The 60,948-nt window shown below is 45.9% G+C and overlaps 4 protein-coding genes across 4 annotated transcripts in view; 1 reads left to right on the forward strand and 3 right to left on the reverse strand.

Annotated features, from left to right (window-relative positions):
- LOC149274503 (rho GTPase-activating protein 23-like) overlaps nucleotides 1-10,150 on the reverse strand; it is a 24,377-nt gene extending 14,227 nt beyond the window's left edge. The window contains exons 1-7 of the mRNA XM_089505434.1: nucleotides 10,064-10,150; nucleotides 2,901-3,077; nucleotides 1,878-1,896; nucleotides 1,155-1,253; nucleotides 708-786; nucleotides 541-595; nucleotides 1-300 (exon numbers count right to left, since the gene is read on the reverse strand). The exon at nucleotides 1-300 is cut by the window's left edge and continues 961 nt beyond it. Of these exons, the coding sequence (XP_089361560.1) occupies nucleotides 1-300; nucleotides 541-595; nucleotides 708-786; nucleotides 1,155-1,253; nucleotides 1,878-1,896; nucleotides 2,901-3,077; nucleotides 10,064-10,150 (816 nt within the window). The remainder of the gene's footprint in view (nucleotides 301-540; nucleotides 596-707; nucleotides 787-1,154; nucleotides 1,254-1,877; nucleotides 1,897-2,900; nucleotides 3,078-10,063) is intronic.
- A 15,841-nt stretch (nucleotides 10,151-25,991) lies between these two features.
- On the reverse strand, nucleotides 25,992-37,018 carry LOC149274504 (suppressor of cytokine signaling 7-like). The gene is made up of 9 exons (XM_089505425.1): nucleotides 36,540-37,018; nucleotides 30,419-30,483; nucleotides 30,226-30,330; nucleotides 29,668-29,769; nucleotides 28,459-28,589; nucleotides 28,091-28,259; nucleotides 27,769-27,897; nucleotides 27,329-27,464; nucleotides 25,992-26,112 (listed from the first exon to the last, which is right to left on the reverse strand). The coding sequence occupies exons 1-9, from the start codon at nucleotides 37,016-37,018 to the stop codon at nucleotides 25,992-25,994; spliced, it is 1,437 nt and encodes a 478-aa protein (XP_089361551.1).
- A 6,875-nt stretch (nucleotides 37,019-43,893) lies between these two features.
- Nucleotides 43,894-54,343, forward strand: LOC149274505 (metabotropic glycine receptor-like). The gene is made up of 11 exons (XM_089505435.1): nucleotides 43,894-44,786; nucleotides 47,865-47,973; nucleotides 48,393-48,477; nucleotides 48,665-48,858; nucleotides 49,423-49,491; nucleotides 49,580-49,689; nucleotides 49,798-50,036; nucleotides 50,136-50,274; nucleotides 50,483-50,588; nucleotides 50,675-50,821; nucleotides 51,887-54,343. The coding sequence occupies exons 1-11, from the start codon at nucleotides 43,894-43,896 to the stop codon at nucleotides 54,341-54,343; spliced, it is 4,548 nt and encodes a 1,515-aa protein (XP_089361561.1).
- A 562-nt stretch (nucleotides 54,344-54,905) lies between these two features.
- On the reverse strand, nucleotides 54,906-57,840 carry LOC149274506 (large ribosomal subunit protein mL45-like). Its single transcript, XM_089505436.1, has 8 exons — nucleotides 57,799-57,840; nucleotides 57,022-57,223; nucleotides 56,785-56,902; nucleotides 56,604-56,702; nucleotides 55,938-55,986; nucleotides 55,709-55,858; nucleotides 55,100-55,270; nucleotides 54,906-55,004 (listed from the first exon to the last, which is right to left on the reverse strand). Exons 1-8 carry the CDS (start codon nucleotides 57,838-57,840, stop codon nucleotides 54,906-54,908), a joined length of 930 nt encoding a protein of 309 aa, XP_089361562.1.
- Nucleotides 57,841-60,948: the final 3,108 nt, after the last annotated feature.

A 60,948-nucleotide genomic window follows, 5' to 3' on the forward strand; every position in this document is an offset into this window, starting at 1 on the left:
GTCCGACGATGCTGGTGATCCTACATAAGGTCTTGGAGGTGGCAGGATGTGAGGAGTACACAGGGCATAGTTATCATGATGGGTAGGGCTGCTCCTTGGCATATCCCTATGCATTGGGCTCCTAACGGCTGTGGCATCATCACAGCTGGAACGGTGGAATCTAGAGCTTGTTGGATACGTGGGAACATGTTCTGGCGTCTGACCCCGCAGCGGGTAGAAAACAGGAGGGGGTTCGGGAATGCTTTGTGCTCCTCCTCTATATGGCTCATTCCCTTTCAGATATGCATCTTGAGAGTAGGCCTGGAGAGGAGAAGAGAAGCACTAAATATAGAGGGAGCTTACAGCGATGGGCAACAATAAAAAGTTAAATACACCAATGTTTTTAAGCACTGATCTATGTATCCATATATCTAGACTGTAATCTTCCCACAAACGGGTGGTGGGACCTTCTGGAGCTGGGAAACTCAACCTTGTCTCAAACTTAAAAAGCTTTTGGAGTCAGCAGCAATAAGATCTTCGATATCGGTGTCTGCTACTCACCAGCTGTAAGATATCTTCATCCCGTGGCATGATAGAGAGTTCCAAGGCATCGTTACTGAATTAGAGAAAAACCAAAGATCGGGTCAGGTACGTCACTGAATTCAGCACACCTGGGTATCTAATATAATGCTCTAGGCCAGCTCTTTTACCCAAGCCCCGCATCGCACCTGTTTTGTATCAGAGCGATAACCTGCGAGTATGTTTTGCCGATGATGCTTTCACCATTAACTTTCACCAGGCGATCACCTGCAAGATAAATAAACAAAACTGATCTTAAAAGGGTTCCTGTTCAAGGTTCTTACTAGAAACATTTCATGTGTTAGAAGATCTCTCTCTCGCCCGGTGGTCTGCCTCATAACGGCCCCCTGGCCCTGGGCACATTAATGGACTTTTACTCTGTCCTGTCGCCAACCTTAGAATCCTTTGAAGTTTGCGACACGTTCTAGGGGGCCAACACATAATAGACTGGAAGTCATACGTTATGGAGACGTTGGTGCTAAGGATATCACCGACTCGCATTTGTTAAACCTGGAGTTTCCGCCTGTTTGAACATTTCAACTCTTTGACGCACCGGATGAGCTGATGAGGCCGCATCTATCTTAATTTAAACGTACCTGTGCAGAGCCCGGCCTTTTGGGCTGGTCCCCCCTCTTTCACATGCTTCACAAAGATGGTGTCCATGGGTTCCAGACGGTTTGCTCCAGAGGAGAACTCTACAAAACACAAAGTCAGTGAGATACAAAGGGAGCTTGTTGGGTTGTAATTTAAGGGATGATTTAAAGAAGGTAAGGGTGCGGGCGAGAACATTTCTAAACGCACATCATCAGGAGAGAAAATGGGCAAGGTTTCTGAACGGTCAGCAGAAAGGAGGTGAGGCAGAAGGAACAAAGACGATAATAGAGCACTCCAGCCCTATATTGGTGTCCATTTTACATTTAATTTCATGCAGATCGGGGGCTGGAATTGTTTAGTTAGTGGAGTTAGAAAATAAAATGTCTGTCTCTGTAACTCCGCCCCCTGCTGCCGGTACTGAAGCAGGAAGCATTCGTCGGTACACATCTCGCACATGCTCAGTAGAACTAGTCAGTGAGAGAAGTGACAGACAATCATGCTTATAGGGCTATCCTGAATCTAAGACAAGTCCAATGAGTAACGTTTTTACAGCAAGGGAAACAAAATAGGCAGATTATATGGGCCAAATGGTTCCTATCTGCCATCAAATCGTATTTATTTCTGGCCCCAAGTCCACACAATCAATAAGTCACGTGAATACTTAACTCATGGCCCCGAAAACACAGCCCCCCAAAACCCCCAACCATGTATTTTGGGCCACATACCTGCAGCGCCGTTCTCCTCCTGCAGAGAAACACAGAGCGACGTTACTGCCTGGATCCGACAACGCAATTTATTATTCTATACATTCAATCCTGAAAATACTTACGCTCCTTAATTCCTTTATTATTAATTTCAAGAATAGTTTTTTAGATGGGAGCCGTAAATACTTAATGTATTTATTCTTATTATTTATTACTAAAGACATCTAAAAACTCCACGCGCTGATATAATTCCCGCAGATGTAGCGCCTGGAAGACAAAGACTGCGCTCAATGCTCATTAACCTGTGGTACGGAGATTATAACCCAGTATAAGCACTGTAAGGATGTGAGCGCCATGAATTAACGCTTTACTAATTCACCTAATTTTTTTATGGGTGTTTTTTCTGTTACTGCCCGTTTTCTACACCTCCTGCCTCCTATATAAAGCACTTTATATCGTCATAGAGAGCCTCTCTCTCTCTCTCTCTCTGGTGCGCAGACACTGAACTCTCTGCCCCAACACATAATGGTCTCTGTCTCCATTCACTACCCCCCCCTTCCTACTGACCCCTCCACACTCGGCTCTGCACTCACTCCATGTATGAGCAAAATGCCGCCCTCCCCATTTCCATTGTAATAAGGGTGACATCATTCATAACACAAAGCCCCCTCCTGCTTCCACCCAGGGGACGCGCAGGCTCTTTCCTTCAGCCCTGTCTGCTGCTTAAAGCGAGGGCAGACAATACCGGCTTGAGAGTAGATAAAGGGCTACGTTTCTCAAAATACAGGTTGATTTAATTGAGGAAGAACCATAAAATCTGACATTTTGGAAGCGTGGCGCTCACATACTCCAACCTACTAGGACTACTATAGTTCTGAAGGCGCCATCACTCAATTCAACGGATTTGGAGTGTAAGAAATAACTGAGACGTTCTAGGTTTGGAAAGCAGATCCCTCACTGGGGTGGGAGAAGAACGGACCCCTGGGGCGTGCAGGGTTAGGGCAGAAGGCATTCCAGTCTATAGAATGTTTATTATTTGAATACCTGGCTCGAGGAATGCACAGCAGACTCCGGCGGGTACACAATAAAATGGCGGAGTGTGAACCCAAAGCCTTGGCGGTTCTTTCGGATGACCAATGTCTTGGGTCCCACCCACGTGAAGGACTCGTCCTGGGGTGGGGAGTTACCGTGGCAGCCCCCATCTCGTTGGGCCAAGGGGGTCTGTAAAGAGGGAGAGAAAAGGTTAAATAAAGAGGTAACGCGGAGGTGTCTACGGCGGCACGTCAACCGGCATACAAAGCAAGCAGACGCAGCCACTGAATCAAATACTCATCAAACCACCCAACACGCGTACCGCTAACCACGCACACAGCTTTCTGGTAACCGTAACGATAGAAATAGGTACCGCGGGGGGGTATCGCGCTATCCTCAGGGGTATTTACCATCAGCTATACATCAGCCTGACGCAGGCATGTGATCAATCATGGAGTAGTATTTACACGGGCCAAACAGACATGCAAAGATCACATCATACCGTGTCCCCCTCCCCCGACCAGAGCACACTATCAGACGGATTAAATATTATAGGGAGTAAGACCCTTCAATAGCTAGCAGAGCACCACACTACCTGCAGAGCATCGCGCCTCAAGACTCTACTTAAACATACAGGATATAGAGTAATGGACGGCTTCTTTGAATAAACCGAATTAACGCATATCGTGGCATCTCGCGCTCTGCCCGTTAACTATCACACCGGGGACAGCGGTCGGGGAGGCAGCGCATGGGGAGCCGTGACAGACAGAGACATCCTGGAAATGAGTCAATTCCACAAACAGCTGATCCACATGGGAGGTGGCGGAGGATGAGGGAGGACCGGAGGAACAATGCCCGCCTGGCACAGACAGCTTCCAGACATGCAAGGAAGGCAGGACGAGTCTGAAAACCATGATGTCATATATGATTATACCCTGAGCACGATTACATCACACGACACGCAAGTTACTATTACACTCTGGGGACGGATGTTTACCGTACATTCTAGTTTTCACACAAAATAAAAGACAACGGGATCAGACTACAGTCCCATAGCTCACACAGCCGGCCCAGCCTATCCAGGTAACAGTCACAACGTCACACGGTGCACCTGTACGTAACGCGGGGACCGTCTCAGGTCCCCTACATCGTGTACCTTGTATCAGTCAGCCTGTTAATGGAGGAACAGACCCTTTCCCGGGTTTGGGGAGTAAAAATAATAGAAATTACACATAAAGGCATCGCTGTTACGTTACGCTTAATTTAGTAACACGACGAGACCGAGCTTTATAGAAGATCTGTCAGGAACTCCTTTGGATCCCTCGGCCACCGCTGTATAAAAGTGTATTATTTTTTTATTTGTGTGCCCTATTATTTTGCCACAAATTTTCTCTAACACAAAATCAGTTCCACTGAGAACGGGGAAACTGAGCTGCGGACACCGTTTCCCAGAATCCTCTGCTGTCTGGGTCACCACGGGAACGACAGGCTCAGAAATTCATAGAAAGATTAAATGATTAGGATCAGCACGGAATCAGCGCATGAGAGGATGCGTTGGAAGCGAAAGCAGACAGCGGCGAGAGATTAGAGGAGCTCAGACGTGACAGCGGCCACCGCACTCCCTACGCGGACCGCCGTGCTTTAGGAGACATTGGCCTATTTACCAAGGATGGCGCTGATCAGGGAGCCACGCGACGGCACCGGATTTAATGGAAGGCGATGAAAGTTCTCACTCATCACCAAAATAACTCAATACTTGTGTGTGATGAAAGCAGCTCTTTGCTTAAATGGCGTTATTATGCGACAGCTAGCGCGGTGTTTAAAACATTCCCCACCTACGCCGGACCCCCTCCCTTTAATGGCCCTCATTTTGTGTCTTTCTTCCACACGCAGCCCTTCTCTCCTGTCCATTCCATGCTCACTCGTCTCCCGCTCATCACCTTTACGTCACACACTATATGATCTGGGGCCTGGTCCTCGTTCTCCTGAGCACCGTCTCTCTTATCCTCATCCCCAATCACTAGGTCTTCACGCTCTGCGCACGGCTTGTCTAAACCCGATCACGCAATACATTGCAGAACGTCCCCTCTACACGTGATAAAGAAACGATATTAACATTTTATTTCACCATGGGTTAAATTCAGGTGAAACACCTTGGAGCCCTACTGACAACAGAACGTGTGCATGTATGCCAGACACGCTTAGTTCTGCAGTTGGGAGTGACGTGTTCCACACACACGTGTCTTCTCAAAGACTTTGGAGTTGTCGAGAAGCCAGCTTCTACTTTTATAGAGGCTTCCTACATAACACTGTCAGATCCTGGCAGGTCAGGCATGTTCTCCCCACTCTCCAACAGAACCATCTGGGGACTTTCCAAGAGCCAAACCAGCTGTACGACCGGAGATGACAACACAGAGCAACGAAGAGGACTTCCCGCCGCTGGAAAGGATCTGCTGCTGCTCCGTCTGCCATGTTCTCTTCGGGGAGTTTTAATGGAAACATTGGATTTAAGGGCAGAAAGGAACCATTCCGCCCCTGCTGCGAAGACTCTAACCTTCCTATGGCCTGTCTTAGATATCTTTACTACATGCATGTTCAAATCATCTTGCTATCATCCTCTACCACTTATGCAGGCAGACCGTTCCATTTATCTACTACTATCTCTGTAAAGTAATTGACATTACATCAATATTATTACCAAAGCAGGTCCAATTTCCAGAGAAGATGATGCTCATGGACACCGAGAGCGTGACAAAGTTCCTACTGTGCCTTGGATGAAGACCCTCACGACACCTTCACGCCTGGATGTGTTTTCACTTTTTGTTTTCAGTCTCGCTCTTACTTCAAACCTCAGAAGTTGGTGTCAAAAGTGCAACGAGATGGAATGAGGAAGCAACTTCGGTGACAGAAGACACCACGCAACATCTATGAACTTGCAGGCATCCCCACCCTTTCCACGGCGAAGGCTCAGGCTTAAACCATGCGTCAACCAGCTGAATAGAGATGTCGAGTGGCTACATAGTACCTATGTGTTCTGGATCAGATCTAGAACGATCTCACGTATGTACATTACTCAAGCACCTCAAGGTACACAATGTTAGTGAATGCTTGAAGTTGCAGATCTGACCTCAGATACATCTGTAACTGCTCTGACAATAAAGTACTGTTAATGGGTTACAGAGCCAGTCCTGTTCTTTCCTTTGGTTCTCGTGATTCCGTTACGGAACACTTTGTGTGCGTGAGGAGCGAGCGGCATTCCTTTGCAATGTGTGGACCATCCTTCTAGCGCCCGGTAGGAGATCATCTGCACACAAGCCGCGGGGTGCGGAATTTCACGGGTTACGCCATCCGACCACCTTGAGACAAACGTTTGGGTCTGATGGACGTCGTACTCAAACTACAGATGAGGGGAGGACAGAGAGCAGCCTGTGCCAGGCGACATTCTCCCCAAGCTGGCTCTGCTGACCGACCAAGTTCATTTGGTGAGGTCAGCAGGATGCTGGGATGGATGTGATCCAGCAGCCTCATCAGAAAATCTCTGCAGAGGACAGCAAACGGTTCCCTTAAAGGAAAAAAGCCACAAAAATAATAAAACAAATATGGCAAATGTATTCCTCGATATGATTCGCCTACTGAATAAACAAGCAAGATCAGCAGCCCCTCATCCTGACCGGCTCGTCACCTTCTACGACTCAACGGGTCGTAAGGTGAATATGGCACACTGTGGGCTAGAAACACACCGGGAACAGATATTTTGTTTCTAGTCGTCTTCTTCTAAGCCGAGGCTCCCGTTTTAGATCGTTATGTGGTATCTGACAGGTCCTACGCGTCGCGTGTCTGTTTCATTATGATGGAGGCGATTATATCCTTGTTAAGGCTTTTCCTCCCCGACAGTCTCGTCAACCGATACTCCTAGAGATCAACACGTCTCACCGCAAGGCAACCAAATCAGATTATTATTTATATAGCGCTTCCTACAGTCTGTACATTCAAAGAGTCTGACGAAACGAGAATAGACGAACCGAGGGGTCCTGCTCGCCACCGGACAATAAGATTTTCGGCTTTATAGACAAACTACGCAGCAGACAACACCTGGAACCTATGATAGATGGCAGGCCACGGACAGAAAGCGGCTGGTGGTGGTGGGAGTCGCAGTAGTAGTATTTGCATGTGCAAAAACATATAATAAAGAAGTCCAACAGGCAAGAATAATACGAAGCAGTCAAGAACAAAACACGGCTCAGGTATACATTTTTACGGCAAACGGAGATCACGCATAGTGGGGACAGAAACTTAACAAAATCCAAAGTGCTTCCTATATCCACATAGTTATCCCAAATAACACTCAAATAATCTGAAACAATATACCCGACGGAAGTCCTATCAGAACATCAATATCCAGCCAACGGAAGCCTATAATCTGCCTCCCTGCAAACATACATCCAAGAATAGGCAAAACGCCGCTATAATAACCAGAATAACGCGCACGGCACAACCAACATTCCCTCCAGCACTGGCTTCATACCCCTGTGATATATATCAGTCCGGGGAGCGCCCCGCGCAGGGTTTATGGCATATACATAGACGGCATGCTTGGCATTGCTCGGAGATGATCTATAAGTAGCTTGGCACTCGGCGGCATACTATAAATTTCTCTGCACGGATATATATATATAAAGACATATATTTAGCCAGACATTGTCTGCATAGTTCGAGTTAAGTATTTGAAAAGTGTAAACAGATTTGTGCAGCGGCACTGTACTCTGCTATGAAGGGGTTAATGCGGCACACATCTTACCCCTTGTGTTCTACCCCAGCGGGGACTCCGGCTCCGTCCCGGGAAGGCTGGTTCACCATTTTCGCTGTTCCTGGATCTTGCCAGCCAAATGCAACATGGCTCCGGAGAGCTGCAATCAACTCCCACCGGCTTTTCCCAGCACCAGCTGGGACCCCGAGGGCCACACACCCCGCTCTGCATGCCGGGCACGTCCATCCTCATAACACCTAACACCCCCCCCTTGGAATCACACCCCACAAACTTTCACAGTCTTCCCAAAGTGGGGCAGGGAGAGACGGGAGGCCTAGGGGACAGAGGGGAGAGGACACAGGGGGACGCGGTCAGACACAAAGCGATCGTCCCTGAGCTCAACCACAGAGCGCAGCTGTCCCCGTGACAGATCTGCCACATGCATGGCAAAAGAGTGAAGACTGCAAGCTAAACACAAAGAGACAGTCGCAAATAAACATGACAAACGGGCAACCTGAAACAAAACATTAAGAGACGCAGCGAGAGACGCGGGTCCGGGAGGACGGGACAGCAGCCGAAAACATAGAACCCCCAACATAGAAAGGAACACAAAGAGAGTCACAGCCAGGGGAAGACATCCATAGACACCGGGGACGTCTCCTGGCCGGCTGAGAGGCAGCTGCTCCGGGCTCTCACCCCACCCTGCTCGTGCCTCTCCCCCAAACACCCACCCGTCCCTCTCCACACCCCTTAGCCTGTCCCTCTCCACACCCCTCCATTACCAGCCCCAAAGCTGACAGCAGCACAGGGGAGGAAGAGGGGGGAGAGGGGGCAGGAGGCTTAACCTGCCCATCAGAGCTGCCCAGACTGCCGGCTCGGGCCAGTGACTGTCGGGGGGGTGTAGGAAAGGCAAACATTTCTATGGTTTTTTTGAGGGGGTCAGGGTAGGGTAGCAGGCTCTACGTATGTTAAAGAATTCACTTAATTATTAGGAGTTCCCAGCTGTAGGTGTAAACGGCGAGGGTGATTGGCAACGTCTGCCAGGGGTGCCAGGACCGGAGACTCACAAGCCGTAAGGAACGCCACACTAAGTAACGACCGCTGGGATGTTTACACGTCTTTTCCCAGCGTCCGTCCCTCGCTCCCTGCGCTCCCTCCGCTTAATTATCTGTCTTTCCGTCTTTCTCACATTTCCTTCCTTCCTAAGTGTGTTTGAACGTGGCTCCCGGGCGCTTCTGCCAGAGGCACGGAGGGCGACAGCGTGGCAACATTTGGATGATGGCAAGAAGGAGACAGGAAGGGTTCGAGAGCTCGGGGCAGATAGTATGGAGAGGGGGTTCAAGTGAGGTCAGAAGGCAGGTGAGATACAGAATGTAAAGAAGGACATGCAGAGAGGGGATAAGTAATAAGCTGCGAGCCGATGCCATCACAAAGCGGTTAATAAGAATATAAATGAGAACGCGAGCGTAAGCTCATCGGACGAGAAGAATGCTGCAGCATTTCTGAATCCCATACAAACATACAAATCCCTGACAGGAGTGGGAGTTTGGAATTAATTATTCATGCACATCCAAGACAAAGAGGGACAGGAGGGAGTGGGACAGGATTATTAACCCATTACGGACCGCCGGACAAAGAACCTCCAACAGAACCGGGGACGATGCACTATAGAGTGATGGGCGAGCCAAGTATGCCGTTAATGCACACTCGTGGCCCGTGCTGCACAAACGCCCGACGTGGGAGCGCGGCACGTATGCCACACCACATTCACACGTGAAACACTAATAATAATGAGTCAATATCCCAGCGTCATGCATGATTTGCGTGCATTATTTGGGGTGAGCAGACACAAACAATGGGGGAAGATCAGAGATATGCGGCTGGGTGGGAGATGGACGCAGGAATTTAGGGCAGAGGGTGAGATGGAGGACGAGACACCCGCAGCCTCTTCCTCCAACACACCCTTTAAATCCAGTCTCCAGGCCTGAAGAGGTGAGCCGCAGAGCCTGCGCGAGCCGAGAGAATCCCATCAGATAATCACAAAACATTCAATCATTTATCCCTGCGTTACCCGAGCGAACGTTCAACCCAAACACGCGTCTGTCAAAGAACCCCCAATAATCACAAACAAAATATAATCTATTCCATATTATCACAGAATATATTTAGTAAAGCAGGGGGGATAATGATTTCTGCCAAGCCCTGCCCTCCACCTTTCCAGGGAAATCTGGTTGGGTCGGTAAAAGCCCCATAAACACCACGACCCGGTCCATGGCTTCTCAGCGATGGTAACATTTTTATAAATACCAGCAACACACTGGGGCCGTAACGACATCCCCCCCCCCTCGCGCGCTGCACGTTTTGTGCACATGTAGCACGTTTTTTGTTTTTGGTCGGATGGGGAACTCGCTGGCAGAACCGTCCTCACTGAGAACGTCCCGGCGGAGCCGAGTTCCTGAAGGTTCTGCGTTTCGGTGGGGGATGTGGGACCACCTTTTAGTTCCCACATCCTCATGATGACTTCAGTGATTCCCTCTTTGAAGGGGGGCCACGAAAATCAGCCCCAGCCTTGGTTTTTACTAGGGAGGGAAGAAAGGAGGTACGTATCCCATCATGGAAGAAGACCCAGAAGAAGAAGAAGATCGGGGACCCGGCGTTCCTCTGCGGCACGGACACCCTCATCATCTTCACTGACTTGGTTAAAGCACAACAACTACGGCTTTTTAACCCCTCACTACAGAGCGTTAGATGCTGCCAGAGGAAAGCCGCGGCTTGTGATTACGGTGGATGTGATCCATGGCTGATTATGTCACCGATCCTGACTCCGAGGGCAGGAAGAGGCAGCGCAGGCTGCAGGTTCCTGTGGAGTCAGCACAGGATATTAGTGGCAGTTTTATCACCTTCCTCTCCGCTGTCCTGGTCTTTGCGGCCCCCTCCCTGTGTCGGAGACAACTCGCTACTCACTACTACAGCGCGCACACTTGTGTTGCTACATAACGGCGCGCTGCACACTTGTGTTGCTACATAACGGCGCGCTGCACACTTGTGTTGCTACATAACGGCGCGCTGCACACTTGTGTTGCTACATAACGGCGCGCTGCACACTTGTGTTGCTACATAACGGCGCGCTGCACACTTGCGGACAAGGGCTGGGTTGGCATTCTACGATTCGGGAGGCAAACTCAGCCGCACACAAAAAAGTCATACAGAGGCCCTGAAAACATGGAGAGCTCAGTTCTAAGTTACACTGGACACCCTGGTGGATGTGTGTGGAACTGCAGGTAAAATACCCAGGCATCCGGAACGGGGCCAAAAATCACCCCTCGGACCCTTTCCAGTCATTCCCTGCTTGTTGACGTGCAATACAGCGACTCCTACACTACACGAGAGTGCACACCAACACTCTCACACCGAGAGACAACGCAAAAAACCCACCTCCTGGGAGATTCCCTCACCGCTATACGGTTACCGAGCACCAGATGTAACGGAACTGTATGGACACGATCAGCATAGGGTTAAATACAGTTTCTCTTACTCTGGGGCAGGGTTTTTATAGGTCGATCAAACCCCCTATGAGTATATTTAAGGCTCATGTATATTGATCGTTACATTTATAAATTTCCGCTACAATTTACTTAACGCTGTCAAACGTCATTAGCTGTCACAGCTCATAAAACATGTATGATGGGCATCGATACATTGTACGTCCCTCGTCGATACATTGTACGTCCCTCGTCGATACATTGTACGTCCCTCGTCGATACATTGTACGTCCCTCGTCGATACATTGTACGTCCCTCGTCGATACATTGTACGTCCCTCGTCGATACATTGTACGTCCCTCGTCGATACATTGTACGTCCCTCGTCGATACATTGTACGTCCCTCGTCGATACATTGTACGTCCCTCGTTGGTACATTGAATGTCCCTCGTCGATACATTGAACGTCCCTCATCGATACATTGTACTTCCCTCGTTGGTACATTGTACTTCCCTCGTTGGTACATTGTACGTCCCTCGTCGGTACATTGTACGTCCCTCGTCGATACATTGTACTTCCCTCGTTGGTACATTGTACTTCCCTCGTTGGTACATTGTACGTCCCTCGTCGGTACATTGTACTTCCCTCGTTGGTACATTGTACTTCCCTCGTTGGTACATTGTACGTCCCTCGTCGGTACATTGTACGTCCCTCGTCGATACATTGTACATCCCTCATCGATACATTGTACTTCCCTCGTTGGTACATTGAATGTCCCTCGTCGATACATTGTACTTCCCTCATCAATACATTGTACATCCCGCGTTGGTACATTATACTAAACCTCTTCTCTTCGCTACAGAAAGGGCATTTTTTTGTTTTTGCATCAATAAGTTCGGGTTGTAAATATTTCTCCATCAAATAACCTACTTAAAAGGTGCCAAGAAATACAAAGACCGTGCCGTAAACATGTCAACAAAACGACATTGTGCTGCTCGACACAGCAGGGAGACAGCAGAGATCATAAGACCTGGAAATGCAGCACCCAACGGGTTAAAACGGAATATGGAGTGTGGTTGGGTTGTCAATGAGCAATAAATCAGCGCAGCGCAGAGTAGATGCGTGTCTCTGCTTCATTTGCATACCGGTACGTCATGTTCCAGCTGTCATGCAAAGCTGTACTGAATGAGTCCCTGCAGCTACCTGAAACACATTAACCCCATCGGTGCTGAACTAAAGTGCGCAGGGTGACCGCAGCTCGTTCCCCATCACCGACACACACAATGCATGCGGTTCAGGTATTTAACCCCTTGCGCACATGGTGTTTCAGGGCTGAATCATTGGCGGGCTGCTAAGCAATTGCTGCCTGGGCGGCTCCAGCTGTCCAGAGGATGAGGGACTTTAAGCAGTGTTTGCCTGATGACTGGATGCTTTCTGTGTTCCTTCCATGGTCACCATGAACTGAATGGCGGGGACCCTGGACTGACTCCAGCACAGAATGCCGTGCAGCTACATTACACACAGAATATTACCCACAATGCACTTGTCTTCATCATATGCACCGTATCATACACACAGAATGCTGCCTACATACAATCAGAATGCACCGTATTATACACACAGAATGCCAACTACATACAATCAGAATGTACCGTATTATACACACAGAATGCCAACTACATACAATCAGAATGCACCGTATTATACACACAGAATGCTGCCTACATACAATCAGAATGCACCGTATTATACACAGAATGTTACCCACATACAATCAGAATGCACCGTATTATACACACAGAATGTTGCCTACATACAATCAGAATGCACCGTATTATACACACAGAATGCCAACTACATACAATCAGAATGCACCGTATTATACACACAGAATGCCAACTACATACAATCAGAATGCACCGTATTATACACAGAATGCCAACTACATACAATCAGAATGCACCGTATTATACACACAGAATGTTACCCACAATCAGAATGTACCGTATCATACATACAGAATGCTGCCTACATACAATCAGAATGCACCGTATTATACACACAGAATGCCAACTACATACAATCAGAATGCACCGTATTATACACAGAATGCCAACTACATACAATCAGAATGTACCGTATTATACACACAGAATGCCAACTACATACAATCAGAATGCACCGTATTATACACACAGAATGCTGCCTACATACAATCAGAATGCACCGTATTATACACAGAATGTTACCCACATACAATCAGAATGCACCGTATTATACACACAGAATGTTGCCTACATACAATCAGAATGCACCGTATTATACACAGAATGCCAACTACATACAATCAGAATGTACCGTATTATACACACAGAATGCTGCCTACATACAATCAGAATGCACCGTATCATACACACAGAATGCCAACTACATACAATCAGAATGCACCGTATTATACACACAGAATGCTGCCTACATACAATCAGAATGCACCGTATTATACACACAGAATGTTACGCACATACAATCAGAATGCACCGTATTATACACACAGAATGTTACCCACATACAATCAGAATGCACCGTATTATACACACAGAATGCCAACTACATACAATCAGAATGCACCGTATTATACACACAGAATGTTGCCTACATACAATCAGAATGCACCGTATTATACACACAGAATGCCAACTACATACAATCAGAATGCACCGTATTATACACACAGAATGTTACCCACAATCAGAATGTACCGTATCATACATACAGAATGCTGCCTACATACAATCAGAATGCACCGTATTATACACACAGAATGCCAACTACATACAATCAGAATGTACCGCATTATACACACAGAATGCTGCCTACATACAATCAGAATGCACCGTATTATACACACAGAATGCCAACTACATACAATCAGAATGTACCGCATTATACACACAGAATGCTGCCTACATACAATCAGAATGCACCGTATTATACACACAGAATGCTGCCTACATACAATCAGAATGTATATACACAGCATATGTGACAAAAGCTTCACTATACACTTCTTCAGTTATTTCCCCTTAGGAATATTACGGGATGCTGTCCGGTGCTTACAGTCCAAAGGAAACAACGGGGTGTCGATCCGAAATGATTGTGAAATCCGAAATATTTACGCGCATTAAAGGAGGGAATCACTGGACCAATATTTATCCACGCAGAACGGGAGCAAATGGGGAAAATATCTAAAAGTGAAGCAATCACCAGAGACAACCCTCTGGTTTCCATGGTGATCGTTTAAAAGAACCCTCCAGCCATCGCATGCACTGTTGTCCTTTGGCATGGGGGGGGGGACTCTGAATCCCCCATACTATTTGTTATTGTTTTTCATAGCACCGTCATATTCTGTAGTGCTGTACAATGGGCCAACCAAACGTAACGTACAGAACATTCTCAGCAGTGCATTATATCACATTATGACATCATGTTATAAGTACACACGGTGCTGTACACGCCATTGCAGGACTGCACCTATAATACTACATAACTACACGCAGCTACATGTGGGCAGACCCGGGCGGCTGCCCCGCTCTCCCACCTCTGCTGGAAGTAGGGATCATGGGGCGCTATCATCAGAGCCACCCCGACTCCCCCGCAGAATATTTCTCCTGCAAATCAAATTCTTTAAAAAGGGCCATTGCGACCAGGAATGGCCAACTGGCAGAGGTGGGAACAAGGCAGGGTCGCGACGAGCGCAGGCGATGTGCACGGCGCGTCCCGGAAGGCAGAACTCCTTCCTGTTTTGCGTTTGATGACAGGACGTGCCAGACATCCTGCGCGAGGGGAACCCGGCATGCGCGACGCGGCTGAATCCCCAGCTCGACTCCGACTTCCTCCTCGCTGCCAGAACACGAGAAGAAGCCAAACGGCTGCCAAAAACACACCGAGGAAAATAAACGGACCCCCAGCTGCTGCGGACCCCCGCGGGGGACCGAGCGCCGCTCTCCACAACTTCCATACACCAACGTACGTGTGCGCCGTGGAGCGTCTCTACTACCCCCGCGCAGCTCAGGGCGTCCCGGTGCTTTATGTGTAACAATCAGCATAATTATTTTAGAGATGGGTGGCAGCCTGTGGCAAGACCTGCATTACCTGATATACTCCTGTATACCCAATATACTTCCCATCGCGGAGCCAAGACATGCAGCATAAACTGCTGGGGCATTCTGGGGCAAACTTTTGGGGGTCCCTGATCCCCACGCCTGCACCCCATTACTGCGCATGCATGAAGCCAGCACTCGTGTATATCCTGCGACCCCCCCTCATGGGCCGGCATTCATACAGGAAGATATAAAGTCACATTATTTATTTATATAGCACCATCATATTCCGCAGCGCTGTACAAAGGGTAGACAGGACAAGTAGTATATAACATGACAATCAGACTTAGAGAACACGTGAGCCCGGCTCATAGGAGCTTACAATCTTTCAAGACCTCCGAAGTCCCTTCGTTGGATGTTAGAACCGTATATGATCCCATATCTTACACACGAACGCCGCCCTCTATTATTACATACCTTAACGATTCTACCCGATTCGGAACCAACCGGACCAAAGACTTGGGGAGCTGCCTGTACCACATGTGCAGGAGGCGGTGCCCATGCCTGTCAATCATCAATATGGAATATATATATATACACACACACACACTATAGTCTAAATGGTGGTAGATAAACGGAACAGCCTCCAGTCGGAAGTGGTAGAGGCAGCGATGGAGTTTAAAGCTATCCTGACGACTGTTTAAGGTCCGAGTCTCTACATGAACGGCTCTCACTGGCCCCAACGTTCTATAAAAAAAATCCGTACCACCTCTGCTGGGCTCTGCTGCCATTCTGCCCTTTTTACATTAGAGGCCACGCGAGTCCCCCCTCAGTTGCCCTAGGGCTGCTAGTAGGCTAGTTAGTAGGATAGTTAGTCGGCTGCATCGCCGGAGAGCGACCTGTTGAGTATATAACCAAACCCGCTGTCAGTGTACGAAGGGTTAACCGGTCAGCCTGCAGGATGAAACCCAAGGGGTTAAATTGTAAAAATACGGGACGATCAGAAAGATGACGGCGAGATCTGTAGTCTGATTGTTGTCATGGTAACCACACATTCGAGCAACAACAGAACAGAAAACCACAAAAATGCACTAAAACGCAGCGAACACCCGAGACGAGCCGGCGAACACCCGAGACGAGCCGGCGCACGCCCTCCGCTGCCACCATCTCCACGGCAACCGCCGGCCCGAGGGCTCATTTCTTATTGCATCTGGCTTAAGACTAATGCTGAGCATACTGCCAGCAGGACACATATACAGCGCTGTGTGCACCACCGTATACAATGCAGCCAGCGCACCAACACCCTGCCGGCAGCCATAATAACACAACCAGCCAGGGGGGGGCCCGCGATGACATCATAGCCAAGCGTGACCCAAAAACATGCAGGTTCACGGCCCCGACACATATAACACACAGCACTGCCCACACTGACAGCCCCATCAATATACACATTACACGCCATCATCATATACAGCAGTGTACTCACAGCTGTACAAGCTACACCCGCTGCAGCACACAATGCCGATGATGTACCCCGGCATACCCTGGGGGGTAAACACAGCTCTAGGGGTACTTACCGGGGGCACAACAAGTGGCATACGACCCAGGCCTTCTACCAAGTGAAAGACACTAAATACATATAGAGATGTACACGAGTACAGCACACAGCACACCGCCAGCACCGCCTACTATACTGTACTCCACAATTCATATACAACTGGAAGCCTTATAGGAGGCAAGTCCTGCACCGTGACACACTTTGCCTCTCTGCCACCTCGTCAGGTCCAGCACTGCGCACACCGCAAGTATTCCTATTCCGGCGCTGAGGTAAATAGCGCTTCGCGTAACGCCGCGGGCCCTTCCCGGCCACCGTCCGCGAGGGGCTACAGGCGCCCGGGAGAGGTCCGGAGAAGTCACCCCACTAACTACCCCCCCCTCCCTCACACCGACCCCCAGCCAGCCGCACACCCTGCCCCCCAGCGGCAGCGCACAGCCACGGGGCCACCCGGCCCATCCCCGCCGTAATCCCCCGTAACGGACACTTACTTGCGAGCCGGCGGCGGCGGACGGGGATCCCACCAGGCAGAAAGCCACGCCATTCATTTGGTGGAGGGGCCGGGAGTCCCTGGCAATGGCCGGAGCCTCCGTGCTCTCTGGGGCTGAGCCGCTCTCTCTCTATACGGCTCGCCCGCCCTCCTCACAGGATGACAGAGGACCTCTCCTCCTCCGGCACTCCCCTCCCCCTCCTTGTGGAGAGACGGCTGGAGGCGAGGGGGAGATCCGAGGCAGGGAGCGGGGCCGAGCTGTCACACCGAGGGAGGGGGTGGAGAGGGACCGGGAGAGACGGGGCAGGAGAGGTCGCCGAGGAGGGATGGAGAGCGGAGGGAGAAGCGCGGACACCGAGAGCAGGGGACGGGGGGAGGATGGGGGGGAAAGGGAGAGAAGCGGGGGGAATGGGTGGAGAGAGCAGAGGAAGTTTGGGAGAGAATGGAAAGTATGAGAAGGGATGGAAAGGGTTAATGGGAATCCATGGAAGGAAAGGTAGTGGAGGGGCGTTCGGGGAGAGGTGGTATGAGGAAGATAGGGTGGAGGGATAGATGGGGGAAAAGGAGAAAGGATGATGAAAGGAGGGAAAGAAAGATGGAAAGAAGAAAGAATGAAATGGAGAGAGAAGGAGAAATACCCTGGGTGCGGGGAGATGTTTGGGGGAAAATAGACTGAAAAGGGGAGAGAAAAAAGGAGAAATACAGAGGGGGCAATAAGGGAAAGAAGCCATGAGGTCAGCGCACAGGGCAACCTCCACGTCAGGGGCAAGCCCCATATGACCCAGGAATTCAGTTGCCCAAAACTCATCGGGCCCGCAGACGGGTACCGGGCCGGCACGCACTCTACACTCGCTGCCCAACCAGCCCCCACGGCCAGATCCTCAGCGAGCCCTGCGGGGGGGGGATCTGGCTAACAAGCAACCCCGCCGGCTTATGCCCAAAAAGCAGCCACCTCTGCCACTTAACCTGAGCAGGGCGGCAAAATATTTCCGTATTTTGTAGGAATTTAAAAAAGTGATATTCAGACAAACTTTAGAAAATCGCTTACTGCCGCTTTTCCCAATAAAAGGTATATTTCATGTGATGGGTTCTGCCAAATATTGGGGGTCCTAGCGATTCCTGTTCGCCTATAGAGACGGATAGAAAGGTACAGAAAGGTATAGGGATGTATAGAGACGTATAGTATAGACAGGTATAGGGACGTATAGAAAGGTATAGAGGCGTATAGGGACGTATAGAAAGGTATAGGGACGTATAGAGATATAGGGACGTATAGAAAGGTATAGAGACGTATAGAAAGGTACTCGGAGCCCCGGCATGCGCATTTTGGCCACAAACGTCACAAGCTCAGGAATTTCTCATTTCCTTGAGTCAAGAAAAGTCACTTGTAGAACAGGAAAAGGGTGTCTCTCGCCGTTAACTCTTCCTGCGCCTCCATCTCCCTTCCCCGGACAGAGGGCTTCCTGTGTCACACAATACGAGCCGGGAGGCCGTGGCTCAGGCAGCTGTGTCCCAGATGGAGCATGCGCGGCGGCTGCTCTCTGTGTGCTTTTAAATGGGGGGATAGAAAGTTTAACAGTTGGAGACGAGGAATATAATCGTGAAGTGAGGGCCAGCTGAGAGCCATGGGTGTTAAAGTCCAAAGGAGATCCTAATGATTTGTTAGGGGCCACGGTCTGCCGGCCTATGCCGGAATATAACTGAACTTGCCCCGCTCTACCTGTCTGAGGTTAAATCCCGTTTCTCCCCAGCTTCTCCTGTTGGCTGCGATGGTCAGTGGCAGCGATAGAGGGGAAGTTTGATTTATTATTATTTATCACGCAGTGGAGTGGAATGGCAGATGACCTTTTGGCTTCCAGATCCCCTCGAAGACTTTGGGGGAGATGGTTAGAAGATCTGGCCCTCCATTCGTTTCCCCCCAAATGGCTTTGGAGAGTGTGACCCCCGAAGAAGACGACTGGGGAGCTGGCGTTTCCACCTTCACCAAAGCAGTAATGCACCAAACCCCTGGGCTTTTCTGGCCCTTTTTATCATGTGATATTTGTTGTTATCCGATTACTCGGCACGGCGTGTTTACAGATATCGTTGTAGATGAATGAGAAATCTGTATGATAGGAAAACGCTCGCTTCATTCCCATTCCATTTTTTGTTACTTTGTTTTGCACAAAATCCATTTCCTAGGAGTAAGTGAGCCGGCTGGATAGACCCCCGGCTCGGCGCTAGTGCAACGTGACCGCTCCGCACGGCGTGACTTCTCCGCATAAGGGGGACTGCTCCGCACAGCGTGACTGCTCCGCACGGCGTGACTGCACAACACGTCTAAGCATCTCTATAATCGTCAAACGCCAGTATAACCGAGGATCTTGTGAGATCATCAAATATGAACACACTGATTGTCTCATTCATCAGCACTTAATGATTGTTTCATTCATCAGCACTTACTGTCGGCCAAGTAGCCGTAAGACTCACTTCCCTGACTACCCGTAAGATGCGTGTTGTTCATGGTGCGAGTCATACATGTATTGTACGCACAGCGTGATGAGTTATGGCGTATGATGCGTTATAAAGAAACATAAATGTAACACGGTGAGGGGCGATGGGTCATTCATCTGGCGTTCTGCGCTAGACGTCTCCAAGGCTAGATGGGGGCCGTGCATGCGCTTATAGATTGGGAATGGGTGCGGTTGGGGAACGCCAGCATCCGATAAGGTGATTTTGCTCATATCCTTTTAAACCATTCAGACCACCATCAACACACAGAAGGCAGGAAGTGTTGTCATGGAAACTGCTTCTATTAAATGGAATTTCCAGGCTGTGAATGGGGGCAGGTCAACATATTTCAATAGCTGTATGTAATGTGTATGCTGCACGGGCAGCTGCTGTATAGAGAGCCCATCCATAGGGTACAAAGTCATTAAACAAGCGTTACATTATAGAACTGCTGCAAGAGATCAGCGTGGAAATGGTTATTATTTTACTGGAAAAAATGGGTTAATTTCAATCAAGCTCAGGGTTAGCAGAACAGCAATGCCCCCGCATTCAGAGGTAGATGGGACATCATTCGGGGCAGGACCCCTGAACCTACCCCAGTAGCCTAGAGCCTTAGTTACAGGAGTCTGGCCCCCTGGCTAGCTGATCCTGTGCTCACTACCTCTGGGTATTACTCAGATCCCGTGTGCCCCACGTAGGGAATAGTATTGATGCAAGCCGGGAATTAATGCTTTTTCCGGATCATTCTCTGGAGATTGTGCGGACCATCATAGTATCTTTTGTTTCCATTGATGGGGACCCCGTAGCGTTATTTGTTTTTGTCCCTCTGCTGCTTATTAATTCCAGAATTTCTCTGTATCCTTTTGTTTTTTTGATTGATACTTAAAGTGTTATAATTGCATCTGTGTTAACGTTGTTTACTGACTAACGTTTACAATAAATAATATAAAAACGTACGCTAAACAATAGCCCCGTATGAATATATTTCCTGCAACATACAGAATCCATACGTGTAACCTTTTAAATGGCTGCTCTGGCAACTTGGCCTGCTGTAGAGCACTCTATATGGTTCATTTAGAACTATCTATTAAAGTGAAACTGAGCCCTAAAAAAAAGACAACATAATATTTAAAAGTCCTCTTACAACGTCTACAATATCTCTGGATGTCTTCTATGTATAGAAATGTATATTATCCTTTTTGGTATTAACCCTTGCTGAAACATCAGCGTAATATCTCACCTACCCTATTTTTGTTAGATCTTTTATCTATTATTTGATGTCGATATACGACACATCTTCTGATTATCCTGGATTGAGTTGTATAGCCAAGTGTATTAAAGGTGTTTTATTGTCTTTTACAAGCAATTACTTGTACTGCCGCAAATGCTTTAACTGCCCAAATATTTTGATCTACCAGTTACACGGCTTTGGGCCCCATCTAGACAATTATTTAAATAAATCAGAAAACATAAAAGAAGAGATCTTTTATGTTTTCTGATTTATTTAACTAAACTGATGACATTTATGGGTTACATGTATTGTCGGCAAAGGAAATGCAAGCGGAAATCATTCATTCCGAATACATTTTACTCTGCAATCGGGTATTTGAAAATATTAAAATCAGTACATAGGAAGTTTGAAGCTGTATTTATAAATGGCTGGTTTTTCGGCGCGTCACATTAGAACACACATACATGTACATTTAAAGCCATGCGTGTGTATTTAGAGGCAGAACACCTGTCACTCCACGGGCGTGGTTGGAGCACACATTCTATACGGTACTTATACCTAAATTCCTTCGCCCGTCTTGAAAGTCAGGTCTGAGCAAATGTTAGGGGTCCTCGGCAGTATTTAGATTGCAAGTCCTGCGACGCAGGCAGCACAGAGTTTGAGAGTTGTAGTCCATCAGACAGTATACCTCTAGTCTCTAGTTGCCTTCTTGATTTCCATCTTTTCTAGGAACGTTCTACAGTCACAATGATGTGAACAGAAAAACCGTGTTTATAAATGTAAGCATAAACAAAATACATAATTCTTCTCCATAAACGTCAGGCAGCCCCGGCACTTTAAGGCCAGCAGCCGCTGAATGATGTAAATCCACACAGCCGCACTTTACATCTTCATAGCCATGCAGCCTAAAACAAGTGTCCCTCCGGCCATGTGTTGAGAAAGGGCCATCATTGGCTTGCCTATTACTACACTTCAGTGCGGGCTTCTACTAACCATACCACCTTTCATGGTCCTTTCAGTCCCACTTACTTAAACATACGTCACTAACTATACAGCCTGTCCCTGTCCCTGCAAACCGCTGCGGAATATACCGCACTTTTACTATTTTCATTTCATTTTACATCTCGCCTATTCATTAGTTCGGTGGGGCTATATTTAATCATTGCATTGAGATTTGTTTTAAATCCAGAGGGCTACTAGTTGCCCTGTGTGTATGTGCATGAATCTACGTGTTGTGCAACCATCTGGCAATGGGCAAATATTTCAAGGGATCACATGTCCCGAAACAGCGGCGCTCCACATATGTAAAGAATTTCTGTTACTTCAGCGCCCTCCCCCCATTTAAATAGATATTCTGCAGGGAGGACGCGCATGGACAGCACTGCCCTCAGGTGGCACATCATAAAATAGGACACGCATTTAAAGCATTGCTCTCGCGTGTCTATGGAGTGATGATGCTAAAAGATTTCAAAACCCAGCTATTTAACGATTAAAGAGCTATAAATAAAGCTATTTGTGTAAAACCAACCAAGTCATTTCTTTTTCTAGTTGACAACAAAGGTGTCCCTTAAAACAATAGGAGCCTCTTTTATTGTTCAGTCAATGATGGGATGATTTGGTCAAACTTGTTACATAGCAAACAGTGGGCGAAATGTAACAACTTGGTGACCTTGGACGTAAATGCACAGATACTTTACATAAATATAAGAATACCTTCCCAGGAACATCAGTTACTCAATACAGAACGCGTCATTGACACCGATAAGGCTTCTTATAATTAGGGGTCTCATAGGGCCATTGCTCAGGTATCTTTGCAACAAATCATTCCTCCATAAAAGGGATTAAGCATAAAATCAACAAGCTTGTTGTTAATGGGCAAGTTCACCTCTAGATCCTGCGTTGACTACTTCTGGGATCGGATGATAGCCTGTAAGGTGAACTTTTTTTTACTTCTTTCTTCCATTTTTATTTTTGTCTCAGATTGGGGAGCGCAGTCTGTGTTCCCCTAGAATACGGAATAATAGAGGGCGAAGGCTGAGGTTAATGTTCATTTTGTTTTCTTATGACTCTTGCAGGAACCATTATGGTATCTTTTATAGCGACCGATAAGGGACTCTTAGAATCATTGGCTTTTCGCCATCACTGTTTAAGATGTCTTACATTTGGTGAAGCACAAGCTATTTGTCCCTTCTTGTCACAAATTCCTGCCAAGGTGCAGCAGTAACAGAATTTGAAAGCATTCTTACGTTGCATCATTTTTTCACACTTTACTGCTGCCATTTAACTTAATCTGGCATTTTTTTTATCTGTCTGTATAGCGGACGCCTTCATGGCTAAAAGCTGGCTTTGAAAATAATCACTGTTTACACAGCTTTGTAGAAATACAAGTAAAGTACAACGAAGGAGGTTAGATAAAGAGTAAACTGGTGAACACGGAGCGATTGACAGGAACATTCTGCCCACTGCTATGAAATTTATGTATTTTAAATTTTCAGCTTCAAAAATGCTACGATTTCATGTAATAAAACTTTTTTTTTTGGTTAAGGAAACCTATTCAGTTCCAGGACATGTCCACAGGTACCAGAGGGATCCGGGTTACTCGCTTCGAGAAGAGCGGTATCTCCGTAGCTGAAAATGGGGATCTCTTGAATCTAGATAATTCTGACCTGCTCTCTGTTAGATATGCCTGGATTATTTTTCTGTATATATGAAAATCCCTTTAAAAAAATTCCTCTGAGAAAAAACAAACAAACCATATTTTAAACAGTTATGTAAAATGTGCCAAAGGTTCAGATAAAACATGAAAAAGAGACAAACAAGATACACCCAATTCCGGTATTATTTCTAAACTGTTTATTTTAAACCCACTCTCCACTTCTCCTGAAATGTCCAGAAAAAAATAAAATAAAAAAAGTGTAGATCCACAAGCACCTACAAATGCGATGGAGAGAGGGCCGAGTGCTTTTATTTCGGGTGGTGGGGAGGAGAGATAGAAGCAAAAAAGTAGAAAGACAGACCACTGACACAAAACAATTTCCCATTATTTCCTATTCAAGGTCTACAAAGAAATAATTCTTGGGAGTCAAAAATATATATGTTTAAAAAATAAAAATCACACTAAAGGAATGTGTCCCTCTCATGCCTATTAACACAATATTTACAATCAGGACTTCTAGGACACATCAAACCTCTTCGCCCCCCCCAACCTAGAGAGGAGGGCAGGCATTACGCACTCACACCGGACAGAAACCCCCCTCCCCAAAACAGCCAGTCTTTTCTCATAATTTTATATATTAAAAACCCACAAGCAGCGGGGGACATACAATCAGGGAAATAAATTACACACAGACCATTGTTCAATAAATTAAGAGGAGGAAACAAATATACACAAAAACCAGGAAGGACTGAATGGAGGGAGGGAGAACAGATTGTGCTGGAGAGAATTTCGTTTCCAGTGAAATTAAAGACTTTTTCCCTTGGGGGCAGCAGAAATCCACATCATTCCCCTATTTCAAAAGGGAAATAAAGTCACGTACAGCAAGCGCTGTTACCAGTTCTGTAAAGGATGGGGTATTTGCCGCTGGCAGCCTGAAGCACGCATGTACGGCAGGACGATGCCGTTCCGTCTCAGATAACCCGTGACGTGGCAGCGGCGTGCGCCGTCACTCCAGTGAGTAGACCGGGAATCCTTCAAGTGTTTCAGAGAATCCAGTTTGTTTGAGTTGAGTGTCAGGGATCCCTGGTTTAGGAAGCAATAGAGAGATGACTGTCTTTTCCCACTAAAGAGTGGGGATTAGAGATTCCTATCAGTAGTTTAATGCAGGGGCGCCGTCCTCCCTCTCATCACACGAGCGAGAGTCCATCAGTAGTATAATCCGTACACAGCAGGCCTAGACGCAGGGCTGGGGGGATTTTCCTTAACCCTTTTCACCTCCAGACATGCATCATCCATGAAGATACGGGCTTGGTGTTATTCCTCCTCGTAAAATAAAATACACAAGTACATTCTGCAGAAACGCAGCCCATCTCATCCAAAGATTTGGCAAACTAACTCAAAGGCGCCGGCACGCAGGACAATCTGTACAGGGAGAAGCTTAACATTTCAGTAGAAAGACGTGTGCTAGAGAACCGTTTACCACCCCCTTATCTCCTCTGCCGTCCTCGGGAACACTGAAGATGCTGATGTCTGCAGCTTGAAGCAGGCAGCAAATCTTCAGGGTGCAGGAAGGGGGTCAAGCTGGCGGCACGGCGCCTGAAACCATGTAGAGCAAAACCTGCCGGCTACTACTACTTGTTCTTTACAGATGGTGATCTGGAGGGAAAGTTAAAAGGAGGACGAGGGGCAGGTTGAAATGCTGTCCCATTCTTACACATCCTTTTCTTGGGGGTCACGGTTTTCTTGCCCCAGCACTCAGTCCTAGACAGAGATACATTAGAAGTTGCCTCAGGGCTTCACAAAGTCAACATTAACCTGAAATACAAAGGCGGTTTATGAAATTACTGATCAACAAACAGAGGCTGCCAAAACCTCTCCTGCCCATATTGCAAACGCACTGGTGGGTTTTGTAGAATCCCCCCTTATGCCTCTGGCCTCCCCACAAAGCTATTTGCTATCCCCTAACAGTCACCGACACTCGGCTCCTGTGCTGGCGAAGCACTAGGGGGAAGCACTTTTTGGCAACTGATTTCAGGCTTAAATAAAACGCATATTTAAGTATTTAAAGTTTTCAGGAGCGCCACCTTTAGGTTCTCACCCCTGCTGTTAAGGTGGTGATTGTTGTTGTTGTTGTTGTTTGGCTCAGGTGGCCAAGTAAGGGTGGGAGAATAAATGTCAGGAAACTGTCCAAAAACCAGTTACGTTGACTGACAAGTAAAAAGCACGTCTTGGAGACAGAGAAGTGTTTCCGTGGGTCTGACCGCCTGCGTGCAATCTATGGAGTCACAGTACACACTTGGTTGTCGCTGCTTACCTGTCTCAGTGGTTGGAAGGGAAGGTATAAGAGCCTCGCTACGTGGAGCTCTCAAGCCCAGACTCGGTTTTGGGAACATTTCGAGCTTCTTTCAGGCAAAGGTAAATCTCCTCCTGTGGGTCATAGTAATAGAACTTGCGCAGGTACGAGATGAGAGGCCTGTGGAAAGAGAACAAGGTCAGTGCTGAGACGCTGAACAGCAACGGGTGGATAGATAATGGAGACCAAGAAAATAATAAAGGTTTACAACCATTCCTGTGAGACTGCGTTCCCTTTCTAAACCATCCGCATTGATAATTAGTGGATAATTCAGCCCAAGCTGTCCTCACATGACTCAGTATTAAAACTATAGATTGGCTACAAAGTGTAAACTGCCATGGCCAGCTTTTGTGGCAAACTGAATCAAAAAGGTACTGCCCCGCACCCTAGGATATAAAAAGGCAAAAAATAAGTCTGCTTTGTCAGAAGTCTGGAAAACAAAGTAAAGAAAAAAAGGTCTTTAGAATAACGCGATTCTGCACATTTAAAAAGAAAGCAAGGCTATTGGTTCATTGAACATCTATATTCATTTTTTAGACAAAATAAATGGTCTTTTGAGACCCAATATAGAATAAAACATGGCAGAACTATGAGAATTTGCAGACGTCTCTGAGATGAGAGGTAATTGGAATTGGCAGAAAATGAGCCAAACACGCGGTGATGTATAAGACCAATCGCTTAATATGCCCCAAGATTTTACAGCAGAAAGTAAAACGGGCAAAGTGGCTGCCAGCTCGGGCACAATGTAAGTATTTACAAACGCATATGCCTTTCTGGATCCTTCACGGCACGCAGAGGAGCTCTTTTCGGAGGCTCTGGTACGACGTGTACATGCTCGCTGCTGTTTGTACGCTTTGCTCCTCGGTGTCTGACCTTTAGAAGATATCTAAGGCTTTTATCAGAGGGTGAGCAGTTCCCGGGGTGGAATGATCAGAGCTGACAGCCCTCTCCACCCCTGCTGCCAAATCAAACCCGCGGACCTCCCAGTGCAGCATAAACAGCACTTAGCAGGGACTCTGTTTAGTTGTGACTGGTAATTAGTGTGGGATCTAGAAATGATAATTATACAGTGATGATGACTGTGTTTGCGCACACACACACACACACACACACACAATAGGAGAGGGAGTACATCTCAGGGGGGCTTTGCCTATTACCAAGGACTGGGAAGCTTATGTTTTGAAGTGCAGCACATCCAGCCCATCCCTCACTATAACATAATGATATTATATTCAGATGAGAACATAAAATAATCCAACGGACTGTAGTTAGACAGAATAATGTGTCTGCTCCGTTTTGCCGAGTACATTCTGCGTCGTTACAAACGGATACTTACTTGGGAAGGGGAAGTTCTGGAATGTGGTCAATCCGAACCAGCTGCCGGATCCGGAAGCGGCACAAATGCTGCAGGGACTTCACGTTGCTGAAGCGGGACACAGGATACAGGAGCTGGACCGGGGTGGGAGGGAGACCTGGAAGGGAGATAAACAGTATGAAAAATGACAAGCACATTGGAATAATAATAGTAATTAATAATAGTTATTAAAACAGGCAATTATAGGAAGCAAGCAGTAAGCTTGATGCCAAGTCCCGTGTATTTAGGGATATAGAAAGGAGGCAAACTGATGTGTATGTGCAGAAGGCCAGGTGAGCACCAGAACGGGCTATAGAAGGATCGGAAACCAGAAGCCATACTGGTAAAAACAAGTAGACGAATCAGACAAGTGCGCAGGAACAAATGATTCCAGCTAAACAGCGGGCAATTCGATGGCTCACCTGGAACTCGCGAGCGCAGGAAATACAGGAACTTCCCGTTCTTTGAGTGCATTATGGCTCGTTTTATAAACTCCACCACAGACTGGCAACGATCCTCAAACTTGGGGTGACACCAGAGACTAAATGTACCTGTAAAAGAAAGATACATCAATGCTGCAATAAAATGGCAGCACAACGTATGCACACAACTGAAGCGATCATCCTTAAGACATGCATCACATGGGCAATGTTTTTAAGGCCAAGCCAATGTAGCGCGTGCACAGCCCTCCTATGAGCAGAGCCCCATGCGCACATTGAGTGTGATGCCGAGTGATGCCCTCACCTCTGTAATGCTCCATGCGTGTGTGATGCGTGATTCCTTGTGAGCGAAAACTCAGGCTGAGGATGTACCGTGGATCGGAGCTGTCTCGCACCAGAAAGGAGCCATCTGGTTTTGCTTTTAACTTCATCTCTGCATCTTCCCAGTTCATTGGCCCCCAGTACCATCCACACTGTTAAGAGATAAAAAAAAACATATAATATAGAAGCGAGAGCGAAACCGGGCACAGAACGGCAGGTAAGTCCCCAAGGAAAAGTTAGAAAGAGCAAAAAGGAAGGTGTGAAAGTAGATGGGCGCCAGCAGAGATGGCAATGGTTACTACAAACAAAAAAATTTCCATTACTCAATGACAGAGAATAACAGCTCTTTACTTTTTCCAGTTCTCGAAGGCTGGCAGCAAAACTACTGGAGTCCTGCCGCAAGAGCGGGCACTGCAACGGCTGCACCAGAGGAACCGGGACGAGCTCAGCGGGCCGGAGAGGAACAACCCGCGGTAAAGGGTCTGAAAGAACATAAAGCAGACAGTAACTGATGGGGACCCCACAAATAAGAAACTGCACCGAAGCACCAATAACTACCGTATCGGCTCGGATATAGGCCGCCCCCGTATATAGGCTGCACCCTAAAAGTTTGGTGCTTTTTTAAAGAAAAACATGCTGCCACTCTGTCTCCCCCCCCCCCCCCCGAGATATGCTGCCACTGTCCTCCCCCCCCCCCCCCGGAATATGCTGCCACTGTCCTCCTCTGCCCCCCCCCCGACTTACCGGAGCAGACTCCCGGGTGTCTTGTGGGGCCGGCGGGGGAAATCTACGCAATACGCGTATACAACTTCCGGTGCCGGCACATCTGCGGAGGGGGGCAGAGGTAAAACGCATCGTGTGGACGGTCCGCACGATGCGCTTAGACAACCTCCCGTGCCGGCACCCCCCCCCCCCGTGGAAAGTGCTGGCAGGGGAGGCTGTCTGAGCGTATCGGGGAGTAGGATGCAGGTCCCCTGCACCTCTGTGGGGGATCTGTATCCTAACCCCGCTGCCTGCCCGGCGCTAGACCCCGACTATAGGCCGCACCCCCACTTTAAAGACTTAAAAGTGGGGGGGAAAAGTGCGGCCTATATTCGAGCCAATACGGTATAATATAATTTAAACAATAGCGATAGGATAACTTGCCAAATTTGGCAATATTTTTTAGGGGAACGCTTTTTTTTCTATATGTGTTCTAGTACTGTTTTAATAACCATGTGTATGGCTCACCCAGCCAGACAGGCCTTACTTAGCATTGCCATAAAAAGCCGGCTCAATGTGGTGTTTGAGCGGGGCGAGCCACAAGTCGCCAGATCGACGAAGGTTCACAAAAACAACGTGAAATTGCTTTGCTGTAAGGATTTTCACAGCGCTTTTACATCTTGCAGATGTATGAACCGTGCTATTGCTGTTTCTCTGTCTCTCGGGGGCAGGAAGAAAGCGGGACAGCGTGTTTACAGCCGTATGCGTAAAACCGCAGGAAAACAGAGATAAATAAACACGTCGGTGAAATCAGAGGACTTTCCATTCAGTGGCAGATTGCGGATTGAAAAGTCTCACCAGGGGCATGCGGTGGAGGAGGTGGTGGCAGTGGAAATGACTGCAGAGAAGAGCCCATTGGACCCACTAAAACAGATGTTGGCTGTATCCCACCAATATCATCTAAAACAAAAGAAAATCATTAAAATTTGCCAAACCGCGTTAAACCAGAGAACATAAAAATGCAGTTTGAAAAGTAAAGCGGATTATGGCCCAGGGAACCCAACCTGTAGACATCACCCAAGCAGAGAAGCGACTATAACAACTTCAGACGCCTTACTTGAAGACCAAGACGGGACGTGAAAAGTCAGAGGGAATGCGCCTTAAGATGGTGAAAGTCCTCCTTAATACATAAAAGCTCCGTGTTACCTGATAATTGACTTTTTTTGCATTCAAATGCATAGGAATTCACCAGAACCATCTCTATGCATTTAATTGTCTAATTTATATTAGTTACATCACAAAACAGATTCAGACTTCAGAATTCAGTCACATATAGCGGAAGGTGGTCAGAACGAGTGAAATGCCTTTACACCGGTATTCTCCATCGAGAGAGATGGGAACGAGGAGGAGATGTACCTAGAAGACTGAGGCTTCTGCGAGGGGGTGGAGGCGGCGTTGGTGGACGCGAGGAGGATGATCCTCGATGTGAAATGTCTACATCCACCAGCGACACCGTTTCACCTAAAAGAAAACGGAAGGCACAAAACCAGTTACTAAGCTACTTACAAAAACCAAAGACGTTCTGCCCCTTCTTTGCGAATCCACTTACCAGTGAACAGGGGACTGAAGGAGACTGGAGAAAAGGCACTTTGAGTTCTGGTCAAACGGGGCTTTCTGTGGAAGGCAAAAGAAATGGCGGAGTAAGCAAACCAGGCAGAGAACGGAGGACGAGCACAAGGACACCGCATCCACGGGACCGATGATGGAAACAGTGCCCATAAAAAAGGGCGACACGTGTAGGTTACTATTCACTAAATATATGCAGGACTTTGTCACTAGAGCTAGAAAAGGGAAAGGTCCAGTCTTAATCCTCTGGACACCGACTAATGAACCTTTATGGAGGAACAGAGAAGGCTCTCCATTGAGAGTCCCAGTTGGGTTAAAACGGAGGGCAGTCGCACTGATTCAGCTCCTTGGTGATCAATATAGGAGTGAAAAAGATGGGATTCGTCAAACTTGGGGTATATGGTGGGCTAAGCAACACACAGCCATATAGTGCGACAGAATCCCCAATATTTATGCCTTAGGTGTTTTATTGAATAGTATTCGCTGGGGACGCGCTGAAATATTTGCTCTGTTTTGTGGACTTCATTATCATTGCCATAAAGAAGCAGCTCAGTGTGGTGTTTGGGCAGGAGTCGGCCAAAATATCACGACGGATAACAATGGTGGCCTCCAGGTCTGCAGATAAATGGAGTTTAATAGGATGAAAAAACAAGCCATGAAGTAAACACAAGTTTTTGTCAATGCTAAACCTCAATACTGTAAACAGCACTTTATTTAATGTGCAAACAATACTTGTTCCTCCATAAGATTACCCCTTTAACTGACACAGACAAGAACAAAATAAGCCCAATATTTAATACAGAGGCCAAACAAAACACCTGAAGGCTGAACCGCATACGGTGCTAACATCAGGGGAGCCGGCGTAGCAGGCGTAGAAAGCGGTTCTCCGACATGCCGCCCCCTGACAAGCTCCGACAGAGGATGCGAAGGAGGGCCTGGCACCATAACACAATCCATGCGAAAGATTACACCGTTCCCATGGCAAAGGAAAAAAACAGAACACTACTTAAGGAAGGAATTTAGAAAGACGTTATCTCGCTGTCTGGCACATATCTGTACAGAATCTACAGCGTATACAGATGAAAACCAGCGATTAAAATAAATCACACAGGCAATGTGCGGTTATGGAGTCAGGGGGTACCTAGTGATGAGTTACGCGGGTGGAAAACTTACTCAAAGTCTTCCGTTGATGGCCTTACTTTGCAGACCCCTCTGTGCACACAGTCGGCAGCAACTTCTGTCTTCCCAGCTCTCCAGATGGGGTTTGCAGTCCTATCCTCCGATGGCATGAGAAGCCCACAAAAATAAGGCCGTTTTGGCAATATAAGCCTTGCGTATGAAACATCAAGCATGGAGCTATTCATTGTGGAGGGTCGGCTCCTACTCGCCTGTATCACCCCTTCATAATGAAGTGTGAAGCGAGGGCAGTGAAACCACAACTCTCCCGACAACTCTGCTTTTAGTGAAAAAGCCCAATGAGGTTTCATTGTCTCAAATCTTGCCATAAAGAACATAAAAAGTGATGTAAATAATTTCATACAATACATGTTGTATCCCAAAAATACCAGGATGAAAAAAGTCCAGAACCTCCAACTCACAATAAGACTTATTAACAAGTCTGCAATAATTGAAATACTTCTATAACAAAGTATCAGCAGACACATCGAGTGATGGTATATGCGAGATTCTAGCTATTATATATATATATATATATATATATATATATATATATATATATATATATATATATATATATACACAAAGGTACAGCAGGTTATACATATGTATATAGCGTTCACGGTAATAAAGATGTGGTAAATATATGGCCAAACACTTAGGGCTGCTGCAACGGATGATAAAAGCGAAGAACCCATACGAGCTGTACAATGTTTAATTATAAATTAAGATGGGAAAATACTAATTGGCTGTATGGCACCAGAGACGATTTAAGATGAAAAAGGGATGATAGCCAAGACGCTGTTTTCTGAGTAAAGCACCCACGCTCTCCCTGGCTGAGATTACAATCCAAGGAGTCTGTTCCAAGACACAGTACCTTCTCAACACATCAACATTAAAGCTATACCTTACCATCTACACCCCAAAAGGCTTAAAAAATACATCACCCCTCTGCTAGCCTTCCATTAGTACAAGTTTAGAAACGCTCATGGAGAGTAAAAAGCCATTAACAATTAACTCACTTGGTGAACCGCGTCCAATTATCAGCCGTCCGAGAACGCAAAAAGGGCACAACTATCTCTTAATGCATTATCTGGTAGAAGGTACACATACCCAGCCAACACCAACCTGAACAAAACAACGCCTGTATACCACACCTCTGTGATTACATGACACAAGCCCCGCCGGGAAGAGACGATTCTATCCTGCACCTCAAACAGAAATCGGACATTTCTGCGGAGCCGCGCGCACAGTACTCAGGTGCTACGCAAGTGTTTCTTAGGGCTCAGAAAGCAGAATTCAGGACCTAGGCATAGAGTGAAAGAGAGCGCAGGCACATTACGATGAGAATGAAAGCTTTGCAATTAGCTCTGAATTAAATCAGGAATGAAAATTGAGGATAAAGTGATTTTATCGACCGCTGCTGTTTTTGTAATTTCTGCAGCATACATAATCATAAGATTGTTTGTGCCCGGGGTGTGTGCGAAAAGTGATACAAAACGATGGAAATATATTAAGAACTCCTTACTATGGGGCAGAAGCTTAACGCTATTTTCTCCCCAGACACAGGACATGGTCATAAAAAAACGAAAACACTGCATGACGATGACCACACGGATACGGGCAACACAGAAAAAGTAAGGGTGAGGGATCCCAAAACAGTTATTTATTCATCTTCCGTAGTGTGCCTATTCTCACCTGCATAAGTAATATGCTCTTATTTGCTTTATTTTTTTATGCCTTTTTAATGTAAGTTGACTCTGAGGACGATTTCCCAACATAACAGAGCCTATTCACACCTCATGGCCGCAGGTTCGAATCCCGGCAGGGTCAAGTCAGCCCTTCATCCTTCTGAGGTCGATAAATAAGCACCGTTTATGGGGTAACAACTATTATTCAGCTGTCGATTTAGTTAATTCCGAGAGCGTCTGCTAAAAGCGATTGGAGTCCCACCGGGAGAAAGGCGATATATAAATACTAGGCGTTATGTTGTTACTTTGAGCTACTTAGAGAAAAGGACATGGCGATGGAATCGAATATTCCTTATTTCAGAACTTCTACATTCTACGGTATTTGCAAACCGATGTTGATTTTGTTCCCCACATAACAGAGAATAATGACGTTACTGAGCAAAGAAAAAAATATATATATATACTTTTTTGTTAATACATAATATTGCATGGCCCCTGGGCCTCCCCACTCGCCGCGGCTGAGGGAAGAGTATCAGACCCAGCTGGCCACCATCAAGTAGACCAAACCCAGTTCTCTGACTGCTAGAAGGAATAGAAGGGCCTTTAAGCACAGCCAGACTCCTGGACAGATCTATGTTGGTGAACTCAGTAGGCCCTTTCTCCTTGGATCAAACCCATTGTCTTCGACGGCGAGGCCCTAACAGCTCATGGAAGCCCTCACATCACATCTGTGGCTATGTGGGCCAAATAGCTCTTCCCAGTTTGGAGGTTCTGAGATGCTGAGGCTAAAATTGCTCCTCCTTCAATAACACAACCCAAACCGGTATAAAGGAGGTAGAACAGGGGTAACACTGGCTTTATTAGACAAAGGGCACAATGCTCCACAGCCAGCTCATGAGCTGCGGGAAAACTGGGGTTACACATACAGGGAAAAATAAATAGGGTATAGGGACACAGGTGAAATATCTGACACATGTATCACACCTAAGGATATCTCATAACAGAATACAAAGCATGAAATACAAGTATTAGGGGGAGAGGCTACACACACGGCGTGGTACTACACACCACTGCCAATAGAGGGCAACGTAACAAAACTGCAACATTTCCACCCGGGCTACAAAACAGATGGATTCTCCAGGAACGGCCGTCATGAATATAACATATGATTTCATTTGCAGATGATTTATTGTTTCTGACAGCACGTCGCACCGTTCACCTCACAGCACAATACATCCGATGAGACACTGTGAAACGGCACACAACGCATAGTCCAAGGCGCGAGCGGTGAACAAAGAATCATGCGGCCGGAGGAGATTCACCATGATTTTCCTCCAAAAATGTCTGATTTCTTTAAATTATGCAAATGATAAATCATGAACTATGTTAGAATACATAAAATACATCGCTACTTAAACATTCAGAGCTTGAACCTTCCGTTTCTTCTAAGTAGACATCTTTTACAGCTTCATCTCGCACCTACAGCCACAAGGTATATGTCTGGCTCTAAAACCTGTCACTAAGCACGTTACTAATACTCTTCTATAGTGGAGGAGTTAATGTGGATATTTCCATGAACCGGCATCTACGGGATGCACGGGTCAGACAGATGATTAAAGGGGAACGGTTTTAGTTTTTTGTGTGATATAATGCTTTCGGGCAGCTCCACATCACTCCTTTGTATGTGTTCAAGCCGAGACTTCTTATCACACCGTCTGAAGTAAACAGAATAACTCACTGGGGACGCTGACTAATAAAAGTTTGTAGCGGAACGGACTTCATTAGCATCGCCATAAAGAACCTGCCCAGTGTGGTGTTTGAGCCGGGAAAGTCACCAAAATCAATGGCGGCTTCCAGATAAAGGAAGTTTATTGAAACTAAAAGAGATAAAAAGCCGTTCTCCGTCAATGGTAAGTTACGTTAATGTATACAGCTCTGGATTTTATGCTTAAGGTTTTTTTTCCCCGTCCTCCTGCCAATCAAGCGATCATCAGTATTTCTGCCCCTTCACAAACCTGTTTATTAATAGTAATGATTTGAGTTTGAAGACCGCCATCATAAGCATTAATAAACAGAGCCGTAAACAAAAGGCAGGTGGTTTTTGTAAACAACATATTCACAGACAGCTGGCAACTAACAGGGCACCACAATGAATAAACGCTTCCATTATGCATATTATTTGTTGGCTATCAAACATATATATATATATATATAAATAGCCGAAATTTGGTTCGGCGAATGATACCGTAGAAATTAAGCAGCCTAAAAATTAGGATGGCGAGTGCACAACTGGAAGTGTCTAAGTAACCAGCGAGCGGAAGTGTCAAAAGGACGGACCGATCAAGTCTTTGACTGACACAACTTGGCACTAATAAGAAGACTAAAGAAAAGATGGGTCAATGAAATTGTTGAATTTATTGGTGCTCAGGGGCCACAGAAGTGAAAGCGTTGGAAATTTGTTTGGAGACGCCTTTATCCTGCATCAGCTTGACGCAGGCTTACGACGATAATTACCATAATACTCACTTGGATGAGCATGAGTGTAAGAACATAAAGTCACCTTCTCAAAAGCAGATTTGGAGCTTTAAAACACAGCGGTCTATTCACTAAAGAGAATTTTGACAGGAGAGTTGTGGCTCCAACTCCAAACTTCACTATACATTATGAATGTAGAACTCCAATGAGCTTCTGCTGCGGGAAGAGCTTGGCTGGCCCCGTATAATGTATAGGTAAATCAGGGAGGGTTCTCCAGTACTTTCTTGTCTGTCGATTTATATATTAAAATTGGCCAGCTCACCCCGCTACCTGCCAGTGCTGTCCCTGTTAGAATTTTTTATAATTAATAATAGAGTGAGGGCGTTGAAACCACAACTTTCTTTTTAGAGAATAAACCCCTCTGAGCCACGTGGGGGGATTAGAGAGCAAAAGACAAAGACAATGCTCCCCTCCGCAGCACAGATGATTCTACGGGCAGATCTGTCAAAAGTCATCCATTCTATATCTCACTGTAACTTAGTATCCAGAAAGTAATAGAAGTTTATTTAGATTGCGTGTAGCGGAGAAACTGAAGACCTTTGGGATTCTAAATGGGAATTTCACATAATAAATCCCAAGTGCAATTCCTGTCACTGGCTATTGTTGGGTGCTTCTGCACCATTTACTCCGCTGCTGGAGTCCTGGAATTGGTCAAAGAAAATAAAGGAATTTACCAGCCTCCCACATCTCCCCGGCTCTCACCTGCCCAGTTCCAGCTCCTTGTCCCGGGACATGTCAGTCAGGCTCCCACCGGACCCCCCTAGGTCCCCGGCCCCTCTCCTCTCAGTTGTTCCTCCGGCTCCTGCACAGCTCTTGGTTCGGAAAATCCTGGACAGCCGGATCCGCAGCGAGCCCTTGCGCCCTGCGCCTCTTCTGGCCGACGCCCCGGCCTGTCCCTCCACTGTCTCTCCGTCTTCCTCCTCTTCCAGTCGCCGAGCCTCTGGGGCCTCCAGCACAAGCAGAGCATCGCTAGTCTCTTCGCAGGGACAACAGGCCCCTCGCAGCCCCAAAGCCCCGAGCTGCAGTTCCAGGCCTTCACCAGGCTGTGCGGCTTTACGGTGCCGACTGCACAGTTCTGACGGCTGGGGCGCCCCCTCCTCCGGTACCGCTTCCACTCCAGCCCCCGGTTCTAGCGAGGCCTCTGCATCCTCCTCCCCTCGTAGCATATTCCGGAAAACCATGAGCCTGGGTCTGGCTGCTTCCTCACCCGCCTCCGGTCCGCAGGCCAGCAGCCGGCTCAGCACCCGGTAGGACGCGGCCTCCTCCTCTGCCGCTGCCCCTCGCATGTCCCCGGTGGCTCTACAGGCCCTGGCCCGAGCCTCGGCCTCTCCCAGCTCCGCTCCCCGAGCTCCAGCAGCTCCCTCATCGGAGCCCGCCCCTGTTTCCGGTACTCTGAAACGTCACTACCGGTGAGATCAGTGACAGCTCCGGAGACAGGCGGTCCCGCCCATTCGGATGACGTCACGTTCTTTCAGAAAAAAGAACGCAATATGTCGCAGGCCAGCAGTTCATTTTTTGGGTGGCCGGACCTACTGGAAAAATTCAGTGGAGGTTTTATAAAAAACGTGATTTGGGAGGAAAGTTCGAGAAGGGGTTTTACAGAAACAAGAGAATGGAACAGTCCAACTAGCAGTGTTTATTGGCTAAGGTACAGATAATTTATATAGTGATCAAGCGCTAAAGTATACAAGAATATATAGCTCCAAAAAAATGTAAATACTACTCAAAAGAATAAGTGGATGCTGCGAGCACTAGAGGTATACCCCCTATACCCAAAAAATAAATAAATATATAAAGTGTCGCGCAAAAAGAAAAAAAAAAAAAACAAAAAAAAACAAAAAAAAAAAAAAAACCACAATTTAAAGATATAAAATTCACCAAAGTTGTGACACACACAGTGTATAATCCACCAGAAATATAATTGAAAACAATACTTATAAACTGTGTGTGTCACAACTTTGGTGAATTTTATATCTTTTAATTGAGGATATAAGTATTGTTTTCAATTATATTTCTGGTGGATTATACACTGTGTGTGTCACAACTTTGGTGAATTTTATATCTTTAAATTGTGGTTTTTTTTTTTTTTGTTTTTTTTTTTTTTTTCTTTTTGCGCGACACTTTATATATTTATTTATTGGCTAAGGGCATACGGCCACTTTTCAAACTTAGCACCTTTATGTGACAAATTTCTTATTATTATTTCTGAAATGGGGTGAGTATGGGGCGCTGTCAACCCACAGCCCACCTGTGCCAGATGGCCGATCCAGGCCATCTGGCACCTAGATGCTCAGACACTTAGGCTAACATACACTGACACCCATACACTCACCCAGACACTGACACAGCCACACACCCACACTAACAGACACCCAGAGAGTCGCACTCACACGTACACTAACACACACACCACATGTACCTGGCATGAAGCCTTAGTCTGTCTGCAATGCAGCTCCATGCTAACACCACAGGGTCACGTAACACAATGTTGCCTTCATTTTTAAATCACCACCAGCCCAGCGGTTTCCACGGTTTATTCTGGGGTTGTCCCTATCAATCTGGGGTTGATTGAAACCTTAGATATACCGTATCTCCTCGATTATAAAACAAGGTTTTTTCAGAGCTCTAAAAGAGGTCTGACTATAAGACTAAGATCCAGTTCCCCCGCAGCGCTGCAGGGGACCCGGATCCTGCTCTCCGGCAGCCGGTGGACGTCTTAATGGGAAAGGAGAAAATTACATCTAAGCACAAAAGTGTTAAAACAGCCTTGCTCACACACTGGTGTTATTGTGCCTAATAGAGCTCTTCCTTGCCTTGATATTTAATTCCTGTTGTTAACCCCGGATTATCGTTTGACTTAACTGCCTTCTGTGACCCTGACCTTGGCTAATGTATATTGGACTACGCTGCCTCCCCTGAAGTTACTGGACTTTGCTGTATTTAGTGAATCAGACCCTGCCTACACCTCCTGTACCGGACGCCTCACCTGCACTCCTTACACCCTATTGCCTGCTTTCGATACACATCTTGGCAGGTGCTTGTGAATAGGCTAGGGGCATAACATAGGACTGCAGGGGTCCTAAATCCTAGGGCTGCCAAGGCTTCTCATCATCACTTTAAATTGGCCCTAACCATCTGTCATTTTTATTTTATTACCGAGCATTCCCAAGGTGTTTGTTATTATACTATTGGCACATAATTTGATATTGCATTTATTTCCCCCATAATATTTAGATCCAAAACATAGTACATGGTGAGGGACCCCTGGGCACAAGAGGCAGGGGAGGCAGGATTTTTTGTTATGCCGCTGGAATAGGCCGGCCAGTTATTTGAGTGTCAAAGATCTTAACCGTGTCATCAGCATAGGCTTGACTTTTGGATGCAGGGCCACAGACTTCGGGTTTCCAAAAATATACATTTCTCATCACACAATTTCATATTGACTGTCCCACTCAGTATAATGCAGAACAAGTCATTTTCTGTTATTTTTATTATGAAATGCAATAGAAATATGAAATAATACATTAAAAACCATGTTTTTCTGGGAACACTTAAGCATCATGTGACATAAAAGCAGGCACTGAAGGGGTGTTGCCATAGAAACTGAAAAAAAGCTTCTTAAAGATTTATGTTTTTTAAGTGATTAAACCATGGGAAGAAAGAATAAAATGACAGATTGTTTGTTTATCATGCTAGAGAGTGCAATTAATATTTCATGTAAGTGCAACAGCACCTTTAACTTGTTAATAGAACTCTGATTGGGTGCCTTTTCTTTGGAAGCTCATTATAGCTGAGGATCTGTTATCTACGGTCAATGTTTCATGTATGTATATATATATATATATTCAGATCAGTACCACGCCATATATAAAATGTATATTCGAGTCTGATTTGCTTGGACTCTGATGCATTTTACTGTCATTAGGGTAATAAAATGAAAATATGAAATAAAACTGACTTCTGCCGGCTGTGTCAATAAAGTGCTGCGGGTTCCTTACTTGACAGTGAAGTAAAACACATTATAATAATGAGAAATAACACATGTAAGCACATATGGCATCTGGAATAAGATGCAGCCAGGTCATTAGGCAACATTCTGTTCTGGCTAAACAACTCCTAGGTTCTTTCTGTTTGCTTTGTATGTAGCTCTGGTTCAACGACTCCTTTTTATCTATTGTATCTATTCATCTATTTCTAGTAGAAAACAAATGTTTCATGTATTTACTCGCTGTAAATTGTGATTACCCAGAGAGAGAAGTAAATGTATCTCCCAACACTTAGATTGGTCAGTGGGGGGAATTCTTTTCGATGACTATCATGAGAATTACCTGTATTTACTACTACCAAGGCCAGTTTCTTATTCCAGACAATGCTTGGCACAAATGCTTATGTTATCTATCAAGGCGATCCCTTATTTGACCTCGACCTTGGATACGCTATCACTATATCAATATATGGGGATTTTTTTCCCTTTCTTTTGGACCATGTTCCACTTTGGCATGAAAAGACAATGCATTATTTTTTGCTAATTGAGCTTCAGTACTAGGCCTGGTCATATTCACAAAAATAAAAGCCAAAGGTTTAGATGAGTTATGGTGGTAGTTAACCAAACCTCCATCTCTCTCTTCAAACGGATAGCATGGAACCAGATGATTTTCACTCTTTTATTTATCCTTCTTTTCCCTCAATATGCCATCATATCTTTTCGCAGTTTATATTTAGTGTTTGAAATGAAACATTTATACTATTTTTATGTTTATGCTAAATAATAGCATATGCTACAGAACAACGATGCCCTCTATTTACTAGCATCGCCCTATATAAGAAACTAAACACAAGCAGCAGCAGACAGGAGAGGAGGGGAGAGGAGAGGTGATGTGGAGCTGATGCAGACAGATGTGTGATAATATATACAATGGGAGAGGCAACCGTATGATGTATAGGAAGGAAGGTGATGGAGGGGTAACATGGTAGATGTGGAAATAAAGAGTCTGGGTTTTCTCCCACATCTGTGACAGATCCCTCGCTCCCCAGGCTCTCTACAGCCATCTGTCCTTCCACTCTCTCCACTCACACAACACTAATTTGAAGTGACACAATCAGAGAGACCAATATTTATACAGCCTGCAGGAGGGGTAATCAGGCAGAGAAGCTTTACAAGCCTGTATCACCCGTCCACTCTCTCTCTCTATATATATATATATATATACACAGAGACATACATCTCTCTCCATATATATATATATAGATATATACACATACATATATAGTAACAGAGGAGGTCAGGGACAATCATGCTTTGTCAGGCACTCTCACTATGTCTTTGTGGCTGAGGGTTTATAGATATTGCATCAACTGTTGGAATGATATCATGTCACGCCAGCGCCTGATTTGCTAATAATATTATTGCCGTATCACTGCCGGTGACTGGTTGGCTAGCACTATTGTTGTCGTATTATTGCAGGTTAGAATCATGGTCACATATCACTCTCAGTGCTTTATTGGATAGCATTTTTGTCACATTTTATTGACAGCTGGGCTGGCACTATTATCTTTATGTTAGTGCTGGGTTGGCTACCACTTTTATGATATGTCACCGTCAGTGCCGGGTTGGCTAGAACTACTGTGCTAAGTCACCGTCAGTGCTGGCTACCAAAATCATTATGTCATTGTCCTTGACTGCTTGGCTGGCATTATGATATATATAACTGTCAATTCCTGACTAGCGAACACTATTGTCATACGTCACTTTTTGTTAGCCTGGATACATCACTTTGCCAGTCTGTAATTGCTACAAGTGTTCTGATGTCGCCTCTGTCACTCATTGACTCCCACTCTGACAGTCTACTGCTCTCAATCTGTTAATCCACATCACAAGTGATTTTCCATTTTTTATTAAAATCGATGCTGGACCAATTTAAGAAAAATTTGGGGATTAACTCATAAAGGTAAAATTGTAATATTTTGTGTTCTCGCCCTGGAATGAAAATGATTTAAGCGTTTAGTCTACGTTTAAATGTTACTCCTCTAATCCCTTCACCTTTTGTTGTGTATTCGGCATTGTTGAATGTGTGATGTGATAAATCTGGTGTCGATGTTCTCTGCATAATCCCTAGCCATTGGATTGTGTGTTAATTATGTCACTCCTTTCCTGTTTGTTGTGTATGCCAAATTTTCCCCAAAGTGGCTGAATAAACTATACCCAGTCCCAATAAAGTATGTTCATCCTGACTGGTGTATCTTGTTGTGACTGATGGTAGAGTTCTTTGGGAGACCCAGAGGAACACCTTTACTCTGAGAACGGAGCGACTACGCAATTTGTACCTGGAGGACAGTAACAACGTGCAGGCCTGTCCTGCGAGACCCCCATGGTTCCCGTTACAGTCGCCCTGTTTTTGTAGTTATGGTTTGTGAGTCACAATCACTCTAAATGCAGTTATATCAAAGCCATCGCCACCCTTTTCACTCTCATTTACCCTTTATGTACAGATGCATGGATTCACACATTGTTAATATTAAGAGGATTCCATGTTCTTAAAACACGCATACAGCACATATAACACACGCAGTGTGCTCGCATGCTGTTTATGTACACACACACACACTCTCTGTGTCTGCATGGCGCACGGACTGATGCTGATGTTGGGGGGGGGGCAGGAGAACGCTCCCAGCCTCGGTTGCCATGGAGCTTCATCCAGGTTGTGACGACACAACTGGCGTCTCCTAGCGATAGGAGAATGGTGGAGCAGCTTTAACCCCCCGATCCCACACACTGCATGCTCCAAAGTGCACCCCCCAATCCCTTTATCCTCACTGATCACCTCCGTGCCTGTCCGATAACATCAGTATCTGCGTGCGGTGTTTCTTCCGCCTGTCACTCACAGATCTCCTGCTTCTATTTCACGTACATTCATGCATTCTAGATTGTAAGCTCGTCTGAGCAGGGCCCCCCTCACCGGTTGTTCTGTAAGTAAAATTGTCATGTTATGTGCCACTTGTGATGTCCTGTCTACCCATTGTACAGCGCTACGGAATATGATGGCGCTATATAACACAATAAGTAATAATAATGAACATGCTTTCCACCGCTCTGCGTTCTGCCCCAGGCAGTCCCAAGCACGTCCTCCCTACTGTGGGGATCTCTTCAAAACATCCACCCTGCGCTGATCGCTTCTCCTCTATGTTCTCTGAGTAAGCGCTAAGCTTCCCTTCATAATCCACACTGATCATTTATCCACTCTTCATACACTCCGCATCACTCACCCCCACTCCCTGCACTAAGCATACCCTATTCAGCTGCCAGTCTACCCCCACGTCTCTGCATCTCCCCTGTCTCCAGTCTCTCCACCCTCATCTTGGAGCCTCTCCACCTATTTTCCAGCCTATCATTTTGTTCTCAGACACCTAGCTTCTTTACTGAGCGCAGGGATTAGGTAGACCTCGTATGGGAAATAGGCACAGGGCAGAAGGCAGTGCCAGCACAGATTCGGGAACCAAGTGACGTACGCATAGCAGGAGCAGAAGAGAGAGGAGGGGAAGCAGGAGAGACGGAGAGAGAGAGAGACAGACAGGAGAGAGGTCGAAACAGAGGCAAAAAGCTAAAGGGCTGAAGAGAGAAAAACAAGACGACGACAGCTGGAGAGAACGGAAAGAGTTAAATGGGTGAAGGGATGTGACAGGGCAGAGAGACAAGGTGGGGGTGGGAACTGAGCAGGGAGAAGACATGGGCACCCGTCGGTGTGATAGGAAGTGAGAGATGAACGTGGACGGCACATGGAAGATTTTAGCAGGTATCGTTCAGGTCACATAATGCAGATGAAATAAAGGGTTAAATACACTGACCACTCCAAGGTCCTGCTGCAAGATGGGAGGCTCGTACTCAACACCAAGGGGACTGTATCTACACCGGTGTCTCCCAGGAAGAGCATCGTTGGCATGATCTCTTCCTGACGGAGAGATGGCAGTTTTATGGTTGGCACTGCTTTGGTGCCATCATGTCCAGCAAATTCTTCATGCCACTCCGATTTTTCAGAGCACCTCATGGACCAACATTACTATGGAGGAAGCCCCAACTCCAACTCAACCTCCGCTATCCACCTCTCTAGACCCCCTGCCCACTCCCTCCATTCCTTCCTCTATCCCTTCTTTAACCACATCTCCCCCCTATCTTCCACCTTCTTCTCCACATGTTCCCATATCATCTCCTCTTCCATTTACCCCCTCTCCATCCACCCAAACTACTGCCTCTTCTACACTTCCCCCTTCTCCTGGTCCAGACCAGCCTGATGAAGAGGGTCGTAGAGCAGCACTTGGCTTCCTGCACTCAGGTAACCTTCTATTTCTGTCTGAAGCCAATTGCACAAAGAGACACGAACTCACTGACCTGAGAGGCCGCCCTACAGATACAATTCTTGATCACACCAGAGGCCCGAGAGACTCCCTGCTCCATGCCACCAACTTCCTCAACATGATATTCCAGGCCAGCGACATGCGTGAGTCCAGTATACGGGAGGACATAGAATGGTATCACGCTCTGGTGAGAAGTCTGGCAGGAGGGGACCCCCACATACACCGGGCAATGCTTTCTCTCACTACCCATCCAATGTCCTCCAAGCCTCAGCTGCTTCTTCAGGCCACAAAGGAGGGCCATGAAATTCTTTTACGAGACCTCTCTTCACCTCACCATCATAGGAAACACAGAACGGACTGGGGATCTTGGGGTAACTTTCAAGCCAGCCCCTCACTCACCAAGGAGATCCTTCTAAATGATCTACAAAGCCTTGATACCCCAAAGTGGAGCAGGGGAGACAGCTACATTGTGGACCCCAGTCATGTACACTGGTCCAAACCCTTTCTAGAGTGCGAGGGGGGACATTTTGTCCCGGGATGGATGGTCTCACTCTCTACTGCGTTCTTTGGACTGAAGCCTGACCTGAGTCCTGAGTTTAAGTAAGTAAGCGAGCTGACATATGCTAGCGTCTGGACTACCGTCATTTTAGAAGAACATGACGGGGTAGGGTAGAAGGGGGGCTGCATGTTTTTCTCCTTTCAAGATACGACTTTCTCAGAGGAATAACTAATCTTCTGGTGAGACTTAACAAATCCAAATATTAAAGTAGCTTAACAAGAGACTCCTAACACCTAACTTTTTGTGCTATGTTATAATAAACTAAATTGATTTATTCATTGGAGTCAAAGATCGAATTCAACATAGATTTCTCCTGCACTGGAAGTGTTTATATAAATATAAATATATAAATCAGTTATTGGTATTACAACATTGTTGCGTATGCACTGGAATTTAAACACTGGATGTATATATACGGTATATATATTTATATGTGAATCAGTTATTGGTATCATAACATTGTTGCGTATGTACTGGAGCTTATACACTGTATATATATATATATATATATATGTGTGTGTGTGAATCAGTTATTGGTATTATAACAATGTTGCATATGCACTGGAATTTATACACCGGATGTATATATATATATATATATATATATATATATATGTGTGTGTGTGTGTGAATTAGTTATTGGTATTATAACAATGTTGCGCATGCACTGGGTACTACAAACCCCCTTTAATCTCACCTGCATATTTTTCTCATGGCCTCACTTTTTCCTCCCCCCCTCAGATTAGTCTCTCACAAACACTGATTTTATATCACTCACATCCGCCCTCAAACTGAGCAGCTGTTAAGCCGCAAATCTCCCTCCGCCAGCTCTGAGTGAGCAGATGGCACCGGGATGCCAGGTTCTAACGACCCTGGCATATCCCTGCCCTAGCATTTCAGTGTGATCCATGTCGCTCTGCCACCTTCTCATCCGCAGGACACTTTAGAAATAACAGACTTCTAAATGTGGAGCAGTCACTATGGAAACGAGCAGAATGTGCCTCCGGGTTGGGGCTTTAACACTTTGCACTAGAAGATATTTGTAAATTTGGCAAATATGTCGGCCCTACCTGCTCAGTGCTGCCCCCACTTACTCATCCTTTGATATCGAGCCTTTGATGATGAGTACCCTTGTGGGTTGCCCTCACCCTTTTACGGCATCCATATTTAATGAATTTCTATCTTCCTTGAGGGTTAAGAAATTATTTACAGAATATTCCATCTGTGAAGACGTTCTCCGTGTCCTTCTAGCCGTGTCGTCTCTGAATCCTCACCTAACTTATCAATGGGCTAATGCCGGTCCCCCATATGCTGAAAGCACTCACGGGAGTGCTGGGTGCTGCTCCCCAGAGAATAACGTATAGCATAACAACCTATAGCACTACAACCACTGCGCACTAGAGTCGTGTCAAACACACAATCACTAAATGTGACTATAATGAAAGGCCCCAGTCCTCCATGGAGCTCTCGTTACTCTAGATACCATGACAGGCCAGGAGAAGCACCCTGCGGAAGCCTAAGAGCGTAGAGTGCGGGCCACGTGGCTAAAGCTCTGGCTAAAGCTGGCAGACGTACCTCCATCATTTTTTGCCCACTGGCAAAAAATGTCGAATGAAATCCTCAGTATCTTCCTGCACCCTGCTAAATATACATAAAATTGCAAGTAAGTCACATGAAAAGCCTAGTGGGCATATATGGTCAATTCTAATAATGGAAAATCTTATGCCTTTCTGAGAGATGGGTAGAACATCTCAATTTATAAGGGTGGCTGCATGTTGGCATCGTATCTGCTGATAAAATGTATTGTCACCTTGCCAGCATGCAGGAACAATTGTATCATCTCTTCTACGTGCAGAGATCAGACGAACGTTACCAGGTGCCTTTTCTATCTGTGAAATCCCAGAGGGCAGACTTCTTCTTCTGGAGAGAATGTAGCCCTGGAGTACAAAGGTTGATTACAGAGAATAGTTCTTGGTTTACCCAGCCATGCCAGCATCACACAAACATCAGCACTGGTACAGCACAAAATATTTCAAAACCCAGCAGTCTGAGCTCAAAATCACACTGCGGACTGGATGCTCCGCTCACATTTTTCTCACTCTTTCATTTAGCTTATGGTTTAACATGAAATGGTTTCCATTACGAGTACTGGGACATTATTCCTTATTCTAATTTCTGAGAATAATTGCTGCATTGTGTCCAACATGTTGGAGACATGTTTGGAGACATGGTTGGAGGCATGGTTGGAGGCATGGTTGGAGGCATGGTTGGAGACATGGTTGTAGGCATGGTTGGAGGCATGGTTGGAGACATGGTTGGCAGCATGGTTGGACACATGGTTGGAGGCATGGTTGGAGACATGGTTGGAGACATGGTTGGAGACAAGGTTGGAGGCATGGTTGGAGACATGGTTGGAGGCATGGTTGGAGACATGGTTGGAGGCATGGTTGGAGACATGGTTGGCGGCATGGTTGGAGACATGGTTGGAGGCATGGTTGGAGACAAGGTTGGAGGCATGGTTGGAGACATGGTTGGAGGCATGGTTGGAGGCATGGTTGGAGACATGGTTGGAGGCATGGTTGGAGACATGGTTGGAGGCATGGTTGGAGACATGGTTGGCGGCATGGTTGGAGACATGGTTGGAGGCATGGTTGGAGACAAGGTTGGAGGCATGGTTGGAGACATGGTTGGAGGCATGGTTGGAGACATGGTTGGCGGCATGGTTGGAGACATGGTTGGAGGCATGGTTGGAGACATGGTTGGAGGCATGGTTGGAGGCATGGTTGGAGACATGGTTGGAGGCATGGTTGGAGACATGGTTAGAGGCATGGTTGGAGGCATGGTTGGCGGCATGGTTGGAGACATGGTTGGAGGCATAGTTGGAGACATTGTTGGAGGCAGTGGGGACTTGGTTTACCAAGACTTTTTTTTACATGAATTTGTAACCTATTCTCAGTTTTTAATGTAAGGCACTTAGGAGGAGAAAAGTCTATTTTCCTCTATTCCTATCTCAACTGTTGTGAGTTTGAGCTGTAGAATAACGTGATATCCTCCTACTCATGAGTAAATGAGTCAAGTTAGTGTCATGAACAACTTCAAAGATACACTTTGTTTTTCAGAGGAGCCTTGCGGGTGGACGTACGACTGCAGAGTTTGGGGATAAATCAATGTTCCCAGGGGCCTGGATGGTTTGCCAACACGCACAGCTGTGATGAGAACAGCACACAGGTAATTGAGGTCTGCCAATGGTTTACACGGTGCATACCTACCTACTGAACGCAGTCATTCGAAGTTGTTGGTACGGTGTGAAGGTTCCCTGTCTGCTGATTTTCTGACCTGAGCATATTCACTGAACCATATCTAGAATCTATGTGCACAATGTAATGTGCTTAGCAGTCAGAATTAACATACCAGTGTTTGCCCCACCATTAGAAATTTGCCCCAGAATTCCCATTTATGAACACCCCCCAGAAGAGGGAGATCTCTGGGTAGTTCCCCGGTACGCTTACCTAGTTGATCTCTGGGCATACAATAACTATTATTTATTGTTTTATATAGCGCCATCATATTCTGTAGCGCTGTACATGGTTAATGTGTGTAATACTAGCAGTAACTGCCGTCATCTGAGCTGCGTGTCCCCCCTTCAGTGCGTATCGGATGAAAGAAACGGCTCCATCTTGGGCAGGTACCGATGCGTGTGCCAGCCTGGCTATTACAGGACACAGCATGAGGGTAAAGTAACAGTGTGCGCTAGTGTTTCGTGTATATGTACATAGCTGTAAATGAATGTACACATAAACATACGTGTATATGTCTACTTCAAAGATGTGTATGTTGATCGTTACACGTAGTTACTTTGTATATGTGTGTATGTGTTAGGATTTCTCTGTACTTTTTCTTGATCCATGTGCCCCCGCAGGCTCGGGCAGCTCATACCCGGGGGTTACAGCCTGTGGGCGCTGCAGCGAGGGCTGTGCTACGTGTGTGGATGGCTCCCCGTGTCTCGTGGAGGAAGACTGGGCTCTGCGCGTCACCGTGCTGTCCCTGCAAGCAGCGGGAATGCTGGGGGTCTTCCTGAGCATGCTTGTGGCCTACAACTTCCGCGAAAGCAAAGTGAGCGGACGCGATACAATCAATAAAGTGTATCTTTCACCCTTCCCAAATATTTTTACTATGCAGTTCGGAACACTGAAGAATCTTGTATTGGCGCTTCAGAATTTTAATAATAATTACTATCCTACCCAACATTGCAAATGGCCAGAGAGGGAGCCTTTTATTTTATTGGACGTGATTACAAAGATGGCGCTTAACTGCATTAAGGCTCCAAACAGCAATGTCTATTGTTACTACACTGCCATTATCACACCAAACAATATAAATTGTATTCGGGGATATAATCTGTAATTATGGGGAAACATCTTATTGATCCAAGGAGAAATCTGACTGCCATTTTTGGGGTCAAGAAGGAATTTTTTTCCCTGGTTAGTGCAAAATTGGAAAGCGCTAAACTGGGGGGTTTTGCCTTCTTTTGGATCAACAGCAACAAATTAACAGATATAGGAAAGGCTGAACTTGATGGACGCAGGTCTTTTTTCAGCCTATATAACTATGTAACCCCAGCGTACGTTCTTCCTCCCCAAACACACACGCATATTGACTCTGTTTCTGCCCTCGCAGAGGATCCGTGCCTCAGGTCTTCTGCTTCTGGAAACCATCCTGTTTGGCTCCTTGTTACTGTACTTTCCGGTGAGTGACCCCCCGCCCCGGCCACAATATATCCCAGATCCCCATATAACCCGAGTGGGCTGACTCTGTTCATAAATGTTTGGTCTAGGTTTTTATCCTCTACTTTAAGCCAAGTGTGTTCCGATGTGCCGCTCTGCGATGGGTGCGCCTGCTTGGGTTCTGCATTGTGTATGGGACCATCGTGCTGAAACTTTACAGGTGTGAACAGGTTATACCCCGTTCCTCTGTTTGTATGCATGTTTAGTGGATGTATGTGCAATCAGACGTGTTAATAGATAGCACGGGTCTTCAATTCCTTCTTTACAGGGTAATGAAGGTATTCATTTCAAGGACTGCTCAACGTATACCCTACATGACAAGTATGCGTTTGCTGCGAATGCTGTCAGTCATGGTGTTGCTCTGCACCTGGTTTCTGGTGGGATGGACTTTAGGGGTTCTGGAAAACCTACAGCGAGGGGTTCCTATGGTTATCCGTTCACAAACACGCGAGGGGCTTGTCTTTTACACCTGTGACCACGATCGCTGGGATTATATGATGTCTCTGGGTGAGTTCATTTTATGTATCATATATGATTTGCCATGTGGTCCATCTCAGGATCACTCATGGTGTTCAGGTGTGTAACTTGCTGTAATTCTTGTTCTAGGTGAGTTTCTGTTGTTATCCTGGGGAACCTTCTTGTGCTATGAAGCTCGTTCAGTCCCGTCTGCCTTCCACGAGCCTCGTTATATGGGACTTGCTGTTCACAATGAAATGTTTGTTTCAGCTGCATTCCATGTGCTCAGGTGAGGCTTAACACCGCATATCGTGAACTTGAACACTAAAGAATAGTAACAAAATTAACGTACAAGATTAAATTTTTTCCTGTACTTGAAGGTGAGTAGCAACTAAGTCAAATACAGTTGCCTTGTGGTTGTCTTCACAGGGTAATATATCAGGATACCAAATTATATTTATATGATATTCAGTTGCCTTGGATTTCCTTTGTTCAAGGTTCGTCATGGTCACATCTCTTCATCCTGATTGGACACTGCTCCTGTTTTTTATCCACACACATGGGACTGTCACTATGACACTTATCTTGCTCCTGGTACCAAAGGTATGCTTTACTAATGTGTGTATATTAGGTAGTCCGTGAATGTATGGGTGGCTTAGCTTACCAGTATCTATATGCTCTTGTGTCAGTTCCTACACGCAGGAGGACCTCCTCGAGAGGAAATAGCTGCCGAGGTGTATGAGGATGAGCTGGACTTGAGACGCTCCCGATCAAATTTGAACAGCAGTATCACGTCTGCGTGGAGTGAGCACAGCCTGGATCCTGATGACATACGGGTAAGAATGTGCTGTTTACACGCATGTGCTTCCTTTTACCCAGTGGGACCTAGATTATTGATTGGGTGGAGTCATTGAAGCCAGAGTGTAAAACAATATATATATATATATATACACATGTGTGAGAAAGAAACTACACCCTCTTTGGATTCTATTGTTTGTTTTTCACACATGGCTTCTTCTTTTTGGCTTTATTTTTGTTAAATCATGACCCTGTGTAATATGTCATGTATTGTTCACCTGAGGTTGCATTTACCTAATTTTTAGACCTGCTAAAGAGCAGATGATTGTTATTATGTCCTGATGTGTAAAACCATACAATTCAAAGAGGGTGTACTTTCTTTTTCACATGACACCAAGGAGAGTTTATGCCCTTTTAGTGGGTATTATAACAGAAACGCCAGGTTTCACCCCCTGCCTGGGGCAGAAGTGAACAATTACTATAAGAGAGAATTAGAGAATCAAAGTTACTTGGCCAAGTCATGCACAATAAGCTACACCTGTCACCTGCATCATTTGTGGGTATAGACAAGCTTTTGCACTCCAAGTGCTGTGGCCTAACCCATTATTTTGGTAAACCAAATTAGTTTGATATATGTGATCTCATGTTATGCTTACACTTTTACAGTGTGCAGCCACATATGTCTAACTGGTGCCCTCACACTAAAAGACGCAATCTGTTGCAGAATTGGCAAGAGGTGCTTGGGAGGCACCGGATGTCTAGTCTGGGCCTGCCAATGATGTTGAACTAGCAAGATGGATGCCAGCCTTTCCTACAAGTAACAAATCACAGCTGCTGCACTTTGAAGCCTAATTTCCTAATTAATTGTTTTAAGCTCTCCTGTATAGGGCTTAAAAGATGCTTGGCACCTATGCCTGGAATGGAAACTTTAATGCAGGACTAAACACTTTGTGTGTTAAACACACAAAATGGTTGCAGTCCATCCTCACTTAGTGTATATTCCATATTGTCTAGCATGTGAAGAGACTGCTTGACAATTGCTATTTTGTGAACGCGTGACTCATAATTATTTGGTCTGACACAGCACCATTTTCTTTCTGCAGGATGAGCTTAAGAAGCTTTACGCCCAACTGGAAGTCCACAAAACAAAGAAGATGATCCACAACAATCCTCATCTCCAAAAAAAGAGGAGTTCTCGGAGAGGACTGGGTCGCTCTATTATGAGACGTATAACTGAGATTCCAGATTCTGTTACGAAACAGTGTGGGCGAGAAGAAAAGGAGGGTTCTCCAAGTTCCGCTGGAGGACAGAAGAGAAGGCAGCAGGACAGCGGCAGTGTTAAATTGCGAGAGGAATCACTGAGGCAAAGAGTCCTTTCTCTGCGCAAGTCACATAGCACTTATGACCACATGCAAGAATCCAAGGACAGTGGTTCTGTCTCTCCACGGCTGGAGAGCTCAGCTAGGGATGCCTCCCTACGGGATTCCCTGATGAGGAGAAACCTTGCCAGAAACGTGTCTTTACGCTCTCATGGGGACTCTCTTCGTCAAGCTCCCTTAGTCTGCAAGTCACTTAGTGCGCACAACCTTTTGGCAGATAAAAAGCCTTTGAGTGTGTCTACTGGAGCTCTACAAAAATCTCACAGCATGATTGGAAGTGCTCATGGAAAGGGCCCACTTACAGGAGCCTCAGAAACCTCCACAGAACGAGCTACGGAAGGGAGTAGGAACCCACTGCTGGGAGGCAGTTTCGACAAAGCTGAGGTGTGTCCATGGGAGCTTCAGGAGCTCCCTACATATAGTGAAAATAAGGCTCAGAAGCATGTCACCTATGCACCTGGAAAATGCAGTAGCATGGACACCTCACATGTATCAGGAAAGCCCCACATTTCTCGGGGGAAGAAAGAAGACACAGATGCTAAGCATCAAAGCTTGGGAAGCAGAGAGAATCTTAGAAGTGATGGCGTAGAAGGGAATATCTGTTACCATTTACAAGATAGCACTCAGCAGAAAACAGAGGACCCTTCATCTATCACAGTGAAGCCTGGTGCAGCTCTGGTTCCCCCAGGTTATGCAGAAGGTGAAGGATTCAAGGCACTAAATGCTGAGGTTATCGGTACAGGAGGAAAGAGTCCGGGGGAGTCTGCAAAACTAATTCACAAAAGTACATTAAAAAGTCTGGTTCTGGCAGTACGGGCATTTAAAGGAACAGCCGCAGGAAGACAGCATAAAGAGAGAGTGAGACAGGCTGCTGAAGGAGCAGGGGTGCTTAAGAAGCAGCAAGTGGAAGAATTAAAGACACAAGATGCGGAATCAGACTGTATTAGGGATGGGGAACTTAAGTCACAGCTACGTGAGCTGGCAGAAAGTGAGAGTCAGGCGTGCCTCTCCCCCCAGAGAGAGTGTTTCTTGAAAATGAATAAGGATAAGGATGAAATGTCCTCTTCTCCTAAAATGTCTAAACAGACCCCACCATCCAGCAAATTTGAGAGAATGAGTCAGTTGCGAGAGGCAGTTTGCCCTTGGGAGAGCATGGAGGGGCCACATGATGCCCCACAAAAATCAAACAGTGTGGAAAGCAGAAGAAGTGAGATATGTCCCTGGGAGAGTACAGATAGTGAAGGTCCAGGGGGTCCTATGAGTCAATCAGGGAGTAACTTCTCCTTCCACATTCCTCCACCTCCAGTGGAAGGTGAAAAGAGGGGTCCACATAAAGAGATCTGCCCTTGGGAAGGAGAGGAGGAGGAAAGACAGCGAGAGGAAATTTGTCCCTGGGAGGGCAAGGATGCTGGAGACCTAAGAGCAAAAATATGCCCCTGGGAAACTGGTGAGATGGAAAAGGTGGCCATGGGAGGCCTGAATGAACAGAGTTTAGTCATGAAACTAGAGGAACTTGGGCGGCAAAGAGATGCTGTGTGCCCATGGGAAAGTGAAGAGTCTGGGGGATCCCCAGGGCTCCTCAGTCAATCACAGAGTAAAACATTTGACGGGGGACCTATTCAATCTAAAACTTCAGACAGCTTGGATTTAGAGGCTCGAAGAGGAGAGATCTGCCCCTGGGAGAGTCTGGACTCTGAAGGGACCCCAGCAACCTTGAGCCAATCGCAGAGCCATAGCTGGGACCCTGCAACTAAGGCCCTTGTAGATTCAGGACCCTTGGAGTCTCCCAAGACCAGCAAGCCACCCCTTGGTCAGCTGTACAAGTCACAAAGTAAGCAAGATTCCATGTGTAGCTGGTCAAGTGAGGAACCCAGACCACTATCTAAAATCATGAGTAAGAGTGAAGGACGCATGGGTGATCTCTACCCTCCTATAAAACCCGCACAGCATGGCAAACGCTGGCACCACTCCTTACGACTGCAAAGCAAAGTGCATGCCGAAAACCAAGAGAGCAGCATTACACCCCAGGAAGGTACAGAGTTGCAGGCTATGCCTCCTACAAGAGATGAAAACTCTTGCGGTCTGGCAGAAATATGTCCATGGGAAGTGCAAGAAAAGCCCTTGGCATCTACAGAATCTGTCTCCCATAAAGCAGATGTCTGCCCATGGGACTTCCAATGATAATATTAGATTCTGGTGAATGGGCATAGTGAGAGTGAATGCACTGCTTGTACATATGGGTGGATTGAGTGAAGAAGACTATGCATGCATAGCCGGCAAGCAACTAGACTGGGTGTACAAATGTGTATGTATACTGAGGAATGGAAGGAATCAGAACTTTGCAGAAACTATTGTATTCTCCAAACAGAAATAAAGAGCTGGAAGTTAGAATTGTTCCTATGTCAGTACCCAAATCTCAAATAAAAAATGCCCTTTCTTTTCAAAGCTTGTCTTTGTTGTTTTGATATATTTAGAGTAAGCAGCGTGCAAAATGGTCAAACACGTACAACAAAAATTGTCACTGTTCCCAAGTCCTATTATCATGGTTTATTATTTTACAAGTTGAGGAGCCAAACTAATCCACGGGTTCGAGGGTCTGTGAAGAGACGTCCAAGTTCTGGTTGGATGAACCCCAGATCACGAGCTTGCAGAGTTAATTTGTCTGCTAAAATGCAGTATAACACATCCAGCACCTAACCTACTACTTGTGAAATGTTCATCATAGCTGTCAGTATAAGCATTGTTATTTATACCACTGCTGTTGCGGTGATTGGGTTGTCTCATGGACCACATCCTCCAGCTCCTGACATGGCTTCAATTCAGGACCAGGCAACATCACAGTCTACAATAAAAGGAAAAAAAAAGCAAGATAAATATATGCTGTATATTTGAAAGGTTAACACTTTTAATTTCTAGAGAGATAAGAGATTTCCTTACCTTCAAAATGGGGTCTTTGGGTGGCGCCCATGCAGGAACAATCTTGCCATGCATTCTCCATGTTCCATATGGGTTTACCATATGACGCTCAAACACCACATACTCCAAAACATCCTTTGGTTCTTCGTTCCCGTACTGTACGCGTCCAAATCGGTCATATATAATCAGACTCTATGGCAAAAGCATAGTTGTGGGAAATGGTATAAACAGACTACACAAATGGAAAAAATATTATATATAGATAATATAGATACTAATCATGGAAGGAGAGATAAAGGGAGTGAAAAGGGCAGGATATTTTATTGATCTGTATCATAAAATAAAATCAGAGCTGCGTGGCACACCAATACATCATACGTAATGCACAGAGGAATGAGATCTCTAGATTGGATACAAGAAGCTATCCAGCCATTGATCGGAAAATCCATTTATTCTCTCCCAGTACTTGGCTGGGCAAATGCTAGCCGACTACTGAGGGAACCTTGTATTATGTACTGTCACACACAATGATGACTGGTCAATGCCAAAGTGGAAGGGGAGTTTTCTGTTTATCTGCAGATAATGGTTAACTAAGAGAACAGAAAGCGTACATTTGGACCAAACACTCACCTGTCTGCTGTGCATCCGGACAGTCACTTGGCCATACAGATTTCCCTTGGTAACCATGTCAGGACAACGAACCTGAACTACGCGAGGAGGCTCCAAAGATTCTATGAACTTCCAGCGCAGAGTTCGATATCTATTTCCACGCACCAACTCCTGCGAGAATGAAAAGAGGAAACAACGTCAGAGCATTTCCCATGGGTCAAAAACAGATGAAGAGCCGCAACTTACTTACAGGATAGCAACGTTCTGTCACCAAGCTGTGCAACTTGTGGCGGTCAAACCTGCAAAAAAGAAAAAGCACAAAACTTTACACAGAATGACCTAATTATCAAAACACTGAACCCACAGTTATTTACATTCCCATCTGTTTATTGTGTTAAATATAAACAAAGTAACTGTTCTTCTGAAAGGAATTGTTTTATTTGATATCCCACAACACTGGGTGAAATTTACTTTTGGTGGACATTTCATCATAGTTAAAACGCAGCGCCCACTACACTGATGATTTCACATTAATAAAAGTTCCGTTTGGCTATTTTTTTTTTTTTTTAACCTAACATTTCTCATCCCTGGGAACGAATCTCTGTCCTGTACTTTGTTAAATACCTTTATGTAATGTTTCTATCACACCTCCTCCCTTGCTTCCAAGCTTTCCTGATAATTACCATTGAAAGTACCAGTGGAACATATGTGGCTATTTAATTATTCAGATACGATACTGTTTTATAAATGGTTTTAGAATATATTACATTTCTAGCACTGATATATTTGGTTGTAATGACGTAGCGTGTACTCATTTGCAGATGGTATGGTACGTATCAATCAGACCTAATGTTCTATGTATATAGAACACAGAAAAGCATATAGGAGTGTGAGAGGGATGAATCATGGTACTTACTGTGTCAGGCACTCGTGTGCTGCTAAAAATATTTCCTGAGCTTTCTCTGGGAATGATTTTGTGCTGAATTCACTGTCATATTCCTTAATCTTGCGAACTCTGAAAGCAGAATTATGGGATTTTACAACAGAAATGGAAGGCACAGACGAGACCGTATTACAAAGTCAGCTCCGATACATACGCTAGCTGAGAGGTCGCTGTCTGTTTCAGCTGCTGAGTTCTCTGCTTTAGCCCCTCCTTGGTAAGCGATGACAGGCGGGCATCCCCTTCAGGTGGCACATATGGGTCAAATATGCCGGCTAAGGGAAAGAAAAGGAAGTGTAAAAATACGTTCAGATCCCACCCAGCCAGTGCAGCAGGGCCCTTCCTCGCTACAGAACCGATAAAAATCTAAACACGGTTAAGGAGTGGGTCACACCTGTGCAAGACACATTGATCGGCCGCTCTTGGATTTCCTGAGGCGTCACCACACCAGCTGCCCGAGCCTTGTTCACCATGTCACTCATAGTTTTATGTTTACTTCCCACAGCTGGGGGTATGAAGTGCCTCTTCTTGGTCCTGATGGGTAGGATCATTACAGGGGCAGCCAATCGGGGTGGACTGAGAATGGCAGCTAGCCCCTGCGGGTAAATAACAGAAATACCTAGTACAACCAACCCACATGACTTTTATACTTATAACCCACAAATAGGCAAATAAAATGCCTCCTCTTGACCCAGGGAAGGCCAAGTCTTGACGTGGACTCAGGGAAGGCCGCCAGCCCTCATAACGTCCACCTGTCATACGTCTTATCCAAAACAGTATTTTATCACACCAAATAATGTTTTTAAGAAAAATATGGAGAAACATCAAGTAAAAGATGTATAAAATTTGAGAGACTGACCTTATTGTCCTTTACTTCTCTGATCATAACCAATAACTAATCACCAGCATAAAAAGAAACTAAAATACTAATCACATAGAGGAAGCTATCCTTTATTTAAAATGTCCTTAACTACAATGATCTGGTTAACGAACTATACTTTATTCTAAATCTATGTCCTGTCAGAACAGTATCGGATTAACACGATGCTTCGTTACCAAATAGCTACACAATCCACACAACTACTTCATCGCACGGCAAAGAAGTTTAAATTACCCCACACCGTGCGAATAAACACGTATTCATAGATTTTCTTCTCGTCTTTCCACTCACCTGTTCACCAAGTGCCCGTAACATTCTCATGGAGGCAGCCATCTTGCCTGCGCAGTGGACGCTGGGAAGCCTCGCTGCCATGTGACCAGTAAAGCGGTGATTGGATTACAATAGGAAGTGAGTGGCTAGGGTGTGGCTAGGTAGTGTCAATGGCTCTGACGGGGTGGGTGTTAGAGGTGTAGATATTGTAATAGTACCGTGCACCGGCAATAAAACTACCTATAACTCTATTTATATGTATATATAATATATATCTGTGTATCTATATATAGATATATATTATATGTGCGGGCATATATATGTATGTATATATATATATATATATATATATATATATATATATATATATATATATATATATATATATATATATATATATATATATATATATATATATATATATATATATATATATATATATATATATAGATGGAAAGATTGCTGGGGTGTTCAGCCTTACAGCCGACAGATCGCTTTTAGACCTTTAGGGTAAAAAAAGAAGCTGAAATCCCAAATAATGGTGTTTTTTTCCTTTATCTTCCCATTCATATTATATATATATATATATATATATATCTCCAAACATACACGTGGATAGCCACACTACATTAAACTATCTATCCGGGATAAGTCACACCTGTCTCTATGGTTGGCATATAAAAAATGCGCCGTTTGCCCCATGGGCTTTCCCGAGTCTTGTTGTAGACGCTGGCGCCGTGTGGGCGCCTTCCGTGCCCCCGTGTTCTGGTTCACAGCTCTAGCATTGATGGTGAGCGGGTGACACTTGCGTGTGTATCACAGTCTGTAGTATTGCACAGCAGCTTCCTTTTTACTTAGCGATTTATCAGCGCGACTCGGTTTCCGTGGCGCCGGCTGCATTGAATGTTTGCTAACATGGCGCTGTGACACTGTATTGAAGGTGACCTGGGCCAGGCCAGTCAGGGAGGGCAGTAACTCTGTTTATGCTGCTGCATGTCTTCGGCGTGATATCATGTGGACATAAATGGACACCGGCGCAGATACAACACAGGCTGCTTCATGTAATGAGGCCAGCAACAACAGGGAAAAGATAACGGTTCATTCAACCCGTGCCGGGGTATTTACAGTTAAATGATTGTAGCCTGCAGTGCATTGCACTAATAAATGACCCTTATTAGCCAGGGATAAGTAGCTGCAGAACATTTCTCGGTACCTCCGTTACCTGATTATCACATTTGTGACAGTAACTCTAGCTGGGGCGGTGTAGAGGGACAACAAAACCCTCTTTATTGACGGCACAGATATTTATACGCTAAACATTTAATCCCATCAACTAGCAGACAGCCCGGCGCCTCCATAAAGTTCTATGGCCAGCAATGCCCACCCGAAAATGAGTTACTATTTCGTGGTGATCCCGAAAGGAGCGGCGTCAATCCCGGGGGGACCGATGGAGAGCTCAGGACCTGAAGATGTTATGATCCAAAAAGCAACGCAATCCGGCGTCGGGACCCCTGAGCGATAGCATCGGTAACATTCCTGGGAATAGTCAGCGCGGTAGCCGGCCCATGGCCGCGGCTGGGTAAACCATGGTCCTAAAGATTGGTAATAAAACCAGGGTTCCCAAACGAGCTCCCGCCGAGTGTTACGAACCACAAGCTTAACGTAATATCAAAAGGGCAACGTGGTGGAGCAAACAGCATCCGTAGCGACCCTGTTCCAATGGTCGGCAGGCATTACCGTGGTTCCTAGCCACCGCATGGTTCTCAGCCGTAAAGGGTTACTGTGACTTCACAGGAACACAGAGAACATTAATGTATTATTTGAAACATCTGATTGCTCTTATATATATATATATATACACACACACATACATACTGTATATACACACGGATCTCAGCATAAGGGGCTTTGACCCACAGAGCATGTCCTACCCCTAACACCCTCAACTATCACATCCTGCTGTCCCCCATCCTAATTAATGAAGTATGGGGGGGGGGTGTAGAGGAAAGTAATTCACTGAGAGATGACACCAGAGAAAGCCTGATTAATAGAAAGAGATGAGACATCAAAGGAAACTACAAAATAAACAGACTAAGGAAGACATCGTCCAAAAACACAGAGGCGTCTAAAGAAACTGCACAACAAACCAAGACTTCTTCGCCGGCAGCATTCATAGAATGTTCCAGGGAGTATGCAGCGACGCTCACAAACGGAGAGCGGAGTGGATTTATACCGAGATGTCTGTTATTGATGGAGCAAGAAAGTATTAGCATAGTAACGCAACCACCGGGGAAGAGAATCAGCACCAGGTCTTTCTCTGGAGTTGCAATCTGTTGTCTTTTGGGAGATTACGCAGAATGAGGATTGGATGGCAGACAAACTAAACAGCAAGATAACTGGAGATACTCTTGTTTTTTTTGTTTTTTTTTTAAACGCGCACTGATTGACCAGAATGAAAAAAGGGTCTCTCCACATCCAACGCAGCACTTGCATGTACCGATGACTGATCTCACAAATTAACCAGTCCCGTTTTGGATGGATCAGAGATGACACAAATTGCCCGTAGACTCAAAGACTCACCAGGGAGCATGCAGACTCGTTGGACCATCATACGCTGATCAGACCCCCTATATAACATAAAGAGCAATCAATAAAATCACAGCTCGGGCAGAGAGCAGGTGGAGTGACGACAAACCTCACGGTCCATTATTCACCAGCACTCGCAGAGTGTTTACAGTGGCGTCATTGACAGTAAAGAGTAACCAAGGAGCATCTAAGAGGTTTATAGATTATGGTAATGTTGGAGAATATATAGCAGGATAGACTCTGTCTCATTTGAATCCCACGTGTGAGCTGGCTCTTCGGGAAGTTCCTGTATCGCTGGATACCCTATTGTTGAGGCAATGCCTCCAGTAGCAGAAACCTCAGAGGCACCAATCAAACTCAGCACATGCGCAAAGTCTGTGGTATCTCTGGCATATGTACTCTTGCTAGTGGCTGGCATTCTTGGAAACACTCTGGTTCTTCGAGTCCTGCATGGCTTCCGAAGCGGGCGTAGCGTGCAGGCTTCTCTCAGGCACCATATGTGTAGCCTGGCATCCTGCGACCTCCTGCAGTTGGTACTTGGCATTCCAGCAGAGCTGTACGGCAGTATCTGGAGTTCTTTCCCGT

Source organism: Sceloporus occidentalis, unplaced genomic scaffold, assembly GCF_023333645.1.
Source record: "Sceloporus occidentalis isolate IW3139 unplaced genomic scaffold, rSceOcc1.0.p SCAF_328, whole genome shotgun sequence".
Classification (NCBI taxonomy): domain Eukaryota; kingdom Metazoa; phylum Chordata; class Lepidosauria; order Squamata; family Phrynosomatidae; genus Sceloporus; species Sceloporus occidentalis.

What these genes read in the sequence shown, in the direction of transcription:
- LOC149274505 (XM_089505435.1), top strand. Translation starts at nt 43,894, where the DNA reads ATGGAGGAAGCCCCAACTCCAACTCAACCTCCGCTATCCACCTCTCTA. An exon ending in GTGATGAGAACAGCACACAG is followed by an intron (nt 47,974 to 48,392) that starts GTAATTGAGGTC and finishes TCCCCCCTTCAG; the next exon opens with TGCGTATCGGATGAAAGAAA. An exon ending in TCTTGCTCCTGGTACCAAAG is followed by an intron (nt 50,589 to 50,674) that starts GTATGCTTTACT and finishes CTCTTGTGTCAG; the next exon opens with TTCCTACACGCAGGAGGACC.
- LOC149274504 (XM_089505425.1), bottom strand. Translation starts at nt 37,018, where the DNA reads ATGGTTTTCCGGAATATGCTACGAGGGGAGGAGGATGCAGAGGCCTCG. An exon ending in GCCTTCGAGAACTGGAAAAA is followed by an intron (nt 28,260 to 28,458) that starts GTAAAGAGCTGT and finishes ATCTCTTAACAG; the next exon opens with TGTGGATGGTACTGGGGGCC. An exon ending in CCAGAACTTCCCCTTCCCAA is followed by an intron (nt 26,113 to 27,328) that starts GTAAGTATCCGT and finishes CTCTTTCCACAG; the next exon opens with GCCTCTCATCTCGTACCTGC.
- LOC149274506 (XM_089505436.1), bottom strand. Translation starts at nt 57,840, where the DNA reads ATGGCTGCCTCCATGAGAATGTTACGGGCACTTGGTGAACAG. An exon ending in GATCAATGTGTCTTGCACAG is followed by an intron (nt 56,903 to 57,021) that starts GTGTGACCCACT and finishes TCTTTCCCTTAG; the next exon opens with CCGGCATATTTGACCCATAT. An exon ending in CCAAAGACCCCATTTTGAAG is followed by an intron (nt 55,005 to 55,099) that starts GTAAGGAAATCT and finishes CTTTTATTGTAG; the next exon opens with ACTGTGATGTTGCCTGGTCC.